At 40.8% G+C, this 72,089-nt stretch overlaps 1 protein-coding gene across 5 annotated transcripts; it reads right to left on the bottom strand.

The window, feature by feature from the left end:
* Nucleotides 1-18,209: 18,209 nt before the first annotated feature.
* Nucleotides 18,210-45,767, bottom strand: esrp2 (epithelial splicing regulatory protein 2). 5 transcript variants are annotated; one of them, XM_072547417.1, is made up of 17 exons: nt 45,480-45,767; nt 44,321-44,476; nt 43,955-44,083; nt 38,665-38,778; nt 33,650-33,758; nt 32,443-32,541; nt 32,307-32,361; nt 31,961-32,071; nt 30,155-30,287; nt 30,016-30,058; nt 28,121-28,422; nt 26,291-26,509; nt 23,619-23,817; nt 22,786-22,975; nt 22,431-22,614; nt 19,450-19,566; nt 18,210-18,367 (listed from the first exon to the last, which is right to left on the bottom strand). In XM_072547417.1, the coding sequence occupies exons 2-16, from the start codon at nt 44,450-44,452 to the stop codon at nt 19,477-19,479; spliced, it is 2,109 nt and encodes a 702-aa protein (XP_072403518.1). In that variant the 5' UTR covers nt 44,453-44,476; nt 45,480-45,767; the 3' UTR covers nt 18,210-18,367; nt 19,450-19,476. The 5 variants fall into 5 exon arrangements, with proteins under 5 accessions (XP_072403518.1, XP_072403517.1, XP_072403519.1 ...); XM_072547416.1 differs by lacking the exon at nt 45,480-45,767 and adding an exon at nt 44,635-44,769; XM_072547418.1 differs by lacking the exon at nt 45,480-45,767 and having other exon boundaries at nt 23,631-23,817; nt 44,321-44,772.
* Nucleotides 45,768-72,089: the final 26,322 nt, after the last annotated feature.

A 72,089-nucleotide genomic window follows, 5' to 3' on the forward strand; every position in this document is an offset into this window, starting at 1 on the left:
ACTCTGTCATTCAATCATGGCTGATGGGCATTTCAACTCCACTTACCCGCATTCTCCCCGTAGCCCTTAATTCCTTGTGACATCAAGAATTTATCAATCTCTGCCTTGAAGACATTTAGCGTCCCAGCCTCCACTGCACTCTGCGACAATGAATTCCACAGGCCCACCACTCTCTGGCTGAAGAAATGTCTCCATATTTCTGTTCTGAATTTACCTCCTCTAATTCTAAGGCTGTGCCCACGGGTCCTAGTCTCCCCGCCTAATGGAAACAATTTCCTAGCGTCCACCCTCTCCAAGCCATGTATTATCTTGTAAGTTTCTATTAGATCTCCCCTTAATCTTCTAAACTCCAATGAATACAATCCCAGGATCCTCAGCCGTTCCTCATATGTTAGACCTACCATTCCAGGGATTATCCGTGTGAATCTCCTCTGGACACGCTCCAGTGCCACTATGTCCTTCCTGAGGTGTGGGGCCCAAAACTGGACACAGTACTCCAAATGGGGCCTAACCAGAGCTTTATAAAGTCCCAGTAGCACAACGGTGCTTTTATATTCCAACCCTCTTGAGATAAATGACAACATTGCATTCGCTTTCTTAATCACGGACTCAACCTGCATGTTTACCTTTAGAGAATCCTCGACTAGCACTCCCAGATCCCTCTGTACTTTGGCTTTACGAATTTTCTCACCATTTAGAAAGTAGTCCATGCTTGTATTCTTTTTTCCAAAGTGCAAGACCTCGCATTTGCTCACCAGGATATTGCCTGGTATGGGGGATTTTAGCTCTGAAGCAAGGTTGGATAGATTAGGTTTATTTCACTGGAATGCAGGGGGTTGAGGGGTGATCTGATAGGTGTTTTTAAGATTGTGAATGGTATGGATAGAGTGGAACATATGAGACTTTTTCCCAGGGTAGAGAGATGAATTACTAGAGGACACGGATTCAAGGTACGAGGGGGCAAGTTTAAAAGAGATGTACAAGGCACTTTTTCACACAAAGGCTGGTGAGAATGCCCGAGGTGATGATGGAAGCCAACAGCTGCACTCAAGAAGCACCTGGACGAATACATGAATAGGAAGGGAATAGAGGGATACAGATCCTGTAAGTGATGACAGTTTTAGTATGGAAGGGCAATATGTGGCAGCATAGGCTTGGAGGGCCGAAGGGCCTGTTCCTGTTCAGTATTGTTCTTTGTCTTTGCTTTAAAATGGAGCGAGATGCTTCAAAAATCAGGATAGGCCGTGCCAGAATTCTCATCCAATTCTCCCACATATCTCTCTGTAGTCCAAATCGCTCAGATGATTCTGTTCTACATCTGACTCTATGACAAAATTAAAATAAAATTAGAAGGTTAAAATATGTTATTCAGCTTTTGTCCACATGGTGGAGAAAGATGCACATATAATTTACTGACAATTTAACAGATAACAGCAAGAGTTCTCCAGTCTTCCTTACCTGTTGAAGATGGATTTCGTTCAATTATTTATTCAGTATTACGCTCCTGTTTGAGAGAAAGGTTTCAAAATGAAAATCGTGGCCACTGAATTGAATTTACATTTTACAAATATTCAAATTATTCTAAAATTTGAGCATTTTAGGATATTTATGGAATGTTATATTAAGCAATATAAATGCACTCACATACAAAATGACCCTTTGATATCACCATACATTTATACCATCCTCTGTATCTTTTTGTATCTTTCCCCTATGGGACCAATCACAATAACAAGTGCAGAACAAAAACAGAAATTGCTGGCGAAACTCTGTAAAGTCAGGCAGCATCTGGGGAGAGAAAGCAGAGTCAACATTGAGTCCAAAGGCTGTTCTGAGGAAGGGTCACTGGACCCAAAACATTCTCTCCACAGATGCTGCCAGACCTGCTGAGCTTCTCCAGCAATTTGTTTTTGTTTCAGATTTCCAGCATCTTTGCTTTACATTAACAAATGTAGATATAGTTTTGCTTTACTACTCACATCAACACACAGCATTTTAGTTACTTATGGTGCAACAGGTCAATTGCAAAATCCAATGGTCGGATGCCCCACAATAGTTAGATTGGGTGGGATTGGTAAGTGGAGAGTATGGAGGTGGTTGCTGGAGACTTATTGAGGTGACGAGGTGATGGGCTGATGGAGTGTTGGGGTGATGAGTGTTGGGGTGTTGGGGCAATGGAGTGACAGGCTGATGGGGTTTTGGGGCGATGGAGCGATGGGGTGAGGGGATGTTGAGGTGTTGGGATGATGGAGTGTTGGAGTGTGGGGGGTGTTGGGGGTAATGGAAAGATTGGGTGAGGGGGTATTGGGGTGATGATCCTAATGATTGTACATTTTCAAATTAGACTGGACAAATTAGAGTCTTTGGCGGGTGCAGGAATTTAATGATCTGTTACTCTCCTTTTTTTAACTCCTAAATTGAAATGGTACAGTCACAGTGACAGGACCAGATCATTTTGAATTGCAGATCATCGAATCTAGAAAGGAGATGCAGCATAGTTGGGGGAATAAAGTGGCCACTTTGAGAAGTATCAGTGTCAGAATTTGCTGGTATCCAAATATCTACTTGAGTAGAGCTACCATACATAGCTACATTGGGTTAAAGGACATAATACATGCAACAGTGGGTGAGATTTGTTCATGTTGACCAATTGCATTTTAATAGCACCCTTAACATAATTAATCATGCCAAGGCACTTCCCTAGAGAGATATAGAGAAAAAAAACTGATAAAAGAGTTAAAGGACAGGCAACGAGAAATGTGAGCAGTGACACAGGCGTGAAGGTAAGGCCTGAGATGGGACATATCACAGAGTCGGAAACTGAATGCAAAATACAGAAACCAGGTGATAATTATTTCATTACAGTATGTACCATAGATTATGCACCACTCTTATCCACATATAAGGACATCCAAAAGAAAATCTGCCATAATCATTGCCATGCCTTTCTGATACGGTCTCTTTATTTCTTCTTTCATGCTCCACCCTACTGTATGTTTACTGTTATGAGGCCCATACACCATCCCTACATGTGAGTTCTTGCTTAATTTCCATCTCTACCCAAATTATTTTCGCTTGCTGGTTGCCTAAACACATTCCTTTCTATTACGCTAATACTATTATTAATTACATTAGAAGTCACACAACACCAGGCTACAATCCAACAAGTTTATTTGAAATCACAAGCTTTCGGAGCACGGCTCCTCCGTCAGGTGAAGTGACTGCATTTAGATTTATGCCACATACGAACCACGATCTCATTGAATGATGGAACACGCTGGACGAGCTGAATGGCTCAATCCTATGTTTCAAAACAAGGAAAACACCTTTCTTTAATAGTTGTAAACAGAATTTTCCCATTCTGTTAGGAATTTGGAAATATTTGGCTTTTTTTCAAGGTGATCTAGGTTCATCACTCATTGTTTGACCTTGCACTTCATGCAGTGACTCTGCAGCTGCTCACACTGCAGGTAGGCCTCTGCTGCAGGATCCAGCCCTCTGCAACATCCAGAATGTTGCTGGCTCCTTTCAAACATGGAGGTACATGAGGTCACTTCCTCGGTCACTATTTGTTCCATGGGGCCTGGTCAGCCTACGTTGCTTGAATATTGGATGTGGGGCATTCCCCTCAATTTTCCTTCCTCCTACATGGACCTATTAGATAAGCAGCTGAAGCAAAAAAAAAACCTACAGATCTACAGAGACTGGGCAGAGTAGAATTAGGTGAGCTGCTCTTACACAGAGTCCACACAGACAGGATACTGGCTTCACACCTCTGTACTGTGTATAGTTCTGATTGATTTGTTTGCATTGTCACCACAAAATTCACTTTATACTGAAATGATGGTCCGTCTGAACCAAACTGAAACATGAAGCAACAGGCAGGCAAAGCCTATAAGGAGGATGTACTTTTCTCTCGCTTGAAGTGGATGCCATGGAGTGATGTACTGATTGATGTGTACGCAGTACAGGAGCACGAGTCAGTAGTGAGACTGACTCTCAGAGACTCTGTGATTGTCTAGTTAATCACCATCTGAGTGCTGAAGATCACAACTGCACAAAATTGAAGTAACACCCAGAAACAACTGGAAACCGGGAACTCAGCAAAACAGTGATCACCAGAGAAGTGGTTCTGTGTAAATTCTGGACCTAAAGGCTGAAAAATGCTTATTGGGGGTGGATAGGTTCCTGATATATTTCGTTTAAGGGTGTTAAACAAATACCTGCTGAGATATTTGACATATCACTTTTAGTTTTTCCAAAATGTTCACGATTCAAAGGTACCTCCTTAATTCGACAAAGGAGGAAGACAGAAAGCAGGAAACTATAAGCCTTTAGCTTAGCATCTGTCAGAGGGAAAACGTGAGAAGTTGTGAAGACGTTATAGCAGGTGGTTAAAGAGATTTTGTAAAAGGTAAATAATGTTGACCAAACTATTGGAGATCTTTGAGAAAGTAACCCATGGTGTGAATAAAGAGAATGCCATGTACCTATCCTTCAGGTATACAAGTCACTGGTGAGATCATAGCTAAAATACTATACTTACATTTCCAGAAAGTATTTGATTAAGTTCCACAGAGGTTTTTGTCAAAACAGAAACTCATGGCATCAGGTTTGCCATTTCAGCATGGACGGACGATCAGGTGGCTAATAGAAAGCAAAGAGTAGGCACAACAGGGTCTTTTTCAAACTGGCAAGTTGTAACAAGCGATGCGCCACTGGCATTGTGTTAGGAACTCACCTACTTACATTATATCCAAAGACTTCAGCGAAAGGATGGAGGTACAATTGGCGAGTACGAGAGACAATCTCAGTACTGACCCATACTCCTGTGCTGCGTACACATCGATCAGCACATCACTCCATGGCATCTATAAATATAGGGTAAGAAAAGAAGTTCCAAAGAGGATATGAGGCAACAAATTATATTAACAGGTTAGGTGAGTGGACAAAGATGTGGCAAATTGACTAACTGGTCATTTTGACAGGAGGAATTAAAAATAAACATTATCTAAATGGTGAGAGATTGCTGAGCTGAGACTCAGTGCTTTTTGGATGTCCTCATGCATGAATCACAGAAAGTTAGTATTTTGATACACCAAAGAATATTATCATTTATCACAAGGGGATATGAACAAACAAGAAGTTTTGCTTCAGGTATACAAGCCATTAGTGAAGCTACATCTAGAGTACTGTACACAGTTCAGGATCCTATTTAAGGAAGGATGTAAGTATATTAGAAACAATTCAGAGAAGATTTACCAAACAAATACAGATGGTTCTGCTATAGCACATGTTTTTTCAATGTGAATTGCCTTTAATGCAATTGAAGAATTTGGACCATTATTTGTAGAATGCAAACTCTCCGTACCTGTATTAGCTAGAATACGACTCCGGCCTCATTGGTTTAAATGGCACAGTGTTGTGTGATTTTCTTAGAATGTGAGATCACACAAGAATGGAACTATCGTGTTATATCATAACTAATTGTACTGGAATAGTGCCAGTGACAGTATTTTTGCTGGTTTGAAGGTTTCTTCTAGTGGTGAGGCATAAGTCCACGCGCTTGACGATACTGTCCTTGCTGATGAAGTTGGTGGTGTTTGGTGTGTGTGTCTTTGGGTCTTCTAATAATGTAGTCAATGTTTCGTTGGCCAGGTTGATGTTAATGGATGTGAACAGAGCTGTTACATCAAAGGAGACCTTTATTTCATCCTCTTCTATCTTGGTGTCTTTGATGGTCTTCAGGGATCCTTGGGTGGAGTGGATGGAGTGGCATGAGTCTTCTACTAAGTGTTTTAGTCTTTGGTGTTGCTCCTTGGCTAATCTGTACATTGTGCTCCCAGTCGTGAGACTATGGGTCTGAGGGGAGCTCCTGGTTTGTGAATTTTGGGTAAACCATAGAAGCGTGTGTTGGATCCGTCTGGTTTCATTTTTTGGAAGTCTGTCTTGTTTAATTCTCTAGATATGTGAATTTTCTTGAGTAAGGCTGTAATTCGGCTCTCTAGCTATGGGGGTCAGATCTATCACCACTTGTTGGTATCTGCAAGCAGTGGATTCACTTTCTCAATGTACAGTAGTCTGATTGATTTAAAATGACTGTCAAGCATCCTTTGTCTGCAGGTAGGATAACACACACCAGACACCACCAACTTCATCAGCAAAGACAAAACCATCAAGCTTGTGGACCTATGCCTTACCACCCACTTCACCTTCAACAACAAAACCTACAGACAAACCAGCGGAAAACCCATGGGATCTCTGATATCAGGGTTCTTAGCAGAGACAGTAATGCAGAGACTTGAACAAGCAGCTCTGCCAACCATCCAACCCAAACTTTGAGCCCACGGCGTGGTTGACACCTTAGTCATCACTGAATGAAGCAAACTAGAAGAAACCTTCAAGACCATCAACAATACCCTAACTGGCATAAGATTCACTAAAGAGGAGAAAAACAACAACAAACTGCCATTCCTAGATGTCACAGCAGAACGAACAATCAATGGTGAACTTCAAATCAGCATCTATAGGAAGACAACATATATGGACCAAATACTGAACTACAGAAGCAATCATCCCAACATCCACAAACAAAACTGCATCAGAACATTATTTCAATGAGCCACAACACACTGCAGCACAGAGGAACTACGCAGAGCAGAGGAAAATCACCTATACCGTGTATTCAAAAAGAATGGGTACCCAATGAACACAGTCCGTTGATTTCTCAGCAACAAACCCAAACAAGCAGACAAAACATTTCCAGAAACCCTAGCCACTCTCCGCTACATCAAAGACATCTCAGAAATTATTGCCAGACTCCTCAGACCCCTTGGTATCATGGTAGCCCACAAACCCACCAACACACTAAAACAGCAGCTAATGAACTTGAAAGACCCTATACAGACAACAAGCAAAACTTATGTCATTTACAAAATACTGTGCAAGGACTGTAACAAACACTACATTGGACAAGAAAGCAAGCCACCAGGATAAATAATCACAAAAAGACATGATCCACTCTCACTAGTGTCCTTACATACAGATGAGGAAGGACACCACTTTGACTGGGACAATGCCTCCATCCTAGGCCAAGCCAAACAGAGACACGCACGAGAATTCCTAGGAGCATAACACTCCAACTGGAACTCTATCAACAAACACATTGATTTAGATCCCATCTACCACCTCTGACAAAAAGAACTGGAAGTGACATCACCAACCCAAGGAAACCTAAAGACAAATAGAAAGTGGGACATAACACCAGCGCTTCACCAGCGACTCACTGATATTACCTAGTATGGTGACGAAACCTCTGAAAATGAATCTTTCAGCTTAGTGAGCAAACTTACATCCAGAACCTCAACCTGAGCTTTAAATCTTCTCAAAGCTTGCTATTCTAAGACAGTGTCTGGCTTATTTAAAGTTGTTTTCTTTCAAATGGAAGTCCCAGTATTAAATCAGTCAATGGAATGAAAATTTGTTAGCCTCTATATCATAACTTCTTGACTCAACATCTTACACTGATGCAAAACTGAACTGGACCAGCCAAATCAATTTTGTGACTACAGAAGCAGGTCAAAGGCTGGGATTTCTTTGCCCAGAAACTTCCCTCCCAATTCCCCACTGCCTGTCCATCACCTACAAAGCACAAGCCAGGAGTGTGATGGAATATTCTCCACTTAGCTGTTTTTCCAAAATTACTCCAGCAAGATGACACCATTCAAGTCAAAAGCTGTCTACTTGATTACCAATCTTGATTCTCAATCTCAAAGACTCCCTCCCACCCCCAACGCCTGACCTGCTGTGCTTTTCCAGCACCACACTTTTCCATTGACTCATACTGTCAACATTGGCCATCTACAAGATGGACTACAGCAATGTGCCAATCCTCAACTGACAGCAGCTTCCAAATGTCCTATATTTACTACCTAGAAGGACACATGGAAATAACATCTCATACAAGAGCCCCTCCAAACCACACATTATCCTGACTTAGAATTCTATCATTGTTCTTTCACTGTCAGTGGATTAAAATCCAATTGCTTTATCATGCCACTATGGGTATATCTACATGGACTGCAACAGTTCAAAGTGGCAGCTTACCATCATCTTAAGGACAAATATACCAACATACAAACAAAGAGCAACTTGAGGCCATTCAGCCCCGTGCGCACCTGCTCTGCCATTTGATGAAATCATGGCAAATCTGACTCATAACCTCATTCCTGACCGCCTCGTAACATTTCACCCTCTCTACTCAACAATAATCTATCTCTATCTTAAAGGTATTCATGGTCTCTGCTTCCACAATCTTTTCAGGAAGATTACTCAATTTTAAAAGGGTAATCACAGATTTTCAAACAAATAGTCACCCCTAGACCATGATTCTCCGATAAAGGAAATATCCTCTCTATATCTACTCTGACAATCTTCTGAAATCCAGTCAAACCAGACTGGCGAGTCCAATATTTCCTCATAGGACAACCGGCTATTGCAGGTACTAATCTAGTAAACCATCTTGGAACCACTTCCAATTCATTTACATCATTATTTAAATCAAGTGATCTGTCCTATGCACAGTACTCCAGATGGGCCCTCACCAACTCCCTGTATAACCACAGCATTACCTCGCTACTTTTGTATTTAATTTCTCCTTCAATAACAACATTCTCCAGGTAGTTCTCCTATAATGCCATAGTTGTGTTCCAGTGAAACTTCGCTTAATAGAAAATCGATTAGAAATAATGGAGCCTATGGGAAATGTGGGTTTAGGGGGAGACCAGCAAAGAATATCATTCGCGATTGCTCAACACTCACCCAAAAGTCTAATGCAAAGTATAGCACAGCCAGAATAAAGATATAGATCATAATTATAAATGAAAAAAATTAACACAGTACATTTAAAAACATATTGTTAATCCAGGGACAGAGGGTCATCATGGTGTGTAAGGTAGACTCCCTCATTCCTGTTAAGCGAGCTATATCACACATTCTCTCCATACACTCAAAACAATTATAATATCTAGCTTCTCTTCCAGAGTTATAGCCGCTCTTTTGCCTTCACCGTCCACAATTTTATCACCAGGACGCTTCTTGCTAACATTCTTGTCACTGTTATGATGATGCTGACACTTTATCAAGGTTATTTTGTCCTTGTTTTTTTTGTTAGAAAACAGAGTTGGTAAAGGCAGAGGTGCTGAAGTGCCCAGAAAAAGCCTAGTGTAACAATGGCAGGGGAGTGGCCTGTTCTCCCAGTTCGGGCTTTCCTAGTTTGGTTTAGCTGTGGCAGTCACAAGATGCTGGAATCCAAGAAAGGTTGTAAGATTCAGCAAATGATTCTTGACTGACTTTCTATCGAAAATCTCTTTGGATATTGTTCCCTCCTGCCTGTAAGAATCTTTTTTAATTTCCCTTTTTGCCAAGGGGTGTGTTTATGGGGTATGACTGGATTGGAACAGCCCCTTAGTTAAGTTGCTGTATTGGGCGCAATAGTTACGTTCTTCTAAATTGAGTTTTCTTTCGTTCGTAATTCAACTGTAGTCATAGAGACGTACAGCACGGAAACAGACCCTTCTATCCATGCCGACCAGATAGCCTAACCTAATCTAGACCCATTTGCCAGCACCCAGCCCTTATCCCTCCAAACCCTTCTAATCATATACCCATCGAGATACCTTTTAAATGTTGTAATTGTACCACCACTTCCTCTGGCAGCTCGTTCCATACATGCACCACCTTCTGTGTGAAAACGTTGCCCCTTAGGTCCCTTTTAAATCTTCCACTCTCACCCTGAACTTATGCTCTCCCATTCTGGACTCCCCCACTCCAGGGTAAAGAGGTTATCTATTTAACCTATCCATGCCCCTCATCATTTTATAAACCTCTATAAAGTCACCCCTCAGCCTCCGTCACTCCAGGGAAAACAGCCCCAGCCTATTCAGCCTCTGCCTATAGCTCAAATCCTCCAATCCTGGCAACATCCTTAAAAATCTTTTCTGAACCCTTTCATGTTTCACAACATCCTTCCAATAGGAAGGAAAACAGAATTCCACGCAATATTCCAGCAGTGGCCTAACCAATGTCCTGTACAGCCGCAACATGACTTCCTAACTCCTGTACTCAATGCTCTGACCAATAGAGGAAAGCATACCAAACGCCTTCTTCGCTATCCTATCTACCTGCAACTCCACTTTCAAGGAGCTATGAACCTGCACTCCAAGGTCTCTTTATTCAGCAACACTCCCCACAACCTGTAGTGTATAAATAAATTGTTTTGCTTAAAGCAGAGTGATTTGACCAGCTACATCAAACCTGGAATAACCACATCACATCTGCCTTTCAAATAGACTACCTTCTTAAAATATGTTGAGGGGTTCTGGCCTGGTCCATAACACCATGCCCGTCCACTTTTTCAAAAAAAGGGATAAGCTAGGAACAGTGTACCTTTCACAGGAAGCTACTCGATGTAGGTCTCACAGAAAGCTGCTCTGCTGGCAACTGACATTGGCACATGCTCAGGATATACAAAATGATCACAGCTAGAATCGTGCTATTGCAAACAGAGGTAATCATTCTCGAAAATACTGTTCCTTAATTCCTCAGTGACATTACAAGCAGATCACACTGCCGGAACGTGTGTTATTCGAGGACTACCTGTATTTGTTTCCTTAAATAATTGCTGTACCTGTATATTAATGTTCTGTGATTCAAGCATGAGGATAGCCAGATCTCTCAGGTTGAGGTTTTGGATGTAGGTTTGCTCACTGAGCTGGAAGGTTCATTTTCAGATGTTTCATCACCATCTTCAGTAACATCATCCTGGGGCTCACTGAAGATGTTACCTGGAAAGGTGATGAAACATCTGAAAATGAACCTTCCAGCTCAGCGAGCAAACCTACATCCAAAAAAAACTCTGTTGTTTGGAGTCATACCTAGCACATAGAAAGATGGTTATGGTGGTTGGACAATCATCTCAGCTCTAGGACATCTCAGGAGTTCCTCACTAGGTAGTGCTCTAGTCCCAAATATCTCCAGCTGCTTCATCAATAACATGCCCTCCATCATAAGGCCAGAGCTAGGGATGGTCACTGATGACTTTAGTATTCAGGTCATGACTCCTCAGGTACTGAAGCAGTCCATCGTTAAATATGACGAGATCTGGATAATATCCAAGTTTGGGCTGACAAGTGGCAAGTAACATTTACACCACACAAATGCCAGGCTTTGACAAACAACAATAGGAGACAATCCAATCACTGCCCCTTAATATTTAGCAGTGTTACTATACTGAATTTCCCAATGTCCTGGGGATTATCATTGACCAGAAACCCAACTGGACTTGCCAAATAAACACAGTAGCTACAAGAGTAGGACAGGGGCTAGGAATACTGTGGAAATTAAATCACTTCCTTCCCTAAAGTCTGTCTCCCATCTACAAGGCACAAATCAGGAGTATGACGGAATAATCTCCACTTTCCTGGATCAGTGCATATAACTCTCAAGAAGTTTGACCCCATCCAGGACAAAGCAGCCTACTCAATTGGCACTGCATGCACTTCTTCCAGCACTGACCCTCAATAGCAGCAGCGTATATCTACAAGATGCACTGCAGAAATTCACCTTAGATCCTGCGACAGACCTTCCAAACCCATGAACACTGGAAGACAAGGGAACACCACCACCTTCAAGTTCCCCTCCAAGCTACTCACCATCCTGACTTGGAAATATATTGCCATTCCTTCACTGTTGCTGGATTAAAATTCTGAAATTCCCTCCCTCATGTCATTGTGGGTCTATCTGCAGCACATGGTCAGAAGGCAGCTCACCATCACCTTCTCAAAGGCAATTAGAGACAGACAATAAATGCTGTCCAGCCAGCGATGCCCAGGTCCCATGACAGCAATGCAACTATCGTAAGAGCCATAATACAAACTATTCTTTCAATGGTTAACCTTACCTCTCTGACTGGACAATCAATATGTAGATTAAAATTACCCAAGAGAATTGTATAGAGGTCAACAGCACAGGAAAAAGCCCTCCAATCCATCGGCTCTGCAACAGTTAAAAATAACCACTTATTCTCATCCAATTTTCCAGCATTTGGTCATAATCTTGTATACCTTGGTATTACAAATGCATATCTAAAAAGTTCTTAAATGTTTCTCTCTGTACAACCCTTACAATGAATTCTAGATTCCCACCACCCTCTATGTTTAAGAGCTTCTCCTCAAATCACCTGTAAACCTTTTACCCCTTAACTTAAATCTATGCCTGCAGCATGCTCCTCAACTTTACACATCTCAATCAGGGCAGAATCAGGGCAATCAATGGCTCAGTCCTTAGCAGTGCTGCCTCAGCGCCAAGGATCCAGGTTTGATTCCAGCCTCAGGTGACTGACTGTGTGGAGTTTGCACATTCTCCCCGTGCCTGCGTGGGTTTCCTCCGGGTGTTTTGGTTTCCTCCCACAGTCCATGGATGTGCAGATAAGGAGATTAGGCATGGGAAATGCAGAGTTACAGGGAGATGGTAAGGGCATGGATCTGGTAGAGTTGGTCTTTGGAGGGTCAGTGTGGACTCAACGAGCTGGATGGTCTGCTTCCACTCTGTAGTGATTCTATGATTCTATGTCCTCTCTCAATCCCATCTGCTTGAAGGAAAACAACCCCAACCTGTCCAACTTCTAACTAAAACTGTCTACCCCAGGAACATCCTGCTAAACCTTCTCTGCATTCTCTCCAGTGCAATTACTTCCTTACCATGATGTGGATTCCAGAACAGCACACAATATCGTCAGTGTGGTTTTATACGGTTCTAGCATAATCACCTTGCTCTTAAACTCTATGCCTGTGTTAATACAGGCAAGAATCCCATATCCCTTTTTAACTACTTCATCCAAGTATGCTGGTAACTTAAGGGGCCAGTGCATGCGCACACACTATTGTCCCTCTGATCCTCGGGGATTCCCAAAATCCTATCATTGTAATGTCCTTCTTACATGCCTCCCTCATTTCCAGATTTATGCTTTGTCCTAGTGAGACCTCTCTCAGGGGCCTACAGACATCTCCTGAACCATCTTTCCCAAATTGATACCACCCTACTGTATTGCATCTATATCATTTCTCACCAATGCACTGACACCTTCCTTTATTAATAAAGCGATCCCACCTCCGTTTCCTCTTTGCTTACCCTTCTGGAACATTGACCCCCCCCCCCTTAAACAGAGTTTGCAGTCTTGATCACCATGCTACCCCATCTCTGAAACTGCTACCAACTCATTCATTCATTTCTATTTGCACTGTAAAATCACTTACCTTGTTACAAATGCTGCATGCATTCAGATTTTAAAAAACCATGAGTTTTGATTGGGATATTTGGCTCAACTTAATTCTGCAATTAATCAATTGTTTTTTTTTTAGGTGAATTAACATCCCCAATTTGTCATTTACATTTAAAGCTTTCTTATGACAGATCTGTCATCTACTCAAGTCCAGCTGTTAACCAGACCACACTAATAATATTATGAAACAATGGACTATGGATGCCAAAGATCTGGAACAAAAATCAGTGAAGAACTGAGCCAATCTGGCAGCATCTGTGGAGAGAGAATGTAGTTAACATTAGTCCTGAGAGTTCTTACGAATGGTCACTGGACCCAAAACATTAACTCTGCTGGAGAAACTCAGCAAGTCTGGCAGCATCTGTTGAGAGAAAGCAATATTATTGTTGCACTATGAATAATTTTCTGTGCAACATTTACAGAAGGTCCGCATCAAGACCTATTATTCAATTTATTTTGCATAACAAGGATCACAGATATTGACCAATTTGTCCTAAACTTCTGACATCCTTATGGCAGAGGCATCAGGAACAGTCACTCCCTTGTTGTACCATTGAACAGCTCATATAATCTTACATCAATTTTCCTGAATTAGTGAACATTCAGAAAGATGAATAGCAAATATTTTCATTTTCAGTGAATAGAAACTACCTGCTTTCTCTATCCCCATTTTAATTACCTTCAGCCGTTAAAGTAACTGCTATAACATTACACATTTTCCACATTAGAAGCTTAGATTCAATGGGTTACCAACAGATGTAGATGAAGCTTGTAATTGGTAGCAATATGCCAGAATTTAAATATGAACATGTGCATAACGTCATGATTTTCAGGTTAACAAACACCAAACTCTTATTTAATTTCCTATATTCATTGAGACACTGGGACAGCCAAGATGCTACGTTTTAGAGATTCAGCAGCCTCTAAGATTTTTTTTAAGGAAAGCAGAGGGTTCATCTGAATGTAAATAAAGTTGAAGAAAATAAAGAGGTTTGGCAAGAAGTCAGACCTAAAAGCAACAAGCAATGTGACATTACACTCCAGTAAACATTTATTCACACAGCCACTGCCCTCAAGCAAAATTCCAAAGGCTCACAAAAGGAAATAGTGTCATTTGAACAAGGAATATCAAGTTCAAGAGCAACAAATATTTCACTCTGTTATTAGCTTCAGTGAGTCCTTGCTCCTGACAATTATTTACGGAGTTACAAGGAAGAGAGTTGTTTTTAAATGAATTGGCTGCCAATTCTTCTTGAGGTAAACAGATCTTGAACTAGTGGTCCTTACGAGTGTGGGGGGGTGGGGGGGGAAACAGAGGCATCTAAAAGAAAGGGTGACATTTTCCTTTTCATGTGTAGTCCTATTTCTGAAGGAAATAATTCTATTAGATTAATGTTTCATAAGCATCAGGAACATTCTACTAACCTAGGCCTTTCAGCTGTAATGGTTATAAATACCTCCTTACTTTGTCACCCTAGTTAGATGGGTATCCCAAATTTCCGATAGTCTACCAGTTTTCCATTTAGAGACATAGAGATGGACAGCACAGAAACAGACTCATCAATCCATCTTGTCCATGCCGACCAGATATCCCAACCCAATCTAGTCCTACCGGCCAGCACTCGGCCCATATCCCTCTAAACCCTTCCTGTTCATATACCCATCCAAATGCCTTTTAAAATGTTGCAATTGTACTAGCCTCCACCACTTCCTCTGGCAGCCCATTCCACACACGCACCGCCCTCTGCATGAAAACGTTGTCCCTTAGGTCTCAAAATCTTTTCCCTCTCACCCTAAATCTATGCCATCTAGCTCTGGACTCCCCCGCCACAGGGAAAATAACTTGTCTGTTTACCCTATCCATGCCCCTCAAGATTTTAAGGCTCTGGAAGGTCACCCCTCAGCCTCTGACATTCTGGGGAAAACAGTGCTAGCTATTCAACCTCTCCCTATAGCTCTAACCCTCCAACCCTGGCAACATCTTTGTAAATCTTTTCTGAAACCTTTCAAGTTTTACAACATCCTTCTGATAGGAAGGAAAGAGACCAGAATTGCATACAATATTCTAAAAGTGGTCTAACCAATGTCCTGTACAGCCACATGACCTCCCAACTCCTGTACTCAATACTCTGACCAATAAAGAAAAGCATACCAAACACCTTCTTCACTATCCTATCTACCTGTGAATCTAATTTCAAGGAGCTTTGAACCTGCACTCCAAGGTCTCTTTGTTCAGCAATACTCCCTAGGACTTTCCATTAAGTGTATAAGAGCTGCTTTCCCAAAATGCAGCACCTCACATTTATCTAAATTAAATTCCATCTGCCACTCCTCAGCCCATTGGCTCATCTAATCAAGATCCCATTGTAACCTGAAGTAACCTTCTTCACTGTCCACTACACCTCCAATTCTGGTGTCATTTGCAAACTTACTAACTGTACCTCTTATGCTCGCATCCAAATCATTTATATAACTGATAAAAAGTAGTAGACCCAGCACCGATCCTTGTGGCACTCCACTGGTCACAGGCCTTCAATCTGAAAACAACCCTCCACCACCACCCTCTGTCTACCTTTGAGCCAGTTCTGTATCCAAACAGCTAGTTCTTCTATATTCCATGAGATCGAACCTTGTTAGGTAGTCTCCCATGGGGAACCTTGTTAAATGCCTTACTGAAGTCCACATAACTCACGTCCACCGCTCTGCCCTCATTAATTCTCTTTGTTACTTCTTAAAAAACCTCAATCAAGTTGGTGAGACATGATTTCCCAATCACAAATCCATGCTGACTATCCCTAATCAGTCCTTGCCTTTCCAAAAGCACATACCTCCGGTCCCTCAGGATTCTCTCCAACACTTTGCCCACCATCAATGTCAGGCTCACTGGTCTATAGTTCCCTGGCTTGTCCTTACCACCCTTCTTAAACAGTGGCACCATGTTAGCCAACCTCCAGTCTTCTGGCACCTCACCTATGACTATCAATGATACAAATATCTCAGCAAGGGGCTCAGCAATCACTTCCCTAGCTTCCCAAGCTTCCCAGAGTTCTAGGGTACACCTGATCGGGTTCTGGGGATTTATACACTTTTAAAATGAGTTTCAAGGCATCCAGCAGTTCCTCCTCTGTAATATGGACATTTTTCAAGATGTCATCATCTATTTCCCTACAGTCTATATCTTCTATATTCTTTTCCTCAGTAAATACTGATGTAAAATACTCATTTAGTATCTCCCCCATCACTAAGAGTAGGTCAAGTTAGGGCTCCACACAAAGGCCGCCTTGCTGATCTTTGAGGGGCCCTATTGTCTCCCTAGTTACCCTTTTGTCCTTAATGTATTTGTAAAAGCCTTTTGGATTCTCCTTAACTATTTGCCAAAGCTATCTCGTGTCCCCTTTTGCCCTCCTGATTTCCCTCTCAAGTATACTTCTACTGCCTTTAGACTCTAAGGATTCACTCAATCTCTCCTGTCGATACCTGACATATGCTTCCTTCTTTTTCTTAACCAAACCTTAAATTTCTTTCGTCATCCAGCATTCCCTATACCTACCAGCCTTTCCTTTCACTGTAACTGGAATATACTTCCTCTGCACTCTCATTATCTCATTTCTGAAGGCTTCCCATTTTCCAGCTATCCCTTTACCTGCGAACATCTGCCTCCGAATCAACTTTTCAAAGTTCTTGCCTAATACCATCAAAATTTAGATCTGGTCTATCTTTTTCCATCACTATTTTAAAACGAATAGATTTATGGTCACTGGCCCCAAAATGCTCCCCCACTGATACCTCAGGAAATAAGGCAGGGCAGGTGACTAAGAGTAGGTCAAGTTTTGCACCTTGTCTAGTAGGTACGTCCACATACGGAATCAGAAAATTGCTCTAAAAATGCTATCAAGTGACAGAGCAGAAAAGGCACATGTTAATCGTATGCCTTAATAACTTAATCACTATTAATATACAATTTGCCTTAATAGCTTTTTTGTTTGCAAGTGGAGAACACAAAGATCATTTTAATTGTGAAAGTACTGAAATCTACATGGTACTTAAATCAGGATGGAAAGCTGACTTTGGCTTCAATGACTTCTTGCCATCCCTGTGGCACTTTCCCCACTCCCCCAGAAAAAAAACTATAAAAACTCATCAATGCATCTTTAAACTTTTATTGTTTGGCTATACAAAGCATACAATTTTATACTGTTGCAAGTTTCAAACTTGCTCTATTAACTAAGTACATACAACTCTTTTAGCCTCACAGGAGGCCTTTTCAAAACTTTTTTTCTGCTGATATTGCACTTTGCATTAAGGCACAGGGAAAATAAATCATGGATAACAAGTTTTAGTGCTCCAACAGCAGATAGTTCATCACTTAGCCATCTTAAGAGTAAAAAAAATATCCTTATAGCTTATAGGCATATACAAAAAACTTCTATTGCATGCATTAAAGGCATTACCTATAAGCAGCATTCTTGTATCATACAAATAGTTTAACATAAACACTGCATGCATGTTAGGAATGGCGAGTCTACATGTGGCTCTGAAGCTACTAGGTTTAAATAAAATATATAACTTAACTACACAGTTAGCATCGTCAAGTTTTGTAAGTCATTTCCACATCAGTATAAAGTCAAAATCAGAAATGCTAGTTGGCAGTTTAAAACAAAAAAAAGATGTTGATGCAGAATATTGCAGTCTATTATGGCTTTTGAGTTAGTGCACAACCCTTTGGCAGGAAGGGGGTGTCCGACACATGCAGTTTCCTCTTTTGTCACGCTCTGTACAAGGCCACACTCCTTTTTTTAATATATATATATAAAGGAATGATCATCTCTTTCCCGTGGGTATGAAGGCTGGTGAGTCATTGTGCAAGTCTTACACCAATTGGAGGTTTACACACTCATGACCAATAGGTTGCCCATTCTTTTCTGACACTGCTCGTGTAGCCATCTCAATGGTTGGGAAAGTCACCAAAGCTTCTCCACTGGGCTGGCCAGCAAAGTTATACAGAACTAAGATTGCGTCTGCAGGAAGCTGAGGACAAATGAAAACACAATGGTTAGAAATCGTTTGATGTAAAGTTAATGTCTTTTGAGTACCTTCTGTATTTTGACGGAGGAACATATTTTAGTCAATGACCTCCAAGTCAGCACATTGATTTGTTCCATTCAGCCAGGAAACTGCAAAATACTTCACTCAAATGTAAATTGTACTGTCACAGCATGGCTGTGAACCAAAGACAAAATTCAGTGTTCTTAAACATAAGGCATCTCTTGATGGGTTTTCAAGCATCTTTAAGAAAAATCAAGATTAATGCAGGACATTGAATTTGAGCTGTTAAAAATCAAAAAAAGGTCAAAATCCCCAGATCTTTAGCAATTGGGAGCAATGGGAGGGCTGAAACTGGTGAAAACAAAAGGGTATGATTTGTTCTACATGACTCTGTAGAGCTAAAATTACAGAGCGACTTCTCTGTAAAAGGTGGATTGAGAAAGTTACTCCTTCCTGCTGACAAATAATCTTTTATTGATTCCACATAGTTACATTTCTTAAGTTCAGCAAAATAGCATTTTTTCCCCCTTCATTATAAATTACATCTTCCTTCATTCAACCTGGTCTGGCTGTCCTTCACAGCTTCGTGTGCTTGGACTTCAAAAGCTACAAAAGGAACCGCCGTGATCAGAGGATTGGATCATTTTATGCATATTCTGGATACTTGCAATCCAGTCATGACAATTATCTAGCTGCTTGAAGGAAAGAAATTTCTGCAAGAAAGATTAAACTTGTGTGGAAAGAACATTAAATATGTTATGAAGTGATTGCATTACTGCAGTGAGTGAAGAACCAGCGTTACTGTAGCCATGCAAAGAAATGTTTTAACCTTTTTACCCCTTGTGAAAGGCACTGCAACCACCACTGCTCAAAAAACAAAGGGTGCAACCGCCTCACCCGTGCATTTGTAGTTCATCATTGGAAGGGGGTCAAGAGAGATGATAGTAGTCCCAAAGAGGAGGAGGTGTAGAGAGAGAAGTAAAAATCCCAGTTCTGAAACACCACTTGAGGTCACTCGAGAGTGAAGTCTGGCCATTAAGCCAGCTGGGAGGTTTCTCTCTTACCTTGTTGAAATTTGTAAAGACGGTCATCTACAAACAGACCCACTCTTTGGGTGCCTGAAACATACTCCTTGCTTGTTCGTTCATCTGAATAAGGCCGCTGTAGTCATCAGGTGTATACTACAGTACAAGTTTGAATACATACATCAGTCAAAAGGAACATTGCTAGGTGAGTTTATGCTTCACCACAAATTCTTAACCTGGGCATTGGTAACTTGGCAAGAGAGAACTTTTAACTTTTACAAACCATGAAATCAATTAACAGCCCTTTGACTGCAAGACTAAAAGGCATCAAGAATTTAAAAATAAAAACTATAAAGACAAAAACACAATCACATCCAACACTCCGTTTATGCATATCCTCATGCACCTTGTGTATTACAAACCCATGGCCAATGACAATCATGGAAAAACAGGTTACAATAAAGCTGATCTTTACCTAGTACATCAGCCATATTAAAAAAGGTCACAGATGCAGTACATGTACTGTGTTGCCCTGTATAATTATGCAAACCTACCAATATTAAGTATTGCTGAAGCTGGATAATTTGATTATAAGTGGGATCAAGGAATATAAACAAAGACAATGAATAAAACATTCTTTAAACTTACTCATTAAAAAATGGCACTAAACAGAAAATTCCATTATCCATGAATGTTCAAACATGGGTACTTGATCAGAGATCCTGCATCAATTCCTAATATATTTTAAAATCTTAATTGATAAGATGCGAGGACTTTGAACAGTAAAATGTAGATAGTGAACTAGAGAGAGAAAAAAAAATTATGCTCTTCATCTCAAGCAGAAAAAAAAATGTGTGGGGCTATAAACAGATGGGATTAGAAAGCACCAGTTAGCCATTTCTAGTTTCCTAGATTATACAATCTACTTTCAGAGATGTAAAAGTAAAAACTCTCCTGCCAGTTTCCAAAAAGATTCATATTTTGGGAGAAAATTGCTTCAGGCATCTGAAGCAAAAAAAAAGACAAAAATTACAATAAAAGCAGATGTGTACCTTCACAAACTCTCAATGCAGTCACAACCTGTTGTTGAATCATTAATTTTGGCTTAGACCCATCCACCATTTTATAATAAACCATTATCTGGTGACTAATCCTGCCCAGCAAAATACTCTAGATTAGATTGGCTAGGCTGTGCAAATATTTGCATATTACCAGACCTGCTTGCATAGAATGCAATTGTAAAAAGTAGTGTTTTTTTTGTGGGAGAGGACGGAGAGAGAAGGAAGAAAGGCAATGCAGAAAAGGATAGGCAGGAGTATAAAAATGTTAGCTAGAAACCACCCAGATAAAGGCGACCAAAGACAATTTTTGAGTTAAAAATGTGTAAGGGAATTCAAATACTTGACTGCCTTAAAATGACTCATTGCTGCTGCATGTTTATTGCACTGCAATCTCATTTTGTGCACAGTCCAGAGACATACAGAAAAAAAAACTTCTGCACCATTTCAGGATCTTAATCTGAATTGCAAATGTAGATTGACTAGATTAGTTAGTTTGCCTTTCCTACAAACAGCCTGGTTGGTCTCTTGCAGATATGTAAGGATCTAATCCAAACCATTGTGTCCTACCAACCGTCTGAACTAGGGACTTTAATATATAAAATGGAAAATATTTCGCAACGTTAAAAGAATAAAAACAGCTCCGTTCAACCAAATCCAGAAAAGGCATACAGACCGACACAACCCAAGGCATATAGATTGACTGGTTTTATAATCAAGAACCCTCTAGTATGGAGAGGTACATGCTGCACTTTTCAGGAGAGGAGATTGAACTCACCAAAAAGGAAAAACAAGATGTTTGCATTCTGTTTCAGACATCAGAGACTGGGGAGCAGGAACTAAGAAAATACCACACACTCCCAAGAGGAAGATGGAACATTGTTTTTAAAATAAAATTCCCTTGCATACTCATAGGAAAATCCTACAGCTAGTCTTGGAAATGGTGCATTTTGAAAAGAAAACCCACCTGGCCATACAATAAGCAAAAACTGGGTCAAGCCAAACCATGGTTACTAAAAACCTTACTTGGGATTAATTGATCAAATCCACTAACAAAATGGCTTCCACATTGCCCTTGCTCTCTTTAGTAAACATTTAGATTTGAAGAAAGTATACAATAGGTAGACTGTCCAAGATTAGCTGTAACTCTGCTTGGTGAGTTTTACCAAAATATATATGCCTCAAGTAATAAGACAAGCAGAAATGAGCAGATCATCATAATTAAAGTGGTCAGAAAGATAAAGAAAAAGGTAGTAAAAACAGTATAGTAAATTACACACAGTCAAGAAAGGAGCAGAATGGATTTAAAAGACAAATCCACTTTCAATTTGGTTTTCTTTGAAAGGGAGAACACTTGTATATTTACTGTTGGGACAGTACATTTCACTGCCATATTACAATGATATTTATACTATTGCAGGTCTGGTATTACTGCGACTGCTCAGTAAAGTGCTCACACATGCAGTACAAAAGCCCCATGAAACCAAACAGGACTCTAAAATGGGGAGCAGAGAAGAGGAGGAAGGGGGTTGGGGTGGACAAAAGAACCCAAGGACCACCACCATCTCATTGCTCCCAGGAGATGGCAGAGACCAAACTCCCACTAAATTACATCACCATCGACACCTGTCAAAGTCAATCCCCACAGACAGTGCAATGTAAACAGTACTCCCATTGTCACACGGCCATACCAAGCTAGAGATGGTCCAAAATGTATTCACGTTAAGATCAGCACGTCATTCAACATATCCAGGAGAGCAAGAGAAATGGAACGCATGAGGAAAAAAATTGCTCAGTTAGAAATCCTTGGGCCTCAGCAAACCACAATATACACACAGACACAACAGAGAGTTTTACTGCAATCCTGATAAAAGGAGGCAGATATGCTGAATATCCTCACATCAAATTTTCTTGCGCTGGATAGGAAAAGATCACCAAGCAATATAAAGTGTTGAGCTTTACCTGATATCCCTGGAAGAAGCTAAGGATGTCTTTCGTTGCAATGTTGTAAGGCAGACCCTGCATGCGAACAAGTGCCCCAGGTTGCGGTATCACAGCATGTGTTGCAGATGTGGCTGCAGCAGCAGCAGCCATTGCTGCCTGGGGAGCTGCAAAGTATCCTACTGTAGTTGGAGACACGGGAGGGCTGGAAGGAAGGTGACAAATCAGTCCAAACACACTCAGACATAAATCATGACAGAACAGCTCCATGGCCTTGGCTTTATTGTCAAGCATATTTGCACATTAAACAATAACAGAGACATCAAACATTTTTGAGCAACAAATAAGCACTAGGAAATGGCACTGAAACATTTACCTTGGATAGTAGGTTGTGTAGTTCATGTAAAGCTGAGTGGCGGTTGCCTGAGCAGGATAATAGGCGACTGCAGGTGGCGGTGGTGCTGTCCGTGTTGGAGCCAGAAGGGCTTGGGGTTGATAAAGCGCTGCTTCAGCCGGTATTACAGCAGTACCAGGTGAGAATGTTGGGTATGTGGGCGGAGATAGGCCTACAAGATGGCAGAGAAAGGAACAACTAAGTATAAGCAATGTGTTCAATCACTTGATGTGCAAGCATCCCAAACACCCAGAGTGCATAATTAGCATTCGAAGTGTTCAAGGTGCCTGAACACTACAGGCAGCCATTGCACTATTGCCAATGACTGACTACCTTCACTCCAGTTCTGCCTTCATGCATTTCCTTCAAGTTGATTTGGCACATTGCTTATCCCTGGGTTTTGAAAACTGTACAGGTTTATAAGTCAAATGCAAACTGAACATGTATGACACCTTGGATGTTAAGCAGAGACACCCCAATGTAATCTTCAACACACTGGCAACTCCGTTTCCAAAGTTGGAAAATCCTATTACCAGGCAGACCTACTGCAGAGCTCCAGAAAGTATGCCAAAAAGCAAAAACAAAATGCCCAGTGCAACTGTCCAATTTTGCCATTTGGTGAAGGGGAAGAATGGGCAGTGGAAGAAAACCAACAACAAAAAAAAAATCAAAACCCTCATTCAATCTCAAGCCTTGATTAATGAATTACTGATCACAGCAAACCAGGTAAGGATGAAGAGATGTCAAAGCCCCAGCTTCCACCTACCATCATTTCAGCCGTTAGCAGCAAGAGAGCATCAGAAGTCAAAACTTACATGGTAACTTACATGGTGGCGGAGACAAGCCACTACGATTTAAAGTGCCACCCATTAAAACATAGCTCATTTCGTCTCCAGAACACTGAAACACTTCCACATATCTGTCCTTCATAGTCTTTTTGTGACATTTCTGTGCAACCAAGAAAGCACGGTCTGCAGACTTCATCTGAATAAAGGCATCACCCGAGGGCCGGCCCTGGTTGGGGGGGGGCGGGGAGAAAGAGGGTGGTGGTTGGGGAGAGATTCACGGAGAAAAGGAAGACAGCATGGGGAGAAAAGAAAAAAAAAAGTTATTGGAAGTTCAAAACATTTTAAAGAAAGCAAAATGAACTTATTAAGGACAAACTCTTACATTTAGAACCTTTTCAAACAGCGCTAAACATGCAGTGCCAACCCTGAATTGGTTGGAAACTACATAAGGTGGTGTGCATGGACCAGACCATTGCAGAAGCCAGCCTCCCATCCATGGACTCCAGTTATACTCCTTGCTGCATCAAAGAATCCCCCCACCATGGCAATGTTCTCCTACAACCTCTTCTGTCAGGCTGAAGATGCAGACACACACACAGACACTAGCAGATTTAAGAACAGCTGCCGTTATTAGACTGACGGATACACTCCCCAACTTCAAATAATGATCTTGTTAATGTTGTTCTTGCCTCATGCATGTCCTGCGTGGTGTAACCTGTATACATCACACTGTCCAAGCTTTTGTTTTAAAAAAAACCCTATGATTTGTATGCCCTTGTTTACTATGATGTGCCTACACTGCTCAAAGTTTTGCACTGTACTTAGGTACACATGACAATAAATCAAATAAAGTGGCTTAGCTTGAAATCACATGTAGGATGCTGATCAACTTGAAGATGATGCAAAGAACAGGGTGCACATCTACAAGTCACAGTTAACAACTAAAACTAAACTTATTCCAATTTCACTGGGAATTTATATTTGAAGACTTTCATCTCCTTTTACTCAGGAGCTGCATTTCAGGGAAGAAAATGAAAGTCACAAGACAGTGGCATTTGTTCAAGTGTTCATGGTGTTTTCTTATCTCCACTTACTGACTGCATAGAGCTTCATGCATAGTCAGATTTATCAAACACCAGTTAAACCAATTCATATCTAAACTATTAAATCAAAACTTGTTATACTAGAAACACAAAATTAATTTTTTAAAAAAGACACTTAAAAGTCTTTAGTATTAACCAATATTAATTCTCTCAATTTGACCAAACAAAATCCTTACGCACAAGCTTTTGTTTTTTTATGAAGAATTCCAGGTTTGTTCCAATTACTTCTAAAATTGCAATTTGAACAATTATTTTGAAAGCTTAAGCAGCAGCTAGTATCACCTGTTTTACTAAAATCGGAACTGTGTACCTCAACACTTTTTGGAGGACACTTTTTGGAATCTCAGCTCACGCTACAGAATTACTTCCATACATTATAACAGGATTATGGGAACATCTGAGATTGAACTGCCCTAGACAAAGCAGGAAGTGAGTAACAGGCTGTATCTCAAATCCTCGATGCTTCTTGCCAACAGCATGGTGCCTACAGCTAAAACAGGAATACAGAAAAAAAAAAGATCTGCCTCAATTTCTCCCCTGCCTAAACAAGTCTGGGCTCAGGTTAGTCTCCACAACATTTATTTGCTCAGTGCCTAATTCATTAATCCAGAGACTTATTAAGGTTTTCATTATTAAATCAGAGCAGATTGAAAAAAAAGTAATTTTATGCAAGATGTTTGTTCCAAAACTAGAATAGTGGGCTTAAACGACAAGTCACATAGTTACGAGCTCCACGTTACTGAATTATATATTTATATCTCCATTCTTGGTTTTAAGGAGGTGGCCTGACTGGGTTTTGACACAACATGTTTTTCAACACAGAACAGTGAACATCAATGGAGCTCAGGCATGGGGAGAGACAAGATAGAAAACAGCCAGCAATTCCTTTCAAATGCATTCTTACTCTACATCATGATTGACTCACTTCTGCAATAGTAACGAACTTCTGCAATAGCAATCCCCAAGTGCACATAAATACATAAAGATTAATTTGAAGCCACTAGAAAGAGAGGTTTGAAATCCAACGCTTTTTTTAAAAAAAAAACTCCCATATGTGAGCAGAGACTACACAAGGGTAATTCTGGTCCGAATTATAGAAAACCGTAGAGCTTTAAAAAGGAGACCCAGCACTAGAGAGGCTTTAAAATTTCCTCCACGCACACACACCTCACATGCAAAGTTCAAACACTCCCAACTTGCAAATCTCCAAAGCTTAGCAGACTAGGAATCACAACAGGGATGTGTTGAAGACTTTAATATCACTGCCCCAACTTGCTCCCTCCCAAACTCCTGCCCAAGCAACAGGTGCTGTCCACAAACCAAACAAATGCTAGCAATCTACATTATATGGAGGTCAGCTTGTTAACTAAGCAAACTAAAATAGATTCAAACTTATCATAACAGTTTGCACACCTGAAATAAGAGGCTGTCGGGTTTACAGTTTTGTATTGATATGCATTCTAATCAGGTTAGAATCCCCGAGAACCTAAATGGTATCTAAATCAAATGGGTAGCTTAACAAACGTTATTTTATCCAATGCTAACCAGAGGTTTGCATTCCCAAAAAGGACAAAGAGCTTGCAGCCTGCAAGTTACCTGTTGATTTAGTACCATGTGAACTCCATGAGGTTTTATATCAATTGTAAATTCTCCCATGAAGTCCAGAATATCTTCAATGGTTGCTGTGTAGGGAAGGCCCCGTAGACGAACACAGTCTCTTGTATGTCCAGTGGCAATGAATGGCTGAGGTATCACTGGGATGATAGGAGCTGGGAGTGTCGAAATTAGTGGGGTCGACATATACCTATTTAATACCTAAAGCATAAGAAAAAAAAAGCAGTTGGAGAAGTATTAATGGAAGCAAATTTCACAGAATCATAGTATCGCTGTAATCTGCTCCAACACAGTGTCACTTACAGGGACATTAAAGTCACATTTAGACTTCTGCTATGAAACAAGGTAAAAGATTGCAGTGCAAGGAATAACAGACAACTTAAAATCACAGAAAGAGCCTCCTTTAGACTGTAACATCCCACTTCGCTGAGGACTACCGAACCCTCATTCTAAACTAAGCATTAACCTCCAAGTACCTCATCCTAATGTTACAACTGCATTGTAAATGCAGCCCCAGAGGGCTGGTTAAATGAGTACAAGGAAATACTTAGCTCTTATGATATTGGAGAGACTAGTACAGTGTAAATACTATAAAAGTCTATGTTACAATAATACCAGGCATCACATTTCTTTCTCAAAACATTCATATCCCTGAGTTCAAGGAGGCATTGTCTTTGTATTAAACTAGTCTCACATGCCTGCTCCTGCCAAACCATTCCTAATTGTGTATCCATCCAAATGTCTTTTAAACATTGTAATTGTATATAAACCTGCATCCACCAATTCCTCAGGAATTTCATCCCACACTCGAGCCATGTAAAAAATTTACCTCTCATGTCTATCTTTTTTAAAATCTCTCTCCTTAAAAATGTGTCCCCTAATCTTGAAATTCCCCATCTTAGGGAAAAGACAACTACCACCAATTCTATCTATTTAGTTTGGGTTAATGTTCGGTATGGACTTGTTGAACCAAAAGGGTCTGTTTCTGTGCTGTATGACTCTATAATTTGGAAAAGAGGGGAAAAAAAAAGTTAATCCAATCCAGAGATCAAGAATGAAATTTAAAAATGAAACATAAATAGAACAATCTGGCAGGTTTGACAGACTCTCTCTCAAGATGTTGAGTTTTGCTTTAAAAACGAGTCTATTATTTGAATTTTTTTCTTCTTGTGAAGAAACCAAAGAGCCAGAATTGGTTAATCACTGCCAGTAAGCTATAACTGACTCTAGAGGGTCTTGTGGCACAGCGCTAGTGTCCCTATCTCTGGGCCAGAAGGTCAAATTCCACCTCGGGACATGACAAAGCCAGAAGTGACACTGCACATCCACTGACAGCAGCCATAATTACAGAAAAGAACAATTGGCTGTCTTTACAGGATCAAGACTTAATTTTACTTTCTATTTAAAAATGGCTTGTTGGTACTCCTAATTTAAAAGTCTCAACACTCTACACCAAAGGTGAACTTTACATTTTCTTTTCTGGAAGTGTTGACCCTAATTTGCATGGTTTAAACACTAAGCCTTCAAGTAATATTCAACAACAGATCAACGCCAAAAAAGTTCAAACTGTGGGACTAACTAGGTGGCTCTTTGAAAAGACTGGCATAAGCATGATTGATTAAGTAGCCTATCACGGGCCTAAGATTCTCAGGCTTCAAACCAAGGTTAGTCAGTACCAGAACTGAATAATGTGGAGCAAGAAAAGCAGGATGAATTGGAAACGAGACCATAAAATGACAATTATTCTTCATCCCGCACAAAAAGCCAAATAATGTTCAGTGAAATGCACTACACAATGGTGATAATACCAACCTGCTGTACTTCTGCTGCAGTACTCCTGAATAGTTCGATGTAACGCTTCCCCAATATCTCCTTATGTTTTTTAAGTGCATTTTGTGCAAATTCTTCACAAGCAAACAACACAAACGCATCCCCAGTCGGTCTTCCATCGGGGTATTTAACAAAGAGGAGTCCTTCCTTGCCACCTGTAACAGGACACTCATTTCCAAAGAAGCCCAGGACATCATCGACCGTGGCTGTGAAAGGTAGTCCACGCATTCGTATTATAACTTGGTTCTCCTTTGACAAGAACTGCGCGACTTCATTCGAAGTACCTGCATTTAAAAGTAACCTTTCACAATGGTGCACTGACTAGACTACCACCCTCACATTCTCCAAAAATAGAAAATATCTATGAATACAGCAAGGACCAGAGATCAGTTAAATACACATGAATTATTTAGGTCAATAATGAATAACAAATCCAAAAGAACAAACCTTGGAGTAGATTACAATGGTCATTTCAATCTCAAAATAAGTTTTTTTTTAAATTCCTTCATCTCTAAGTTTACTGACAGAGATTTATTGAAACCAGCTGTCCAATGAGATCAGGTTTAACCATAATGAATGAGGAGAGACCAAGAAAGTAGCTACTTTTACAATAGTATTGACTGGACTGCTGCTTCATAAAATTGGTCTCTCAGGAGCCGTCTATCATGGCAAAAGATCAGAAAGAGCAAAAAAACTTCTTAGCCAGAGATATCTACCAAGTACAGCCGAACTTACAGAAATGTAGAGTTTGGGTGCTCTTACAATATTAAGAGTTGATTTTATTTGACCATTTTGCTACATTAGGGGTTAAATTAATCATTTATTCTCTCTTCCCACCCATGTCCCCATCATTTTACAAATGAGGTTGAGCAGCACATTAATTGGCAGTCACCTACTTCAGCTGGAAAAGGAGCATTAAAACCAAACAGGTGGCTGCCATCTTTATTTCCAATTCGAGAACCCTCACCCAAAGTAGACGATAAATTTTGTAATATTACGGATGATCTGGAACTAAGTCAACATGCACAGATTTAAGCATTTTAGGACAGAAGATACTGAATATCATTACGGTAGCAATACACATCCCATGATTATACTGGAATGGAGAGAGGGATTCCCCCTGAAAAAGCCCTTTGAGTTCAATTCTGGGCTGGCAAGCAAGTTTTAAGACTCGGTTACCCAAACAGTGCAAAAATGCGGCGTGCCACAGGGTTTCCTCAGGAAGACAGGGTCAATGTTTCGGATGCTTACCCAAACTGGCAGCATCTTCAGGAGGCAGGACTAATAGCTTGGCAGAATTCCATCCAGTTCTCTCTGCAAGTGACCTCTACATTTCCAGTCACCAGAACTGCAGAAGTGAGGCATACAAATGTTGAATGACGTTCTCATTAACAGAACCAGTCTCTATGTTCAGGTTCCACTAAAGGCAAGTGCCTACAATGGAGTTATAAATACCTCATTTTTATCCAGAGCAGCTTCCCTCGTTTGCTGCTTACATTAGCTCTTCGCCTTTTCCCACCCTCACAAAACAGATAAGTGTTATCACCACTGCTGGCAGGGACAGATTCCCATTCAATGGAGATGTTCCTGATCCAAGGATCTTTGATCTTAAATTAGAGAGGATGCCTCGTTCAGCCACGGTTAGAGCGATGTGGCACACCTACAGATTTCTAGGGTCATGGAACTCATGAAGCAGAGTTGTAACAGGCTCTTAATCATTAACAGCATGCACCAGCCTGTACAATCTTCAAAACAGATTCAAGGATGGGAGAAATGAGCTATGTGATTAAACACCACGGTCCCCTCAGCTTGATTCTGTTTAACAACATATTGTAAAAATTGCCCATTGGAGATTTTTCTATTTTTTAAAAACTTACCTCCGGCAATTTTTAAGAATTCTTCTCCAGTAGCCTTGTACACCTGAATGGAAATTAATTTCCATATCATTAACTTTTTTTTTTGAAGGTTTGCCATTTTAAGTGAAATTTTGAAACGTTGCTTCTCATTTGTACCCACCTCAATGTATCTACTCCCCATGTGGTGTTTGTGCCTCTCGAGCGCAAGGTCCCGATGTTCAGGATTGATGAACCTGACAAGTGCTTCACCATTTCTTCTTCCTTGGGAATTGAGGCACAGTGCCACTCCACCTCTACAATAAAACCAGGAAATTTCTATTATGCGTCCATTAGTGCCAACCACAAAGCTGAGCTTCCAATCCACGCAATACTTAACATTTTGCCTCTTCAAAAAAAATCAATATAAAAACAAAATTCCATGCTTTACTCTTGATTCATCTTTACAATATGCAAATCTTGCAGGACACCTCTTGATGATCGGAGACACGTTTGTGCAAACTGGTGAAGGTAACATCAGCTCTACTGCTTCCCCTTACAGTTAAAGGTTTGTTGAGAGTGTTAAAATTGGCACGTGAACAGGTTTTGACAGAATATTAGAGAATAATGGTTGTTGAGAGGAGAGAATCATTACATAAACAAGATGCCAGGCTAAGAGACCTGGTGATAAAAATACTTTTGATTCACCACTTGTATAAACTGGCAGTAGAGTCCCAGGGAGGTCACTCCCACACCACTTTTTCTCCAAAAAAAAAAGAGTTAGAGTAGGACATATATGTTTCTAGCGTTTAGGTCTATGTTCTGTTTTCAACCAAACACAACCATTTCCGAGCCAAGAACACATATCTATCTTATATATCTGGTCTGACAGTATTGTTTTTATCATCTCCACCTGAAGGATTGCTTTCCCTTGACCAAATCTCAGAAGCAATAACTGACAAAAGCCTCTGCACCTCGAGCAATGTCTGTTTCTCAGCCCCACACAGCCATCTCTGGAATCGCCAGCACCTCAATCCTGCTGTTCATGGCAGCAGCTCATCAACAGCTGATCACCAGCTTCTCAGGGACAGGCAAGAAGTGCTCGCCCAGCCAACCAAGTCCATATCCCAGGAAGGAAGGTTTTTTTTAAAGATGCAATATAGCAGTCTATCAAAGCCAATACCAAAGACCATTCTTGATCTCACCTTTTCCTTGACCGGTTTATCTTGAACCCACACTCTGCAAACCACATAAGATCTGCACTCTTGTTTTCTGCCTCTTAAGCAATTTTTTTAATGCACATGACTTGGTCTATTTAAACCCAGGTGCTTTCCTTTCAAATTTGTCCACTCCTATCCTGAAAAATCTTGAAGTCTTGGGATATCTGACAGCAACCCTTTCTTCTGTAACTAAAAAAGGAATATATAAAAACTGAGAAAATGGCAGATTCAATCCATCCATTGCCAGGAAAAAATGACAGGCATCACAACCTACAACTGCTGCCCCTGAAGACGCTCACCAGAATTGTTTGAATCTGTGTTATCAGAGAATACAGTGGAATTTTCCTCCTTGTTTACTTTTAATTCCTGTCATGAATAAACTTTTGCTTTGTTTTATCATTAAACAAAGATTGCATAGATGCCCACTTTTGTTCGAAGCGAGGATTACTTTGCTAAAATAAGTGATCTATCTGGCCAGGCACTGGCCAAGAATTCAACTTGTCCAGCACGAACATCAACTGGATATTTCCCCCATAACAGTTGGGGCCATAAGATCATCATGTTATGACCCACTTCACAGTTCTACTTCTATTCAAGGAGGTAAACAGTTTTGAACAAAAAATAAAGTTCTAAAGGAACATGTATAATTGGTAGGAAGCCCATTAAAGTATTTGATGACAATTACATCTAACAAATTGAGCCATGCACTCATTTTAACTTAAATCCACAAAGCATTCACAGACTAGGCCCTTGTTCAAAAGTACACTTACTTGGCTATGTTTAGTCCTTTAAAAAATCTTGCAATATCTTGGTCAGATGATTGCCATGGTAGACCTCTGGCCCTAATGACAGTTTCACCATTCACTCCTTCAGCTTTGCTACTGTAAGAGAACATTTCACAAGATTTTATCCATCACTATTACTTGTGAAAAGTGACTTTATGTAACAGTTCAAAAAGTTTAAGTGCTTCGCAGAATTGTAGTTTCTTCCTTTTTACCCACTTTGCAGGCAGTACTACTAAAAGTAAATTAAGAAACTTTATTACTCAATATATAGGTATTGTTTTTCATTTATCATTCTTGAACTACAATACAATGCCTTTTAAGCACCACTTACCAGGGACCCGTTTCAAACTTGTACTTGACAGTTTCAAAGTTTTTGAACACATAATCTAAAAGAGAAAATGAAATTAACTATATGCCAACTGATTACTGTTGAAAGACTTTGAACACTGAATTTAAAAAGCTCTTACTGTAAGGTTCGCTTATTAAGCTTAAAATAACTGCACCCATGGTAATAACTTCAAATACACCATATTCGTTGGCTGTATTTTCTGTGTTTAATTCCAAGTCTGTACACAAGATTAAGGAAGTTTCACTGTCAGAATCCTCCCAACTTCCTATAACCTTGAATCTTGTTTGATTTTTTTTAAAAAGTGAAAACAACCATGCATTAATTTAAGTGCAAAAGAGGATGAAGGGGCTGCATCAGGGCATACATGCTACCGTAAGACATTAATCAAATATCCCTTTTTAGGCAGAGGCTACAGAGGAAAATGAGAAATGTTGACTAAAAATCGATCAAGATTCCTGAACTGCTGCACTAAAGCTTCCAATATCCTTATGCACACAAGTTGTGGATGCTGATTTAGCTTTTTCAATTACACCCATATAGTTTAGCTGTATCATATATGCAAAACCAACCAAAAAAAAATTAGGTTAATTGTGGCTTCAGTTGCCAAAGCCCAGGATCTGGATTGCTAAACCTCTGCTTCCCTCTCCTCCTTTAAAACTCTGTAAAGGACACTTCTGATCACACTTTTATCATCTTCCCCCAACTTTACATATGCCTCAGTGTCAAACCTTATTCAAGAACGCTGCTGACAAGTGACTTGCAATAGATTACTACAATAAAAGTGCTTTTATCTTGTGTATTCACAGGGTGAGGGTATCCCTGGCTAGGCCAGCATTTATTGCCTATCCCTAACTGCCCAGCATCAACCATTTCACTATTGGTCTGGGTCATATGTAGGCCAGACCAGGTAAGGATGGTAGTTTCCTTTCCTTCGTGACATTAGTGAACCAGGTGAGCTTTTCTGACAATTGACCAATGAATTCATGGTTAGCACTAGACTCTTAATTCCAGATTGTTCCTCACTGAATTCAAAATTCCACCATCTGCTGTGGCAGTATTCGAAACCAGAGATTTCGAAACTTGACTTGGACCTCTGGATTAATAAGGAGAAAGTGATGACTGTGCCACACTCTCGTTTCTGGATCAACAGTCCAGTGATGATACAACTAGGCCTTCAGCGCACCCTTATATTGGAGCGATTGTTATTAAGGAGCCCAGTAAATGTGCATCCATCTTTAGATCAGTGATCTCTAATCAGAACTGCAAACACAGAGGCAAATAAAAGTCCAGGCACTTGACAGATGGTTAGCAGGAAGGAAGGATACATTCTGCCATTGAACTGATGGAGTTTATGGAGGCTGCATTTGGACAACATTTGTGAAATTCCTTCTGCAGGTCATAAAATGAGTAGAAACAGTCAGGAAGCACCAAATTCTACAAAAAAGATAAGGAAAAATCGATTAAGGTTAAAGTTCACAAATATTCATGACTAAAGTTTCAAAAATAATGCAGTTTATATTTCAAAGTAATCTTCTCGTAACACAAAAGATAAAGGTTGAAACCAGATCCACAGATATTGTTGCAACATCAGCACTAAAGTAACCTCAATTACTAACTCAGCTTGAGCGTAGCAAGACTGCAGCAAATCACAAGTGAAAGCATAGGGAAGCAATCCTAGATTTTACAATTAAGTACCAGAAATATTCAACTATCACAGTTGACTCAACAATTCAGCAAGTAACAAGTATAGGCAAAATTCCAACAAAAACCAAAAAAAAATGATTGCTTAAAAAAGAACCAATTGATTATCGAAGTCATTTACTTCAACTTGTAGTTGATGAATACCATTTTTGTCCTTCTTTAAGCAATTTTTAATAGACATTTATGAGGACAAAGAATTATAAATTCTTTGAGGACTACTGAAGCGATAAGTACTTATTCATTTAATCAATAATCTGATCAAGGCACTCCTAAGAATCAGCCTGGACTCAAAATGTTAACCATTTCGCTCAACAGATGTTGCCAGACCAGAGTTTCTCCAGCATTTCCTGTTTTTCTTCCTCCCAGATTTTCAGCATGCCCCCAGAAAATATTCGGAGTTTCTGGGTTAATAATCCAGTGATTCGGCATGCCTGAAGATCCTGGATGGCACCGTAAAATATGCTGTTTCTCTCTTTCTAGATGTATTTGAATTATTTTATCTATTGGCAGCAGACAACTGCTGCCAGCTTCGAATTGACCAGGTCACATTAAAAATCTTTAGTGTGAGATAAAGATAACCCAGGTAATTACAGGTGTCACCTGTATCAAAATTGTACTAAAAATATAGGGATTGGGTATTATCCAAGGCAGAGCTGAAGGAATAGAGTTAGAAAGCAGAGATCCCATGTGTGAAATGTCCCACACTGCTATAAAGAACAATCATGTACATAGTGGAATTATTGTTTGGACATCCAGAAAAGCCTTCAATGAGATAACAAGTCTAGTCAAAAAAACCATGGAATGATAAAGGAGATCTTTAGTATACCATTCATAGACCATCCTCTTAGTTCAGACCAAAAGGGGTAGCCAGGGGCACCTACATGGGCCCCAGCTATGCCTGCCTCTTCATCAGGTACATGGAACAGATCCTCTTCCGTAGTTACATCGGCACCATTCCCCACCTTTCCCTCCACTACATTGATGACTGTATTAATGCCACCTCGTGTTCCCACAAGGAGGTTGAACAGTTCATCAACTTCATGAACACCTTCATCCTGACTTCAAGTTCGCTTGGACCATCTCAGACACCTCCCTCCCCTTTCTTGACCTCTCCACATCTAATTCCAGCGACCGACTTAACACAAACATCTACTTCAAACCCGAAGATTCCTGCAGCTCCCTGGACTGCACCCCCTCCCACCCCTACCCTCTTGTAAAAATTCTATCCCTTACTCCCAAATCCTCCACCTCTGCTCCCAAGTGAAGCAATTCCACTCCAGAACATCCCAGATGGCCTCTTTCAAGGACCACAGTTTCCCCCCCCCACCCCACGTGGTCAATAATGCCCTCCATTACATCTCCTCCACTTCCTGCACCTCCGCCCTTGAACCCCACTCTTCCAACTGCAACAACGACAGAACCCTCGGTCCTCACCTTCCACCCCACCAACCTCTGGATACGATGCCATTTCCGTCACCTACAGTCAGACCCCACCACCAGAGGCATATTTCCCTCTCCATGCCTTTCAGCATTCTGCAGGGATCACTTCCCTCAGTGACTCCCTTGTTAGGTTCATGCACCCCACCAAAACACCGTCCACTCCTGGCACCTTCCCTTGCCACGACAAGAGGTGTAAAACCTGTGTCCCCACCTCCATCCAAGGCCCCAAAGGACACTTCCACATCCGGCAGATTTTCTTGCACATCCAAACACCTCATCGACTGTGATCATTGCTCTCAATGTGGTCTCCTCTACACTGGGGAGACAGGACACCAACTTGTGGAACATTGCAGAGAACATCTCTTGTACACACACACCCAACAACCCCACCACCCTTGGGCCAAGCTCTAACTCCCCCCTCCCACTCCGCCAAGTACGCGCAAGTCCTGGGCCGCCTCCATCACCAAACCCTAACCACCTGATGCCTGGAGGAAGAATGCCTCATCTTCCATCTTGGGACCCTCCAACAGTATCAATGTCGATTTCAGCAATTTCCTCACCTCCCCTCCCCCATCTTATCCCAGATCCAATACTCCAACTCGGGACCACCTTCTTGAACTGTCCATCTTCCTTCCCACCTATCTGCTCCACCCTCCTCTCTGACCTATCACCATTACCTCACCTGCATCGACCTATTGCCTTCCCAGCTACCTTCCCCCAGCCCCACCCATTTCACCATTATCTCTCAGCCGCCTTGGGTCCCCCCCCAGCATTCCTGAAGAGCTAATGCCTGAACTGTTGACTTTCCTGCTCCTCGGATGCTGCCTGACCTGCTGTGCTTTTCCAGCACCACCCTCTTTGACACACATCCTCTTAGGAGACCATTACATTCGTTGCAAGACCCATTTTTTTCCCATCGTTCTACAAATATTGCTTTCCATTCAAATATTTATCCAAGTCCCTTTTGAAAGTCACCAAAGCTGCTTCCGCAACCATTTTAATCAAAGCATTTGAGATTACAATTATCTTAAAAATCACATTGGCAATCGCACTTTTGCGCTGCATCCATAATCCATTACTAGTCTCTCTGTCATGGCAATAGTTTCCGCTCATTGAACACTATGATCAAATTTCTGCTCAAGCTTCTCAGTTCCAAGGAGAACAGACCCAATCCCCTCAATTTCACGCCATAACTGAAGCATCATCCCTGGTACTTTTTTTTTAAAGTAAGTCTCTTCCCTCACTATTCCAAAATTCTTCCTAGAGTGTAGTTCCCAGAATGGAGGAATAGTCCAGTTGTATATTTAGAATTATAATTAAAACGTAATGAGTGCAAAACATTGCTTTAAAAAAAAAAGAGGCAAAGTCAAAAGAAACCAAACTCTGAAAGGGAACACCAATTTACACTGATTTATGCAGGATAGGAAGAGGGTGCTGATTGTAGGGCCAGGGTTAGTATGGAGATGCAACAGGATCCGATAACAATTGATCGTAGCTACCTGAATAACCTCAGGCCAGGAGACAGATAGGCAGAGACTAACAATGGCAATTACGTCATGGCAACCCCAACACCAGCCTTTCTGAATAAGAAAGGATTTGGTGTACACAATGCCCTCGAGAATGAGACTACTGCTGCTGCCCTTGTATAGTAAAGCCAACTGTGCCGTTAGGGAGAAACAGGTTTTTGACCAAGCGACAAAAACAGAATCATGCTCTACTGAACTGGAGGAGGAGAACATGCAGGTGATTTATCTATTGTTGTTGTTCTCGGTGCAGAATATCACGTTTGTTAAGATTGGTAGAATGGTAGTACTGCAAGAACTTGTTAAAGTCCACCATGCACAAATGGCAAAAGGAGTGAATGTTTAAAGTGGTGAATGGGGTGTCAATCAAGCAGGCTGCTGTGTCCTAGATGGTATCTTAGTTTTGTCGGAGCTGTACTCATTCAGGTAATTGCAGCATAATTCCATCACAACGGTGGACAGATCTGAGAGTCAAAAGGGGAGAATTACCTGCCTCAGAATTCCAAGCCAGTGGTTAGAATGGTTACTCCCAGACATTATGGTCAGAGATTCAGCAATTGCAATTGAATGTTATGAAGAGATGGTTAGATTCTCGTTTTGAAGATGTCCATTGTCTGACACTACAGCTGCATAAATGCCACTTGTCACTTATAGACCAAAATCGGAATACTGCCCATGTGTTGCTGTATGAGAGACTGATGGTATCATTATCTGAAGTGGTACCAATAGAACAGAACACTGCAATCAGAACATCCCATCTTCTCCATAATATTATGCTGTTCTTTTAGAATGCACTGGTCAGACATACTTAGTTTTAACATGTGAGGCAGACACAATCCAATGCTGTGACCAATCAAAACTCAGCATACCAAATCAAATTCCTGGAGCAGTAAGCCAATTGGCTTCTATGTGACATGGTCTCTCATTAGTATTTAAGGCATCTTGTAAACCAGGAGGTCATGGCAGATTAGAAACAATTGTGATATTAGACAATTCAAGGAAAGGAAGCTGGATCTGTGGGTTCAATAACTACCAGCACACTCAAACCCAGCCCAAAACTGCAGTTGTTCAAAGATTATGCCAAGCACTTATTTCCTCTTTTTGCTTTATTAAAATCAACTTATCTAGACAATTTGGCTGAGTGCACAGGATTGGCCAGTCTCACCACTCACGCTTCAGTCTACTCAAACTTGAAGTGACCCTCAATCCACCCAAACCATGTTGGCTCAAGCCACCTAAAGCTGCTGACCCAAGACGCAGTGCAGCCACAGTATTGAGTACAGGTAGCTCTTCAATAACGTGGGGTCGGACAAGAACGCAACCATCGCGTTATAGAAAAATCACATTTTAGAAACCGCTCAAAATGGTGGCGACATAATCGCGTTACAGCCAACACGTTTTAAAAGTTTGTGCTTTAGAAACAGCGTTCCCAATTCATCATTTGCGTTACAGCAAACTCGCAGTAACGAACATGCATTATAGCAGAATGACCTATATTTTATATCAAGCTAAGTTCATTACTTTAGTTTCTGGATGAGTGCAATTTAAGATAGATCCAAACTGAAAATTTCATGTTTGATTCAGTAGAGAGTATGTTCACACCAATTTATTGCCTAAAGGTTGAATAGTTTGACCAATAAAACATTTGCAATGTTACAGCTGTCAAATTTCTTTACCTTTTTGGATGCTTCTGGGTGTAGAACCTGGCGAATGAGTAATTGGCCATCAGTACAAAGACAATAAGAACTCCTCCCAAGTGCTTTCAATTCACTCGACAAAACCTGGCTGAACTGAAAAAGAAAGAAGTGATTCATATGTTTATTCCATGCATTTGCAATTATTTGTTCACACCTTTGTAGAGAATGTGGGAGGAGTCCTGATAGCCTGACAACATTTAAACCATATGTAGTTGCATTGGCCAACATTCATAAACGATTATTGCTTCCCAGGTCTCAAATGTTCAACTGGAGAATTTCAAAGGTACTTACAAGGAGTTTCTTCAGACTGTAGGCAGTTGAGAGACATCGAGAATATACACAGAAATTCAATTTTAAAATAAAGTGGAACAAAGTTTTAAGTAGCTGAGAGGCATTACTTGTAGCTAAATTCAATTTAGCACTTTAAATCTGAGACACTGCAATGCCCTTAATACAACTCATCAAGTCCACTAGCCGACTCACAATGGAGACTCACACAGACTGTCCCAGAAATATGGGACAAAAGGTGCCACAGGATCATGTCAAAACAAGAGTCACATGATCACTGTCACAAAAAGTGATAAAAATTTTAAAGTGACGCCCCCTACGGAGATATCAGGACAAGTTATCTAAAACACAATCAGTGTGAAAAAGTTTTCAAAGCCGATAAAACTCAGCGGGTCTGGTAGCGTCTGTGGAGAGAGAAAGAGTTCATGTATCGAGGCCAACATGACTTGAAGAATCGTTCCAGACTCGAAATATTAACTGTGTTTCTCTCTTCATAAATGCTGCCAGACCTGCTGAGTTTCTCCAGCATTCTGTAGGTTTCAAATTTCCATTATTTGGAGCATTTTGCCTTTTACAGGCACACAATAGACAGGCAATAAAGACAAGCTGGGAACACCAGAGTTTGGGACACAGACATGACTGTTAGTGGAGTAACTAACACTGGGTTTCAGAATTAGTAGCACAGGAGTCGTGGAGCTGAGAAGCAGAGGTGTGGTTTGAGGTAAACAGCAGCAAGGCCGTTGAGGAATTTGATAACAAAAGTAGGATTTTAAAACTTGGAGATAGTAAGGACTGCAGACGCTGAAAGTCAGTCGATAAAATGTGGAACTGGAAAGGCACCAGAGGTCAGGCAGCATCGGAGAAGCAGGAAAGGCAATGTTTCCGTTTGGGACCCTTCATCAGGACTGAAGCTGAAGCCAGAAACTGAAGGTCAAAGAGATGAAGGATTTGTCACAAATTAGTATCAGGCAGAGTTCTGGGAGTTAGAATTGGATCGTTCAGTTTGCAATAGGTGGAAAGGATGATCAAGAGACAACTCCCATACCTGTAGGCATGTTCCAATTTAAAATTAGACACAAAGCTTCCATACCTTTGATAGCCATACATGAACGACCACTGCAGAATGAACATTAGATTTCTTAAATTGGTAAATCAAACCATGTAAAAAATATTACACAAAGGGCATCCAAATAGTAATACAGAACAAGGGTTTTGTATGCAATAAAGCTATGTGCAAGCACCAAGTATTTAAACTCTCACCACTCCCAAAGTTTGCTTATTTGGCAGGTCCAGTGTCTGTGGCTGGGGTGTTGGCAAGTAATGACAGAATGTCAAATTGTTAAAATCATTAATTTCTCAGTCTAAGACACCTCCTCACTCAGCTTTACACAGTAGTGTACACAAGACTGCGGTTCTTTGATTTCAAGACTTGAGATTTCATCATTAAAAGGATACAATTCCTTTAAAATGTGTCCCACAAGATTTATCAAGTTATCAATTTTGAATTTGCTTTAACATCTGCAATAACATATCATCATTTCTGACCACAAGAGCACTGAACCTGAAATGCTCTCCCCTAACAATTATGAGTGGCTCCACCAAGTCTGCAAGCATCAAGTGGTTTGCATTGACAGCAGTGTCAGAATGACAGTCACCTGCATCAGGAACACAACACCCTAAATGTCACTCTGACTTCACCAAATCAAATTCTTTACAAAACAATGAAACTCATTTCTTTTCACAAAAAAAAGAGGGAAAAAAAAAACAATATGTTCTCAACCAAGTCTACAGCTCCTGGCTTTTTAAGTTTGGAATGGGAGCTTTGTACAGGCAATCTTGGTGGGAAAGGGTTAAAAGGAAATACAAAGTTTTAGAAGTGGAAATACTAGTTTGGCAACTGTGTTATTGCTTGGACCACAAGGCAGACTAACACGTTTGACCACTTAAAGACAACTAATCTCCCATCAACAATTCACATTACAATCCAACATCCCCAATGCTCAAATTACTCCTAGTTCAAAACACTTCTGCATGAATAAAAAAACTCGTTACAAACAAGCAGAATGTCAGAAAACAGCATTATTAATTGAAAATACTCACAGCATAATTTAACATTCAAATGCACTTGTACTTTACTGTGTCTCAACAAACCACCTGGCTAAAACTCATTCTCCATAAATTGTCCACTTCAATATATACCTCGAGCAACAGTAACCTTCGGTCTATCTCAAGTGTTATTTATAAGCCCAGCTGATGGAATTAGCCTCCAAATCAGGAGATTTTGGGTTCAAGACTTAGTCCAGATTTGAACATAAAGATCTAGGGCAAAACTCCATTGCAGAACTGAATGTGCTGCAGTCAGAGTTGCCAATCCTTTGGATGAGATACTAAACCAACACTCTGCCTTCCAGGTCAGTTGTAAAAGATCATGTAGCATTAAAAGAGCAGAGGAGTTACTCCAAAGTGTCGTGGCTCCTGTTTATCACTCACTCCACATCATTGAAGTAGATTGACCAGTTATGATGGCAATCCTGTTTGTCAGAGTTTGCTATGTGCAAATTGATTTCTATTCCATAATTTACAAGTGACTATGCTGCAAAAGTTCTTTATTGACTGTACAGCATTATGACCTTGGGATCACCCAAAGTCAAAGAGTGCGATATAAATGCAATTTTTTTTTTGGTTTATGAATAAAGCAAGACCTTATCTATTTTCGGTTGGAGGCTGAAAACTAGAACTTAATAAAATATGATTTTAAGTTCACTTGGTCAATCTTGTACAGAAAGAGCTAAACATCAATCTCTTATTGATCTCACCAGAACCATGGTGGTGAAGAGGGGAACAGAGAAAAGACTCCAACTCTAGTTTCGAAGGAATTAGCTAGAATCACAGGGAAACAGAAATAGCATGGTCAAAATGCTTCAATTTTCCCTTATTTCTTTCATTTAAAAAAATGTAAGAAATTACTATGGACAAGGAGATAATTTCACTGACTTATCAAATATAAGAGAATAAAAACTAAGCTCACTGTTGGGGTACAAGACTTTCACAACAGATCTCAACTCAGAACATCAAAACTGTTTATTTCATTACAACTGCTCCCATACATGATGGGCATTTCCAACAGGCAAATGAGGTGGTCGAACAATCCTTCACCCACATTTCAAAAATGAGTTTTGACAGTCTTTGAATTGAAGACCAGCTTGGATTAATAAAAATGGACCTAAATTTGAAACCATTTCTAAAACCTCTTGTCCATTCCTTGATAGCTTACTGGACTTCTGCATATGGATCTTGGAGATTGTGGAAGGGAAGAGATCTCTTTCTGGAACTAAACCCTCCAGACTGCTAGAGTTGTCAAGGTGCCTGGTTGCTTTAGTAGACACTAAGGCTATATCAGTTTTTTCTTTGACTAATTAATACTTTCTTTTGGACATTCAGTCAAGGGCTCCTAGACAGTGACGTGACCAAAGGAATAGACTTTCCTAATCTCCAACTTAAAATAGATTGGCAAACCAAAAACGACAACATGACAGCACTACTCAAAAACACGAGATTACATTTTGACTCATTTGATAAACTTAAACCCATCACTTCCATTCTGTTAAATATCAGTTTGTTTGTTGCATTACAATACAGGTAGCACTATTTTTATGTGGTGGCGATGGAGGAGGCTGGGAGGGGCAAAGAGGAGAAAACTAGTAGTAATTAAATGAAGAGGGATTAACAACAGATCTATTTACTGGAAGTAGCATAATTCATGACCACTAAATGAACATGTTGATATCCACAGAATGTGCTATCTGTACATATGGTAATAAAGACCAAATCCTGGTACTCATGTTACAGAATAGGCGGTATTCATTGAACCAATTAAACATATTGATTTTAAATCAGAAACTTGGTTGGGACTGGGGGGGGAAAAAGAAAGAGTTCTTGAGCGTTCAAAAGGTTATGGGCTATTTACAGTCCATTCCTTTATAACTCAACTTTACAAGAAAACCTTGACTCATGGCTCACCAGCACAGATGAATGACTTTACTGTGTTAGATCGATTACATTTAGAAATTAACTTTGAGGTAGTCTCATTGCCCACATCCAAACCCGGATCTAAGATTTCTTAAAGTTAAAAGCAAAGAATGTTTCCAAAAATCAATTAAAATTTTGCTAAACAAACTGTCAAAGATGGAAGCAACTTAACCTCTGCCTCTTGTCGTACAAAGTGTAAAAATGCTTATTTTTAAAAAATCCTTATTTCCCATCCAGCTGTTTCAGGTCAGATCAGACACAGGTGAATACAGTTTAGCATTGGGCTAGGCAGTATTCTCTCATTGGGGCTCTTGTGGTGCAGTGGTAGTGCTCCTGCGTCTGAAGCAGGAGGCCTGCTCTGGAGTAGTGTCATAGCATCTCTGGTTAGTTGGATTAGATAATATTTACAACTTAAATTTTGGGCCTGACACAGAGTTGGAACATGGTCACAAAGAGAGGTCTCAAGTTTGATCCAAATAGTTCAGGGCCTTGAAATCAAAGCTGATACAAAACATGAACAGCTTCCCCACAAGCTAAACGTCACAAATATTTAAGTCCACGTTTTCAATCCGCTGAATTTTAGCTGGATTCTAAGAACGCTGTCTTTCTGCATGAAGGCTCGACTGCAAAGGAGACCAGACTCCTGTAGGATTCAGGTGAGTGGCTGCTAGGGAGCAGCACCGCTTCCTGGATTTGAGTAACTTTGTTTTTCCGACGGTGATCCCCCCATTTATGCGTTCCCTTCCCCCTTAAGGAAGGAAGGAAGGAAGGGAGGAAGGTTGGGGGGGGGGGGGGGGGGGTGCTCTTCAAGACCTCACATTGTGTGCTTGCTCTCCCAATTCCCCATTCTGCGAGGTGGTCGCCTAGTAAACTAAGTTTGAAAACTTAGTTTATTTTTCCATTCTCTCTCTCTCTCTCTCACCAGCCCACCTCCTTCCCCAGGGAAACTCACCTGTTCAAGGACTCGATCGAGCGGCTCCGCTTTGGCGATGTCCTCCAAACTAACGCCGATCTCCCCTTTACATTGCTCGCTCAACTCTAGACTGTCGGCTTTCACCAGCACTTTGTGGACTTCTCCCACCTGTTTGGGGGGGGGGGGGGGGCGGGCAGAAAGGAGAGAGAGGGAGAGAGAGAGAGACAGGGGCAGCAAATGTCCGTGAAACGAGCCGTTCACAATCAACACTTCCACAAGTAGCAGAGTTAATGTGCGGACAGGTCTGTGTACGAATCGAAAAAGGCAGAAGACACAGAGAGAGAGAGAGAGAGAGAGAAGGGAAGAGGAGGGAGGGGGGTTTGGGAAAACAGGTCGATTGCATACCTTCTTGTTGTGTAGATCCACAACTTGCCACACCAAGAGAACTAGTTCCCTTTCATCCGAACCAAGTTTAGCCCCATTTGCACCAGCTGTTGCCCCAGACAAAACCACCAGAGAATCGTGCGAAGCCGTCATGACGGAGAGCTACAACAAGCAAAGCTTAAAACACAAGGAGAAAAAAAAAGTGTTCACCTTTCCAGTGATCACCTCTACCGGTCTTAAAGAAAGATTTTTTTTAAACAAAAAGGGAAGGGAAGATAAGAAAGTCTCTTTTCCCTCTCTCTCTCAAAGAGTCAAAGTGTCTCTTCGAAGTCTACCTGGTCCTAACGTGTTGGTGAACTTGCTCATTCACGAGGCGAAACTGACAAAGCTGGTCTCTTTCACTCTGACATGGGGAAAAGCGATGGCTGCTTTCTGTCCTCATTTACCTGCCTACAGATCAGACCATGTGACAAGCAAAGCAGCAATCGCCAGGGAGATTCCATTGGCTTGTTGGAAACAAAAAAAACAGGAACGTGGCATTGCCTGTAATGGAACAGCCCAATCCGGCGCCTCACCTTTCACTGGCTGTGCAATCAAAAGATAGTTGAACACATCACCTTAATCACTGGAACTGTCTCATAGGTAGGGTGTGCCTCGGAGAGCAGGCCATTTTTGATATTTAAAATCTTAGCATACTCACTAGACCCCCTGTTGCTCAAAGTATCCAAGAGATAGTTGTCTCCTGTGTTTTTGCTTTTTATAGTGTTTCATATTTTAGAATCTCTACAGTCAACAAACTTTAAAAGGTTAATGGTTGAGTTCCTACGTTTATTTCAAATGCTAGAAAGCACTAACATCCTAAACTGATATTTAAACCAGTGGCCGGGTGTTGGCACTGACTCAGGGTTGTGGGTTTATGGGAACGTACTCTCCAGTGTCCAAAGCGTTCACCTTCTAATCAAACATTAAACTAACAGATTCCAAGTTCCCCACAACATGTATAGTTGCCTCCTCGAGTCACGATTTTGAGAAGCTATTGAAAGGACGGGATATGTGCCTGGAGTTCTCTTTAACGTTTTCACCTTCATTAGAAGATGCACTGAAACTGGACTCAAAAGTAATAATACATCGACCCACACGCCTGGTTAGTACGAACTCCTGTGCAAAAGGAAGTACTTACTTTATTCACCAATGGGAAAGCAGCATTCCGGTCATTCGCCTGTTTAACTATCAGCCCAATATTATACAAACACGCTTTTTCAAAAATAGGCCTAGTTTCGGGCGTTAGAAGAAATTCCCTACATCTCCATTAGTTCGGGCGTCCTCCATTTGGTGGATATTGAGAGTTTGCTGGTGTTGAGAATGAAATTGGGCCTCAACTCCCTGAATTCAGAGGAAGCGTTTTCTTTTGATGGAAAGCGTTGGCGGTCCCGTGATAAAACCCGTTACACTTCCAACGTGATCACTCCAGCCACATTACAGGACCTAGTCTGAGGTGGGACCTGTGAAACAATGTCACATCTTTAAGTCAGACTTGCATCTTTTGCCCGAAGGCGGGTTCTTTGTAAGCTTACTCCTTCATGATAGTGAATCCAGGGATAAAACTGAACAATCTCTTAATGAAAAAGAATGAGCAATTGGTTATAAATATGCGTTTGCCACAATAACAGCTGCAAGCCAGTAGCTTTGCAGAATTAGCTTTGGTTAACAACATTTAATAATAAATATTACAGAGCGGTCTTTTGGAGATGTTATCAAAATTTTAAAAGGTAGTTTGTAATATTGTATCTTCAAAATTCGAGATATGCACTCACGCCTAATTACCTTAGCCTCGAACTAACCTATTACGTCCAACATTACATATTTCTCGAAATAAAATATCTGATACTTTCTCCAACCATGACGCTTGGTTCATCGAACTTTTTTTCTTATGTTTTCGTTACAATAAATTTATATGAGCGTTTCGCACTTTATGGTTTTGAGGTTGAATTGGAATTACAGCAAGAAGTTTGGTCAGTGTTGTGCTCAATCTAAGTTTCCATTGACTGCAGGAGGCTGGTGTTCTTTTGGAGTGAAATCCGTGAGAAGGATTCACTTCCGCATAGTGTGCGCTGACCACGTGCTCCGGCCTCTGCCTGGCTCTGTTAAACAATAACCAGGTCTATTTGCCATTCCCCGCAGACAAACACACAACGGACTTGCTACTGTAAACACGGATGGAAGGGCAGGAGTCCAGCCTCCAGTAGAAACCCACTTCGAGGCTCGTTAGAAACTAGCAGAAGCAAGACTACTCCAGCAACTATCATGTTAGAGAGGTGCACCTGCGAACACTTAAATTAGCAGCTCTCAAGCACTCGGCAGGTTTGTTTGTTTTAAAAGAATTTGATTGCAACCGCCCAGGTCACCATGGGATTTCCCATAGAAACAGCGCCACGCCTTCAGAGCAAGTCTGTGTACAGTAGCTATTGCAACACAGCTCAATGTGTGAACCTCATAGAATGAACCATCAGTAAAATAGGCTTGAAATATCCATTACATTGGTTTATTGACATTTTACAATTTCTAACTCCTGGTAAGAACGGAACTTGTGTTTGCTAAGGATTCTTAATTCATTCTTTTGAGATAAAAGGTGATTGGTGCAAATAATGATTAACCAGTCTAGACTTGACAGGTCTTTAGTAAAACAAGCGGTGAAACGGTTTCTGTTTGAAGCCATTTCAAATTCACGTTAACTAGACTGTGTGGGACAAGAGTTACAGTGACCAGCGCAATGGGGAAGCTTCATTTAAAGTATAATTGATGTGATAATGCAATGGTTGTCCTGCGCTTCTGGGTAAATCTTTCAATTAATTCTGTCACCTCACCAGAATGCAGAATGGCAACATAACAAGCACTTGGTTTTCTGATTAACCCCGTATTACTGGAATTATAAAGCAGCGGGAGCATGCGGAAGCTTGGGGGGGGGGATCTATTACTTGTCTATTAGACTGTCGATGTATTTATTATTCCACCTCGTGTGCGTGCTTCATTGAAAATTAATCGCAGAGACTAAATCCTCTAGCCGAAAGTGAGAGTCTCAATGTCGAATGACTTTTCAGTGAAAAACCTTCCAAAAAGTTGCCGCCGGTGCAGTAAATTTATTTCCGGTCCTAGAGGCAAGGACCAAAGATTTGTTGGTTATATTTTACTATCGATTTAATTCCGTCCTGTCAGAGGCAGGCCCTGGTTTGATGTTCGTGTTATTTTAGATGGACAAAAATCAATTGTTCTCGTGTCATACAAAATGCAGACTTCTTTCCTCTCTCTGGTAAGTTACAATAGAGCAATAAAGGCAATAAATGAAGTGTAGTTGATGCTATCCAATGAGCATTTAGAACATCTTTAACATGTTAAAGAAAACTACCCAGGGTTGCGGACATAAATATGAACATGGGATTATCTCCTGAGGAATTAAAATCATTTATTTTCCTTGATTTCTGAAAATAAGCCCTTTTTCCCCATTCCTGGCCTGTTAACACAACACTGCAAAGTCATAGCTAGTCTAATAACTTTCCAGCTTCTAAGTGGCTTTCTACAAAAAGTCTCATTTTATGGATTTTTCTAATTTGCCCACCAGTGTCTATGTGTGGGAGTTGGTTAGTTAGAGTCTGAGGCAGAATGAGAACAACGGTGCTACTTGAATCCTGTAATAACTATAGTACTTCCTAAAGGTTTGCCTGCTTGTCTGACCTTGTACCTGCAGAGTGGGGCCTACAAACTTTGGATAACCCAATGGAGAGAGTTATCTTTTCACCCTTTGGACAATGCCTAATTAAGACTTAATTATGATATCTATTTGTTAATTGTTGAATCTTCAGGTAGCAAATTTCAAAGTGTCAAAATATTAAAATGAGATACTTATTCAAAACTTGTTTTTCTAACTTGGAGTCCAAACTCTCTTATATAGGCTCCAGCATCTGGTAGGAAGTGCCATATTTTGCTCGTTTCTTCTTTGGCAAAGACTTAATCAGTGTTTACATCTCTACCTCACTTTTCCATTGATTATGCAGTACAATGGTGGGAAATCATATTACATTTTGCACTTGATCTCAGCTATTCTTCTCAAAGTAACTCAATTTACAACACATTGTCTGTGAAGAATTCTTGATTTCCAATCTCTGTTTTTAGCCATCCTCTGCTGTCAGTCCCAATGGGATCCAAGCCATTCAGTGAAAAAAAAGCCCAAGTCATCTTTGTTTTTGGATAGTTTAATTGTTTAGCTCTAGAGCATCTTCCATACATCAGTCCTACCTGTTTTCACCTTAATATCAATTTCTAATATTTTCTATTCAACCTGTTCAGAGATATTATTACACACCTCTAATTAGGTGGGACTTGTACCGAATCTCCTTGCTCAGCCTTAGCATCAATTAGTTGAATCAATTAAACCCAGTCACCAACTACTTGCTATATTAACTCAAATCACAATATACTGACAGCATGCTGGCTACTATACATAGGTACAGAATATGAATGCTTCTTACAAAGTGTCTTTCAGTAGAGAGTTGGAGCAGGAAGAATCGATGAGTTTGCTTGCTCACTCTGTTTTGAATGCAAGATGGTTATGTCACTGTTTATATGGACTACAATATTCAGGCTTCCCTCATCTTTCCTAAAGGTAACAGCAAATTTTTTTCCCAAATTTTAGGATTCAATTCCCTGCATATATTTTTGAATTTTTGTTGTGTTCTTCCTACTTGTGCCTTACAGACTTTTCCAACTGAAGAGATGTTCAGTGGGGTATTTCATCAATGCAGCAAGGGTCTTTAACAATACTTGATGGTATCCAATGAGTGATGAGATAAACCTTATTTTAATGTTACAATCTGTTTTTCAGTTTTATTACAATGAATTGTATTCATTTTGCGGGTGAAGTTGACAATAAAAATTAATATTGTCCAGAATGTATTATTCCATCATTCTTTGAATCGTAAATTATTCACTTTACCAAGTAGAGAAGTGAAAATCTTTTACATTTGTATTTTAACTTTTTTTAAGAAAAAGCATGAATAATTCTTGATCTACTTGAAGCCCAACTTTCCCAAGTTTAATCCTACATGAAATATGCATGCAAAGTACAGTATATTTTTCAGATTAACCATATAATTGTATACATTGCAACTGTTTTTATAAATAATAAAGAGCAGACCAATTTAACACTTTTCCAATTTTATTACAGTTTCATCATACAAGATGCAACACATTGGAATACACAAAGCATTTTTTAAGTAGAACTATCACTTTATAAGTATGATTGTGTCCTTGGCTAGCCATCATAATATGTCACCATGCTCACCTGTTGTGATGTTTGCAGTACATTATTAGCTCTTTAGTACAATGCATTTAAAACAGATTTTTAAACCAAATATTCTTACCAGATAGAGCTGCCTTACAGCTCAGAGATTATTGTACTTTGCTGTTATATTAGTTTTATAACATAATGATCATGATTCAGCCAGATGCACACAAACATATCCATTAACTATGATAATGTGCACATCCTAAGAGGTGATCTTGTGACATAGAAGGTATTGTTCTGCTTCTGGGCTCGAAGCTCCAGGTTCAAGTTCCACACTAGGACTTGATGGCTTAAGGAAGTGCATTCATACATATCCAACAGGTTGAGAATCTGCAAAATCCTTCCATTGCATACTAATTACAGGAAGTCAAAAGGAGAGAAATTCCTGGTCAGCTATCCGACAGCAAAACAGTTTGCAGCGTCACTATTGCTATTTATTGTAAAATGCACGTGAAAGTATATATTGTCAAAGCAACAGAGAATTACCAAGTGAACTGTGAGATATCACAAACACCACATTGCAACAGACTGACACCAGTTATGACATTTTAGTTCTGGCAGTTATGTTGGGTGCTTGACCTTATTCCTATAAATGCATATCTGTTTAATCATGTATGTTGTGCAAGCATGATGTATGAACTTTTGTAGTTCCATTAGAAGAATAAAATTATTAAACTTTATCTTCATATTTTATTAAAATTAAACACAGCATGTCTTCAGTTTCATTTCTAATTGAGAACATGGAGTTGTTGAGAGTACACTGCTGAGAAAGGCAATGTAGATTTGATCATAATGCTAGCTAATTGGTAATGTTAAGAATTTGAACTGGTGTATTCCATGTTTATTGCACACAGGTAGGGCTGTTCATAAAATAAAGAAATGGGTTTACATACAAATAAACTACTTTTAAATACACTGACTGTTTGGTCAGTAGATGTGGTGACCACTTAGCATAAAACAAGATCTCATTAATGCCAGAGACAAAAATTTGGTTTTGATGATGTTGGTTGCAGAATGAATGCTGGCCTGGACATCAAGACAATGTGTTGTTTCCTCTTTGATAAGTGTGTAATAGATTATGTAGTACATGATAGCCAAGTAATACATTAGTATTTGCACTGAGCATGGATATCAAAGGATTGCCACCACATATTGTTGCTACTCTATAGGTATACAGGTACATGTAATTGTAGTTCTGTTTCTGGACAATACATTAGAGTATGGTTCTCACAATATGTTTTGGTAAACTCAGTTTAGTTGCATGTAGCATTGCTGTTCTTTTCCAGGCCTGTAATTGGTGCAAGTGGCACAGAAATGTGGCAGGTTCATTTGTTGCAAGATGTCACTGTTTTTGTGACTTCTAGATCAATTTTTTTTTCATTTTCCTTTTGAATAGAAAATTTGTTAATTCTACGAATGGCTGTTGAAAATCCCTTGGGACACATGTTTTGCTTGAGATCTTTTGTGAAGTAACACTGGAAATGCATTCTTACTGACAATGGCAATGGAGTGTTTCACCTAGAACAACATTAAGGGAGAAAGACAACTATTTGGTTAAAAGCAAAGAACAACACATCAAAAAGATCAAGTACACTGCTGAGAAAGGCAATGTAGATTTGATTATAATGCTAGCTAATTGGTAATGTCAAGAATTTAAACTAGTGTATTCCATGTTTATTGCACACAGGTAGGGCTGTTCATAAAATAAAGAAATGGGTTTACATACAAATAAACTACTTTTAAATACACTGACTGGTCAATAGATGTGATTGACAGATAGATGTACAGATTGATAAGCATGGAAAACATTGTATTCCATAAAACTGTCACATATTATAATGCAGTTAGCCAAGGCTTACTGATCACTTGACCCACGTATCCACTGGTGACAACAAAGTTTATCATTTAAAAGGGATGTGGTATTGCAAAATATCTATTTGTATTATACGACATATAGCACTTTCAGAAACAAGTGTATTGGTGTTTGTCCACATGTGTGCACTGTCTTGTTTTTATCTATGAATTCATAGGAAGTGGCCATTGCTGGCTAGGTCAGTATTTATTGCTCCTCCCTAATTGCTCTGAGAAGATGGCAGTGGGCCCTGTGTTGAACTGCTAAAGTCCATCTGGTAGAGGTATACCCATAGTGCTGCTAAGATTTCAATTAAGTCACAATGAAGAAATAGTGTATGTAGATGCAGTATAATTCCAAGTCCTAATGGAGAAGGGCTTAGAGGGGGATTTACAAGCAGTGATGTTCCCATGTGCCTGCTCCTCTCATCTTCCTGGGTTGGAGAGGTTGCAGGTTTGGAAAGTGCTACCAAAAGAGCCTGGGTCACTTGCTGCAATACATCCTTCAGATGGTGTCCACTGTGTGTTGATGGTATGTTGAGGTAGTGATTATTTAAGATGCTACATTTGATGTAAATGAAACTTGTAGCTTTGTCTTGGACAGTATCAAACTTCTTGAGTATTGTTGGAGCTGCACTCCTCCCAGGTGAATGTAGAGTGTTCCATTTCACTGCTGACTTGAGCCTTGCAGATGGTGGACAGGTAGGGGCGAGACTGTAGATATGTTACTTACCACAGAATTCCCAGCCTCTGTCTGATTCTTGTAGCCATAGTATTTATATGGCTGATCCAGTTCTGTTTCTGGGCAATGGTTACCCCCAGCATATTGACAGTTAGGGATTAGGATGGTAATGCCACTGAATGTCAAGATAGTTAGATTCTCTGATTGGAGGTAATCATTATCTGGTACTTGTGTGGTGTGAATGTTAGTTGCCATTTGCCACTAACACAAACATTAATGTTGCCCGGGTCTTGTGGCACATAGACATGGACTGCTTCAGTATCTGAGGAGTCATGATTGGTCCTGAACATTGTGCACTCATCAGCAAATATTCCACTTCTTGTGATGAAGAAAGATCAATAATGATACAGCTGGAGATAGTTGGGCTATGGCATTTCCCTGAAGAACCCCGACAGAGAGAGCCTGAGGATGAGATGATTGACCTTCAACAACCATAGCTACCTTCTTCTGTGCTCAAACCGATGGAGAAATTCCCCTTGATTCCCAGTGGCTTCAGTTTTGCTAGAGCACCTTTGATGCCATACTTGGTCAAATGTTACCTTGACATCAAGGGCTGTCACTCTCGCCTCACCACTGAGGTTCAGTTCTTTTGACCAGTTTTGATCCAAGGCTGTAATGAGGTCAGGAGTTGGCCCTGGCAAAGCACAAATTGAGGGTCACTGAGCAGATTATTGCAGAGCAAGTGCTGTTTGATACTACTGCAGGTCATCACTCTGATAATTACAAATGTATTACAGTGTAGAATGTGGAGATTCATCACATTGTCTGTGCAGCAACTCCAGATAAGCAACATGACTTAGTGCCATTGTCTGTTCTTTTCCCCCCATGTCCTTGCACACTATTTCTATTCAAATAATTATCTTATGTTTCCTGAATGCCTCGGTTAAACCTGCCTCCACCACACTTTTAAGCAAATGATCAAGAGAAAGAAGTATGGAATGGTAATTGGCCAGTTTGGATTTGACCTGGGTTTTGTACATAGGATGTGATTGGACAGTTTTCTAAATAGGTAAAAACAATGACTGCAGATGTTGGAAATCAGAGTCTAGATTAGAGTGGTGCTAGAAAAGCACAGCAGGGCAGGCAGCATCCGAGGAGCAGGAAAATCGACGTTTTGGGCAAAAGCCCTTCATCAGGAATAGAGGCAGGGTGCCTCAGAGTGAAGAGATAAATGGGTGGGGTTGGGGAGAAAGTAGCATAGAGTACAATTGGTGAATGGGGGTGGGGATGGAGGTGATAGGTCAGAGAGGAGGGTGGGGGAAGGTAGCAAAGAGTATTATGGGTGAATGGGGGTGGGGATGAAGGTGATAGGGTGGAGTGGATTGGTGGAAAGGAAGATAGGCAGGTAGGACAGGTCATGAGGGCAGTGCTGAGCTGGAAGGCTGGAGCTGGGGTGAGGTGGGGGAAAGGGAAATGAGGAAACTGGTGAAATCCACATTGATGCCCTGGGGTTGAAGTGCTCCGAGGTGGAAGATGAGACGTTCTTCCTCCAGGCGTCGAGTGGTGGTGGAGGAGGCCCAGGACCTGCATGTCCTTGGCAGAGGGGGAGTTGAGATGTTGGGCCACAGGGCAGTGTGGTTGATTGGTGTGGGTGTCCCAGAGATGTTCCCTAAAGCGCTCTCCTAGGAGGCATCCAGTCTCCCCAATGTAGAGGAGACTGCATCGGGAGCACCGGATACAATCAATGAGATTGGTGGATGTGCAGGTGAAACTTTGATGGATGTGGAAGGCTCCTTTGGGACATTGGATGGAGGTGAGGGAGGAGGTGTGGGCACAGGTTTTGCAATTCCTACGGTGGCAGGGGAGGGTGCCAGGATGGGAGGGTGCATTGTTGGGGTGCGTGGGCCTGACCAGGTAGTCACGGAGGGAACGGTCTTTGCGGAAGGCGGAAAGGGGTGGGGAGGGAAATATATCACTGGTGGTGGGGTCTATTTGGAGGTGGCAGAAATGTCATCGGACAATGTGGTTTTTATGCAAAGGTTGGTAGGGTGGAAGGTTAGCACCAGGGGGGTTCTGTCCTTGTCATGGTTGGAGGGGTGGGGTTTGAGGGCGGAGGGGTGGGATGTGGATGAGAGGCGTTGGAGGACATCTTTAACCACGTGGGAAGGGAAATTGCGGTCTCTAAAGAAGGAAGCCATCTGCTGTGTCTGTGGTGGAACTGGTCCTCCTGGGAGAAGATACAGCGAAGGTGGAAGAATTGGGAATACGGGATGGCTTTTTGCAGGTGGTAGGGTGGGAAGGGGTATAATCCAGGTAGCTGTGGGAGTCGGTAGGTTTGTAAAAAATGTCAGTCGTCATTAATGGAGATGGAGAGGTCCAGGAAGGGGAGGGAGTGGATGTAGTGTTGTAGCTGTACTGTAGTGTTGTAGCTTGGCTATGAGTGTAGCCAATATTGAAGCACACATCTTCAATGCCATGATGGCAATGGGTTTTTTTTTAGTATCCAGTGCCTTCAACCATTTCTTGGTACCATGTGGTGTGATTTAGAATTGGCCAAAGATTGCCATCTGTCATTTTGAGGTCCTCTCAAGGAAACTGAGATGAACTTTAGTAGTAGTCGTGTATGAAGATGATTGCAAATGCTTCCAAATTATTTCCTCTGGTGGACTCCGCAACAGGTGGTTTGAGGTGAGAAAGTAAACAAAGAGCCTTCTGCTCTCATGTTTGGGTCTAGATGATCCACTGGAACATGTTTAGAAAAGCTGCTGTTTCAGCTGATATCCTCTTTCAATCAATGCCAATCAAAATGTAATCTTCTGGTCACTTGTCTCACTTCTACTTGTGGGTGTGCACTATACACCAAGTTTCCTACTTTGCAATAGGGTTCAAAAGTAATCCATTTGCTCTGACATGTTTTGGGGCGTCATAGGGATAAGGACAGTCTATGTCCATCAAGTATTGCCAAAATGAGAATCTTGATCTCGATCTTCTACCTAATCGTTATGAATGGATGAAAGTCTGACCTGATTAAATAGAGACACAACTGTGGAGCAAGGGAGATTAAAAGAAATTCTGCTTTTGCCATATTCCCTTCCTGGTCTATTATATGGTACAGTGGAGCTTGTTGCATTAATGCAGGTCTGGAATTGGTCTGGATCCATGCTGTTTTCTTTAAGATCACTGAATAGGGATTATTGGGACCTGTCAACAGAGCCTAGACAATGGGAGGGATGAAGCTTTAGAGACGGAAGGGGAGATGCAAGAGTACATAGTAAGTGATGCTGTTAACAGGAGCTGGTGCACAAGCTAACAAAGTGTAGTTAAGATTGTGGGAAATCTTAACTAGTTTAGTAACCACGAAAGAGTGGCATTGATAGGGAATTTCCATCCTGTGATATTTGCATATTTTGCCTGAATTTCTTTTATAAAAGGTGGAAATCTAGTTCTTAATACAGACTTCAAATACATTAGTGAAACTGAAATGACAGATGATGGACAGTTCACCTGACTATGGAACTTTATTTCAAACTAATAGAATGTACAGCTTCCAGTTATTATCAGATGTGAAGTAAGATATTTGTCATGAAAGGAAATCCAACCAGTTGCAGGCTATTAATCAGTTGCTGTATTAGCTGCCGAGACTCTTGATATTTTGTTGACCTCGGTTCAGCAAAGGAATTGCTTAAACTTCAAGGGGAGAGATGTTCTTAAATCATGATGTTCATGTTCTGTTCATGACAAGATTGTCTCTTTTCCAAGACTTCACTTGAGAGAAGTATTTCAAACTGTCATCATAGTTGTATGTGGTGTAAATTACTCTTGTTAGCATCTGCACTATGTCTTGCTTCCTCATTCAGTTGATCCATACAAATTGGTATAACATGGAATGTTTTCTGCATTGAAATGATGAGACATTGGGACCTGTTTTTCTTCAGTTTACAATTTACCATAATTGAGGTTAATTGTTAGGGCTGGGCAACATTCATTTCAGTGTGATTGAGATTAAACCTTGCTTATAATCTTCTTACATAGACGGCCCTCAAACATTTCACACTTGATTAGGGCACTCAAGGAAAGTAACAGTAAACAGTAAAGTGTGACAAACAGCAGGACAAAGGCTGTTGAGAAATGTCAGCTTTTTCAATTCTGGATTAATAAAAATGCCTAGCAGATGCAATAAATAGTGGAGGCAGAGACCAATGCATAGTCAAGCGATGGAGTGGCATCACACTGCAACTTCCTAACTGATGGTTGGTGAAGGACAGAGGAGGCAGAATGTCGTGCTAACAGAAGTTTTCCTTGTCACATCAAAGAACTTACTTTGTAGGGCAGGATGGTAGTGAGTTTGAAAGGAGAAGAGGGCAATTATTTAATAGTGGCTGCAGTGACATTGCAATAGTACAAACAGTTCTGTTTGATTATCCGCCTACTTGTATTAGGCAGTCGTTGATAATTGGATGGAATTTTGATTATTAGTGCGGGTGGGAGCTGGTTGCAGATGACCATTGTCTGCCCCTGTTGGTGATGACAAACCTTTGTTGCTCTCATTTTCTTCTGAACATGTTTAAGTAATGGGATTTACTTTGGGAAAGACATTGACATCTGTCTGTCAAAGAAAGGCAGTGCCAGAGTTCTCAGCCTAGAGCTGTTTGATCAATAAAAATGGAGAGAGGAAAAGAAGGAGTAAGATAACCTGCACTGGTAATGGTTCTGAAAGTTTTGATTTGATCAATATTTAAATTGACTGACTAAAATCAAAGGCATATCACTGTGTGCATTTAATGTGTAAAGTGACGACATACATCTAAGGAGGATATCACCCCACCCCCCACTATTTTTTCGTTCAAATATGTTGACATTAAAACTAGAAAAGCCTGTTGCTCTCTGCCAAATTCATACATGAAAAATAGTCAACCAAACAAGGTACCAGGAATTCCCAGGGCCTGTGGAACCATCCTTTAGTCTGAGGAGAAAATTAGGTGAGGGGGGAAAAAATAACTTATCAAGCAGCAACTATTGAAGTGATCGTCAGTACATATTCCTTTCCTTCATTTTGCAACTCCAGTCGTTTCCATTTGCAAAACCATCAAAACAATTAAAGTATTTGCATTTTACCAAGCAAGTTAGGTCACTGTTTACATTAACCATACATTATTCACATCACAATGAAATGAATCATCCTTTCATCAGTCACGTTGCACACAGAAAACCGTACAGCCAGTTTTAAAAGTAGTCAGAGGAATGCCGCACCAGGTGAAATGACGCTTTATTTTTAGTCCATTACAAACCAATGCCTTCTGAAAGGTGACCGTGATGAAGGCTGTCTGTGACAAGGAAGATCTTCAAAGATTATCAATGCTTTTCTTTTAATGCAGTGTGTTTAAATGGAGGAATTAGATCTTAAGGAACCTTTATTGTCATCCTTCTGAGGTCCTACACATAGTTGACTGTAACAACTGAAGATAATCTCTAACTTTAAAGGGCCCAATTTTTACATTTAATACAAGTAGATGGGTTTTGAATGGGTTGAAATCAGGCTGAAATTTATGCCAGTGAAAAGCTTAAAGTGAAAGGCTCTGAAATGTTTGGACCTCTCTAGTACCAGTGACGTTCTAGTGGTGGTTGGGTGACTAGGTTTCCATAATGGGGATTTTGATGAGTTGACGTATAGCGTTGATGGGCAGAACAGAGAGGAGACAGCCATCAGCAACAATGCCCAAAGAGGCCCAGAGGTTGCCAGGGTGGGGAAAGGATGGAAGAATTTCTGGAATAAAAGCCCTATTTTAAGGGCTGCAGCATGATGACATTGCCATGGAATCAGAAGAGTTTTCACCTGAGAATGGAACAAGAAAAAGTGCCTCAAGAATACAATGTGAGGGCTCTGCTGAATGACCCTGCCAGAACAGGAACCGAAGTAGTGTGGAAGGAAGGGACAGTTGCAAATTGTGGCACCTCTTGTAGCCCTTACAATTATGGCAGAAATTTGAAGAGCTGGAAAGGTCAGCAAAGGTAAGTGCCATCCTGTTGGTGCCCTTAGAGAGAAGCTCCCTGCCCTCAGTATTTAGGAACGTACTTATTAGTTTGCCAAAATATACAATGCTTTAGATTTATGGTGCTTCTCCTAACATAAACCTGTCCACTCTGAATCACCCACCCTTACTTTCCCCCACCAATCCAGTGAGCTTTATTAAGAGTCAAAGCATCAGTTTTGATGATGAACTGTTGCTGGGTGAGTAATTGAACACAGAGAAATTGCAAGCTAAATGTTTGGAAGTGAAGACTGTATTTCCTATCACAGATGTTAGTCTCTTGTGTCCTTCTATGAAGTGATGGATGCTTCTTGTCAACACACTCTGCAGCCTCCAAGCATTCTCACAGTAGGCAGATGCTGACAACTTCTGTACCACTCCAAAGGCAACCCCTTCCACACAGCACTTGCCAGACTAACTGACATCTTCAGGAATATCTTTCATGCGTCGACCTTAACAATGAAGGCTCTCCAAAGCAGTCAATGTTCCGACTGTGACAACCAATTCACTCCTAGGTCCCTTCCACAGCCACAAAGTATATGGTGTTTCTCTTGCAATTTGTTCTTCCTTGTGGAATACGCTGTTTTCTATTTGATCCTGTAACAGAGCTGAGGTGGGGTACTCAGCAGAATGGGAGATGGTGCGTCGAGGCTCAGATCTATCATTCTACATCATTGAATATTAGGCTGTTTGGGAAATTGCTTCATCTACTATAACTCTTAAAATCATGCAGCTATTTCGAACATTTCCCTCCCCTCTTTGAATGAATGTAGGAACTAAACTTAATATAATTGAGCAGTGCACCCTCTTGACATACCTGTGCTGATTCTCCCAGCAGTATTGAATTCGCTTTTGGATTAATACTGTTCAGTTCAGGATTTTAAGACACTGACTGCTCTTAGCTCAAGATGCAAAAGGCCTGAAATTGTTAAGTACTTCCATCCTGACCTGATCTTTATTTCCCTTCACAGGACTAAGCTTAATCCCTTTCAAATCCTCCTGTAAATCACTGCCAATTTCAGACAGGGTAGCATTTGAGCAAAGCATATCACTTGTTCAAAATGCATCCAATTCACCCTTGCAGTTGTTTAAAAACTTTTGGTATTTAAGTAATGTACACCTTTGTTTTGTACTTTTGGTTATTATTTGGTAGTATATCTTATTTTTCTGATAGCAAAATCAACATTTGTTTCATTTGGAGTGAAGAAATTAGAACTCAGAGAATTTCTGAAGAATGTTGTGATGAAGCATAGTTACTAAACTCAAATTTAAACCCTATCCCAAGGGGGTTTGGAAGCGAAGTTAGAATCCAAGCAGTGTCTCACTCACTGGATCTACCTGACATGCTGCCAAGTATCAGTTCTACAAACACTTTTTGGCCAAGGTGCTAATCCCCCAGTGTATAATCAATGTCTGTTGACAACTATATTTTAATCCTGAGCTGAGTGCTCCAGCAAGCCTGTCTACTAGCCTCCATGCCATTCACAGTGGGAGTGGCTAGGATACAGATACAGTGCAAGCCAATTGAGGTAAACAGTATCAGTTTTGTATTGGAGTTCCATGCACAAGCAGCATTGTTTCTACCCTACAAAAGTATGAGAGTGTGACCATGAGGAACAGCTACGGTTGCCTCACCAACTGCACAATCACATCGCTGGACTGATCTTCGAAGACTGCATCAGAAAGTGTTGCTGAATTAGATTAGGTTACTTACAGTGTGGAAACAGGCCCTTCGGCCCAACAAGTCCACACCGCTCCGCCGAAGCGCAACCCACCCATACCCCTACATTTACCCCTTACCTAACACTACGGGCAATTTAGCAAGGCCAATTCACCTGACCTGCACATCTTTGGACTGTGGGAGGAAACCGGAGGAAACCCACGCAGACACAGGGAAACCGTGCAAACTCCACACAGTCAGTCGCCTGAGGCGGGAATTGAACCTGGGTCTCTGGCGCTGTGAGGCAGCAGTGCTAACCACTGTGCCACCCAAATGACTGACCTGCGGAGAGTACACCTTTTATAGAAGAGTCTTTCCCTCCATGAATGGAGTGGCCAAGGATATTTTACATTTTGATCCTTGAAGATCAGCAAAAATAGATCCCAGTGATGAAGCAAGAGTCTAAGACAGGGCTAAACCAACCATGGAAATGAAGGAGAATATTCAGTTGAAAGAGAAAGTCTTTAAAGAGGTAAAGGCTAGTGGTAGCCCTGAAGACTGGGATAAATTCAGAATCTGGGAAAGAAGGAATAAAAAGATAATAGAGAAAGTAGTTTGCCCCTGCATTTTATCAAGGAATATAAAAACTGATAATAAGAGATTCTTCAAATATATAAAAAGGAAGAAAGAGGTCAGCGTGAACTTCAGCCCCTTAGAAAATTAATCTGGGGAGACCGTTATGGGAACAAGGAAATGGCAGAGGAATTAAACAGATGTTTTGCATCAGTCTTTATGGTGAAAGATACCTCAAACATCCTATTAATACTAAAGAATACAAGGGAAGAATTAAGCACCATTGCCATTACGAGAGAAATTGTATTCGATGAACTAATGGGGCTAAAAGCAAATAAGTTCACTGGCCCCCAATGACTTGCATCCTAGGATCATAAGAGATTGTTGCAGAGATCGTGGATGCAATGGTTGTAATTTTCCAGAAGTCTTTAGAAAATGGTGAAGTACAAGAGAATCGGAAAACTGCTAATGTGACACCCCTGTTCAAAAAGAAAGGAAAGCAAAAATTGAGTAACTATAGGCCAATTCGTCTAGCATCATCTATTATTATTTCTGTTATTAAGGAAGTAATATTACAGCATTTGGAAAATCGTCATCTATTCAAGCAGAGTCAGCATGCTTTCATGAAAGGACAATTGTGTCTGATGATTAGATTTTTGAGGAAGTCTCAACCAGAGCGAATAGAGGGGAACCAGTAGATGTATTTATATTTGGACTTCCAGAAGGCATTCACAAGATGTTAAGTCCTGAGATAAGAGCCCATGGTGTTGGAGATAATAAATAAGAATATCACAGTATCCAATATATTTCTTATTAGGTTAGATTAGATTCCCTACATATGGAAACAGGCCCTACGACCTAACAAGTCCACACCGACCCTCTGAGAGTAACCCACCCAGACACATTCCCCTAACTAATGTACCTAATGCTACAGGTAATTTAAGCACGGCCAATTCACCTGACCCGCACAGCTTGGGTTGTGGGAGGAAACCGGAACACCTAGAGGAAATCCACGCAGACACTGGGAGAATGTGGGAACTCCACACAGACAGTCGCCCAAGGTGAGAATTGAACCCAGGTCCCTGGTGCTGTGAGGCAGCAATGCTAACCACTGAGCCATTGTGCTGCCCACCATATTGGTCCCTTTATTTAAGGGAAAAACATGTACTCATTGGAGGCATTTCAGAGAAGGTTCACTAGTATGATCCCTGATGTGAAGTGATTCATTTATGAGCAAAGGCTGAACAGGCTTGGACTGTAGTTAGTGGAGTTTAGAAGAATGAGAGGTGATCTCATTTAAAGATTACAGGATTCTTAAGGGGCTTGACAGGGTAAATGCTGAGACAATGGTTCCCCTCATGGGAGAGTCTAGGAGCAGAGGTATAGTCTCAGAATAAAGGGGTGCCAATTTAAGACTGAGTTGAAGAGGAAGTTCTTATCTCAGAGGGTTGTAAGTAAGAATTAGAATTCCTGCAGTGTGGAACAGGCCTTTTAGCCCAACAAGTCCACACTGACCCTCCAAAGGGTAACCCACCCAGACCCATTCCTCTACCCTATTTTTACCCCTGACCAATACAGCTAACCTACACATCCCTGAACACTATGGGTAATTTAGCATGGCAATTCACCTAACCTCCACATTTTTGGATTGTGGGAGAAAACCAGAACACCTCGAGGAAAGCCACGCAGACACTGGGCGAATGTGCAAACTCCACACAGAACCTGAGGGTGGAATTGAAACTGGGTCCCGTGCTCTGTGAGGCAGCAGTATTAACCACTGAGCCACCATAAATGGAGTCCTTGCCAAAGAGATCTGTGGGAGTAGAATCCTTGTTATATTAAAGGCAGAGATGTATTGTTGATTAGTCAGGGAATCGAGGGTCATGTGGGAAAGGCAGGAAATGAGAAATGTTGAATCAGTCGTGACCCTATTGAATGGTGGATCAGGCTTGAGGGGCTGAACTCCTGTTCCCATTTTGTATGGTCGTATGGTCTTTTCCTTCCAATCTAGATGTTAATATGTGAAGCTTGATGAAGGGTTTTTGCCGGAAATATCGATTTTCCTGCTTCTCAGATGCTGCCTGACCTGCTGTGCTTTTCCAGCACCACTCTAATCTTGTCAATGAGAGGCCAATTGAGACCTTTCCCTTGGAAGATCACGCTTTTCCCATTGAACCAGCATTTACAATGGAAGGCATTATTGCAATTGACCCTCAAGTGCTTCATGAGACTAGAATCACAGAATCCCTACACTGTGTGAACAGGCCCTTTCACCCAAAATCTGAAGAGTATCCTACCCAAATCCATTCCCCTACACAATTACTCTACATTTACCCCTAACTAGCACATCCCTGAATTCTATGGGCAATTTAGCATGGCCAAATCACTCTAACCTGCGCATGTTTGTATTGTGGGAGGAAACCCACACAGAATGTGTGAACTCCACACAGACACTCACCAGAGGCTGGAATCAAACCCAGGTCCCTGGTGCTATGAGAAAGCAGTGCTAACCACTGAGCCACCATGCTGTCCCACTAGCAAACTGCTTCAGGTGTTCAGGTTGTAAGTTTGCTCACTGAGCTGGCAGGTTTGTTTTCAGACATTTCGTCACCATGCTCGGTAACATCATCAGTGAGCCTCCGAAGAAGCGCTGGTGTTCTGTCCCACTTTCTATTTATGTGCCTGGGTCTGTTGTGGTGGGTGATATCATTTCTGGTTCTTTTTCTCAGAGGTTGGTAAATGGGGTCCAAATCGATGTGTTTATTGATGGAGTTCTGGATTGAATGTCAGGCATGTCGGAATTCCCATGCATGTCTCTGTTTAGTCTGTTCTGGGATGGATGTGTTGACCCAGTCGTCCAGGTGTCCTCCTTCATCTGTGTGTAAGGATAGTAGTGGTCATGTCTTTTGGTGGCTAGTTGGTGTTTGTATATCCTGGTGGCTTGTTTTCTGCCTGTCTGTCCGATATAGTGTTTGTTACAGTCCTTGCAGGGGTATTTTATAAATGATATTCGTTTTGCTGGTTGTTGGTATAGGGTCCTTTAGGTTCATCAGGAGCTGTTTCAGTGTGTTAGTAGGTTGGTGGGCTACCATGATGCCGAGAGGTCGGAGGAGTCTGGTAGTCATCTTTGAAAATTCTACCATCTCAAACAAACAGCCCTCCCCACGATCCAACCCAAACTGTGAGCCTGCTACGTGGATGACACCTTTGTCATCACAAAGCAGAACAAGTTAGAGGAAACCTACAATATCATCAACAACATCCTTACTGGCATAAATTTCACCAATGAGGAAGAGAACAATCACAGATTTCCCTTCCTAGATGTCACAGTGGAACAAACTGTTAATGGAGAAGTGCAGACCAGTGTCTACAGGAAAGCAACACACATAGACCAGATACTCACTTACAAAGGCAATCATCCCAACACCCACAGACAGAGCTGCATCAGGACATTATTTAAATGGGCCACAACACACTGCAGCACCCAGGAACTATGAGCAACAGAAAAAAAATCTATACATCATATTCAAGAAGAACGCAGTCCACCGATTCTTGAACAACAAACACAAACAAGAAGACACAACACACCCAGAAACTCCAGCCACACTACCATACATCAAAGACATCTCGGAGATAACTACCAGACTACTCCAACCTCTTGGCATTATGGTAGCCCACAAACCTACCAACACACTTACTGATGAACCTAAAGGACCCTATACCAAGAACTAGCAAAACCAATGTCATTATCACTAGTATCCTTCCACACAGATGAAGGAGGACACCTGAACGACTGGGTCAACACATCCATCCCAGGACAGACTAAACAGAGACATGTATGGGAATTCCTATACATCTGACATTCAAACCGGACCTTCATCGATAAACACATCGATTTGGACCCCATTTACCAACCTCTTAGCAAAAGGACTAGAAATGATATCACCCACCTGAACAGACCATGACACACAAATAGAAAACAGGTCAGAACACCAACGCTTCACCAGAGGCTCACTGATGATGTTACCTAGCATGGTGATGAAACATATGAGAACAAACCTGCCAGCTCAGTGAGCAAATTTACAACCTGAACCTGAACCTCAACCTGAACTACAAATCTCAAAAATTGCAAACGATTCAAGAGTATAAGGCAAATGTATGAGATCCGAGGAATACAAGACCAGTTTATTGCAGGCATTGTCCAAGACCCTGCCCTCTTAAAAAATAAAATGTAGTGAGAGCTGAATAGATTTGAAACTGACAATAATATCTCTAAAGTAAAAATATTGGGCTACTCCCATATTGAACTCCCATATTGATGATACCAAAGTCAGATGTTGGTGTACGATTGTTTGGGAATTGTAAGGTAAATGAAAATCAGATCCTAAAATGTAATCCACCTGATAACTTGCCAAGTGCGGAGGAACTGTCACAATGTTGTCACGAAGCCAGATTTTTTTCCAAGTTAGATCTGATAAATGCCGACATGCAACTGGATTTAGATGATGATTCTAAGTTGTATTTAACTACTAATACCCAGATGAGTCTAATTTAGTTTGTTAGGCTGTAATTTGATGTTTCTTCAGCCTCAGAATTTTACAATGCGTAACAAACTAAATTTTGCAAGGAATTCAGGGAGTGCTGTGTTGCTTGGATGATATTTATTACAAAGCAGATGATATGTTAAATAAAGTCCTCTCATGTTGGGAAAGAATGGGTTTTAGGTGGAGGCAGTCAAATTATGAAATGTTTGATAACTCTGTAGTGTATTTTGATCATAGTATACAAATACGAGTTACATCTTATGCAGTAAGGTTCATGCAATAAAAAATAGGTCACACCATCAGAATATCTCTGAGCTCAGAACGGTTTTGGGCTTAGTGAATAATTGTGGGAAATTCATACCATTCATTGAATAAACTCTTTGCGAATGGTGTTATATAGAATTGGGCAAAGGAGAGTGACAAAACATTCAAGTTGTGTCAAAGTAAATTGGTGAATAGAACAAGGCTTTTGCAGTATAATGTGTGTGAAAAGATTGAGCTGGCATGTGATCCCTCTCCATACATCGTTGGTGCTGTGAACTCTCATGTTAGATAATGGTGAGGGAACCCTCGGTACCAGTGAGTGAAATTACACTTGGATAAAGAGTGAAACATTGTTCTTAAGTTTTAGAGTTAGATGATTCTATAAACATTGTTGTGAAATGAATCATAGGCCACTGATAGTTAATTTGAAATTAAAGCCCTCAGCAGCGCTTTAGCTGTAGCCTGAATAGCGAGATGGCCTTGGATCTTGTCCACTTATTAGTATGACATTAAGTACAAATGATTGGAAATTCATTGTCATGTTTCACTCTGTCACTCTATTCCCACTATTCCACGGTTTACAACATAAAATAAAAATACTTTTTCCAGTTACCAAGTTGACCAATTAGATACCGTATCTGTGTCAGGTTTAAACAAAAGCTATTAACTTGGTTTGTTAATAAACACAATTATGGGTTTATTATCAAAACAAGCCTTATTCAATTAAATTGCAAAAAGTAGTTAACATACAGTCAGTAATATAGAAATCTCAATGCTCATCTAAGTAACCCCAGGCACACACACTCAAAAACAAAATTTCTCTGCAGAGATTGGTTTTCTGAAAAACTTAGCTAATAGATTATTCTTGAAGGCAAAAGGATAAAGTGTGGAATACTCCAAAGCCTGATTTTCCTCACTGTACACTTTCTTTCAAGAATCTCTTTTGGAAAACCATTCCAGATATTTTCACAAAACTTGAAATAAATTCATCATTCCTTCAAAATGTGTATGAGAACAATATTAAAAATGACCTATCTTCATAACAAATGCTGATGCAATATCCTGATTACTGTCCCCATTGGAGGTGCAGCTTGACGGGGAAGTGTTGTATGTGCAACTAAACTGAGATTGCACCTCACCAGGTGGTACATGTGCTGCCTCCATCCTCTATGTGGGGATCTAAGAACGTGCTTTGTTTATTTTCTGACAGGGAAACCACTTTCTAGTTTATCTGGAAGAGGTTCTGGTACTGAACAAGAAATAATTTATTGCATCTTAGTGACTAGCTGCAGATTATATTTATATGATGGGCATTGTTACAGGAGGAGAAGGCCTGGAGTGTTAGGTCTCACATGATGCGACCTGAAGCTGTTCTGTCCATGAGTTGAAATGACATCATCCTAGTGCTTACAGCATAGAATCGTAGAATGCCTACAGGTGTGGAAGCAGGTTATTCGGCCCATCGAGTCACACTGACCCTCCGCTATAATCTTGCATTACCCGTGGCTAATCTACCTGGTCTGCACACTATGAGTAATTTAGCATGGCCAACCCACCTAATCTGCATATCTTTGACTGCGAGAGGAAACTGGAGCACCCGGAGGAAACTCTCACAGACACGGGGAGAATGTGCAAACTCCACACAGACTGTCACCTGAAGGTAGAATTGAACCCAGGTCCCTGCTGCTGTAAGGCAGCAGTGCTATCCACTGAGCCACCATGTTGCCCTTCTCAATCTTAACCCTTTCAGACCCATTTCAATATCTACCCCAACAATGCTTTCACATTATAATTATTAGATATGTGTACATCTAATTACATTTACCAGTACATAGAGTCATAGAAATGTCCAGCATGGAAACAGACCCTTCAGTCCAACCCGTCCATGCCAATCAGATATCCCAACCCAATCTAGTCCCACTTGCCAGCACCCTGCTCATATCCCTCCAAACCCGTCCGATTCATATACCCATCCAAATGCCTCTTAAATGTTGCAATTGTACCAGCCTCCACCACTTCCTCTGGCAGCTCATTCCATACATGCACCACCCTTTGCGTGAAAAAGTTGCCCCTTAGGTCTCTTTTATATCTTTCTCCTCTCACCCTAAACCTATGCCCTCTAGTTTTGGACTCCCCAATCCCAGGGAAAATACTTTGCCTATTTATCCTATCCATGCTCCTCATAATTTTGTAAACCTCTGTAAGGTCACCCCTCAGCCTCCGATGCTCCAGGGAAAACAGCCCCAGCCTGTTCAGCCTCTCCCTGTAGCTCAGATCATCCAACCCTGGCAACATCGTTGTAAATCTTTTCTGAACCCTTTCAAGTTTCACAACATCTTTTCGATAGGAAGGAAACCAGAATTGCATGCAATATTCCAATATTCCTAACCACTGTCCTGTACAGCCACAACATGACCTCCCAACTCCTGTACTCAATACTCTGACCAATAAAGGAAAGCATACCAAACGCCTTCTTCACTATCCTATCTACCTGCGACTCCACTTTTAAGGAGCTATGAACCTGCACTCCAAGGTCTCTGTTCAGCAACACTCCCTCGGACCTTACCATTAAGTGTATAAGTTCTGCTAAGATTTGCTTTCCCAAAATGCAGCACCTCGCATTTATCTGAATTAAACTCCATTTGCCACTTCTCAGCCCATTGGCCCATCTGGTCAGATCTTGTTGTAATCTGAGGTAACCCTCTTCGCTGTCCACTATATGTCCAATTTTGGTGTCATTTGCAAACTTAATAACTGTACCTCTTATGCTCGCATCCAAATAATTTATGTAAATGACCAAAAGTAGAGGACCCAGCACCGGTCCTTGTGGCACTCCACTGGTGATAGGACTCCAGTCTGAAAAACAACCCTCCACCACCAGCCTCTGTCTTCTACCTTTGAGCCAGTTCTATATCCAAATGTGTGGTTCTCCCTGTATTCCATGAGATCTAATCTTGCTAATCAGTATCCCATGGGGAACCTTGTCGAACGCCTTACTGAAGTCCATATAGATCACATCTACTGCTCTGCCCTCATCAATCTTCTTCATTACTTCTTCAAAAAACTCAATCAAGTTTGTGAGACATGACTTCCCATGCACAAAGTCATGTTGACTACCCCTAATCAGTCCTTGCCTTTCCAAATACGTATACAACCTGTCCCTCAGGATTCTCTCCAACAACTTGCCCACCACCGAGATCAGGCTCACTGGTCTATAGTTCCCTGCTTTGTCTTTACCGCCCTTCTTAAAGAGGGGCACCACGTTTGCCAACCTCCAGTCTTATCTGGCCCCACATCTCATATTTTACATATTGAGGTGATCCAGAGGTTTCACTATTCTCTCAGAATACGTTCTCTTCAGACTTGTAAGATGGTTAGTTTGTAGTGAAAGACTGGCATCTTTGATCCTCTTCCTGGCATCTAGTATCCCTTTAAAGTGGGAGATCTTTAATCTCTTGGATTTCCTTCACAAGGAACATCTTCACTGATAAAACAGGAAATTACTTCTTCATATCATCTTTATTCGAAGAGAGAGGCAATTTCCTCTGTGGAGTATCACTCGATATTGGCCATCCTTCAAATTGTGGCTTCCAGGGAATTGAATGCACTATGTTTTCAATCTGTATCAGCAGCTTTTTATTCTCAATTTACCAGCAAATCGGTTTTATTCTGTAGACCCTTTACCTCAGTTTGTTGATTGATTTAATCTTTCTTATTCACGCTCAGCGACTGCTTTATTGATGAAACCCAAATATTCCTTTCCTCAGTTCTGCTGTTTGGGAATTCTTCTTACTTGGCTTGTTCTCTGTCTCAGTTACTGAAGATATTTCCTGGGAAGATAAGGAAATCAAATATTGCGTTGAACTTGTCTCTCCCATATCACCTCAGCGTTTAGCATCACAATTGAATCTATACTAGCTGTTTGTTCACCAAACCCTGTTTCATTCCGAGTTGTTATATTAGTTGTATGTCCATCTTTGGCTCAACTGGGGTGTTCTGCTCATTTGCTATCCCATTGCTTACGCCTTCTCACAAACCTTAGTGATTCTTGGAGTCCAAACTCTCTTCTTTGTGGATAGAAATGGAAAACATTTCCTCCAAACTAGTACAGTCACAGGCCCACATCTCATTGACAATAAGAAGCAAGTTTCTTATGCCAAAAACATTAATCTCCATGTATTCTGTTTCCTATTTGTTTTTGCTGTGGGTCTAGGGGCCCCAATGAAATCTTCCTCCATCAGTCCATTGACCGGTCATTCCTTGACCAGTTTTTTCTCCTTTAACTAGTTTAAATCTTTTTGCCATTTGAGGAGGATTGAAATCGAGGCACACATTCCTACTCAACAGTATAAATTCTTGATCATGAACTAAGTTTTCGACTAATTGTATCCCCATATTGTGGAGTTGGTTATGACACACTTTTAATCCTAAATGCTATTTCTCCTGATCCATGTTAGCCGCACTGTTGTCTTTACTGTATTGTCTTTACTATAGCTCACTCTCCAGTAATACAATGAAACTCACACATGAGACACAACTTGAAATTCTTGAGAAAACCGTTGACATAAATATCAGCTTGCCAAAGTGCAAGGTTGGGACTCACTGAATGCCCCTTGAAATACTTTAGATTTTGTAGACTGTTCTATCTCATTCACCTATTTGAGTAACTTCTTGTTTTTCTGGGATTGTGTTCTACTTCAACAGATCTTCTGAAAAGGACTTGCTCATGTCTGATAAAGCATTCATGGTTCATAGTTAGGCACTGTCTATGCCTGTGAGTCTGCTTTGCTCCACAGAATTGACAAGGACCCTTAGTATCTGATGTGTTGTTGATAGTTTTGTACCTCAGAATTGAATGGACTCTGCTAAGCGCATGTGCTAAAGTTGATCTTTGTCCTCTTAGGATTGATCTGTGTTGCCTCTGGACATCTGTTTCACTCAACATCTGAACGGTTTCCTGGAGATTTATATCTTCTTTGGACTGTAAAAAAATCTGATACTCATTAACAATTACCACAACAATCCTGTCTGTCATAAATTCTGACAACTTATCAAGGTAACATTTTCCCATAAATCTGTAGCGATCATTCATGAAATCATTTATGGATTTCCCCGAAAGCAGAATGTTTTTATTAAATCTTGCTTTTTCCATAATTTTACTTGTTTCAAGGTTTTAAAAGATGTCTTTCGGTACATCAATAATACCTGCTGCTTCTTTTATTGGTGGGTTGTCATATCATCAGCTTTACTCTGAATGTTATATGAAAATGTATTATCCTGCTCAGCTTTTCAGTTAGTATTTACCTTAACGTTATACTGGGTCTTAAGAATTGTTTTGTTTTCAATTCTGTGCTAATTTCTGAAATTAAATCTTCTTGACAATATTATTTCTGTTGTCACGTCTTCCTATTATGATTATTTATTTTCCTTGCTTAGAATATTTTTTTGCAGTGCTACTGCTCTGAGCTGCAGACTTGAAGGTTTCACACATGGTTTGTGGCCAAAGTGGTGAATTCCTGTCGCCTTGTGGCTAAAATGAAGAATTTGTGCAATCCTCCTCAAATTCCAGTGAGATTAGGATTATTCCTGAATTGTGCCTTGACAATGGTGGATAGGAATCGGGGAGACAAGAGGTGAGTTACCTGCCAGAATTTCTAGTTTCTGACCTTCTCTTGGCTAATTCAGTTCTGCTTCTGATCAATGGAAACCTGCCAGGATGTTGATGATGACTATTTAGCAATGGTAATACCAAAAGCTAGGAATCTCTCTTGTTTGAGATGGTCATTGCCTGGCACTCGACTGCTACAAATATCACTTACCACGTGAAAGCCCAAACTGGTTATTGTCCAGCAACATTTGGTCATGGACTGCTTTAATTGTCACCAAAGTGTCTCCACTTCTACACTTTATGGTGAAGGGAGGTCATTGATAATGCAGCTAAAGATGCTTGGGCCTATGCTACTGCCCTGAGGAACTTTGACTGAGATATCCTGAAGTTGAGATGACTCACCTTCAATAACCAGAAACATCTCCCTTATGCCAGGCATGACTCCAACCAACATAGAGTTTCCCTATGATTCCCATTGGACTTAGATAAGCTAGGGCTCCTTGATGTCACACTCAGTCAAATACTGCCTTGATGTTAAGGTCAGTCACTCTCCCCTCACCTCTGGAGTTCAGCTTGTTTGTTCACCTTGGGATCAATGAGTCATAGAGCCATAGAGATGTATAGCACGGAAACAGACCCTTCGGTCCAACTCGTCCATGTTGACCAGATATCCCAACCCAATCCAGTCCCACCTGCCAGCACCCGGCCCATATTCCTCCAAACCCTTCCTATTCATATACCCATCCAAATGCCTTTTAAATGTTGCAATTGTACTAGCCTCCACCATTTCCTCTGGCAGCTCATTCCATACATGTACCACCCTCTGTGTGGAAAAGTTGCCCCTTAGGTCTCTTTTATATCTTTCCTCTCTCACCCTAAACCTATGTCCTCTAGTTTTGGACTCCCCCACCCCAGGGAAAAGACTTTGTCTACTAATCCTATCTATGCCCCTCATGATTTTGTAAGCCTCTATAAGGTCACCTGTCAGCCTCCGGCGCTCCAAGGCAAACAGTCCTAGCCTATTCAACCTCTTCCTATAGCTGAAATCCTCCAACCCTGACAACATCCTTGTAAATCTTTTCTGAACCCTTTCAGGTTTCACAACATCTTTCCAATAGGAAGGAGACCAGAACTGCATGCAATATTCCAACAATGGCCTAACCAATGTCCTTTACAGCTGCAACATGGCTCCCAATTCCTGTACACAATACTCTGACCAATAAATGATAGCACACCAAACA

Source organism: Chiloscyllium punctatum, chromosome 26 (assembly GCF_047496795.1).
Source record: "Chiloscyllium punctatum isolate Juve2018m chromosome 26, sChiPun1.3, whole genome shotgun sequence".
Classification (NCBI taxonomy): domain Eukaryota; kingdom Metazoa; phylum Chordata; class Chondrichthyes; order Orectolobiformes; family Hemiscylliidae; genus Chiloscyllium; species Chiloscyllium punctatum.

Excerpts from the sequence above, each read along its gene's own strand:
- esrp2 (XM_072547417.1), bottom strand. The coding sequence starts at position 44,452 with ATGACGGCTTCGCACGATTCTCTGGTGGTTTTGTCTGGGGCAACAGCT. Across the intron at positions 30,288-31,960 it reads AAAGGACTAAACATAGCCAA|AGGTGGAGTGGCACTGTGCC; the intron begins GTAAGTGTACTT and ends GTTTTATTGTAG. Across the intron at positions 22,976-23,618 it reads GCCACCATGTAAGTTACCAT|GCCTATCTCCGCCCACATAC; the intron begins GTAAGTTTTGAC and ends GCCATCTTGTAG.